This window comes from Suncus etruscus, chromosome 8 (genome assembly GCF_024139225.1).
Source record: "Suncus etruscus isolate mSunEtr1 chromosome 8, mSunEtr1.pri.cur, whole genome shotgun sequence".
In the NCBI taxonomy this organism is placed as follows: Eukaryota; Metazoa; Chordata; class Mammalia; order Eulipotyphla; family Soricidae; genus Suncus; species Suncus etruscus.
In genome coordinates this window covers 840,999-913,087 of record NC_064855.1, presented here as the reverse complement: position 1 = coordinate 913,087, position 72,089 = coordinate 840,999, and the positions used below count along the sequence as shown (strand labels likewise).

The following is a 72,089-nucleotide window of genomic DNA, read 5'->3' as shown; positions in this document are numbered from 1 at the left end:
CACCACCAATGGGATCTCCGATGCTGCCATGTCTGGTACCATCTGATTCCAGTAGGTCTCGGAGATGAACAACATGAAGTGGTCATGCCACCAAAGTGTGAGCAAGCATGACAGTGTAGAGGGCAATCCTGGTCCTATGGTGAATTATCTCTCCATAGCAATCAGCTGTGGAGCTCAATAAGAGGCAGACATGCATGAAGCCCTGGTCATCGGCCACAGCAGCAGCAAAACGGTGGGCAGAAAGTGTCCTAAACACCCTAGAGCAGGGTTCTCAAACTCAATTTACCTGGGGACCGCAGGAGGCAAAGTCAGTAATAAGCCTTGAACATTGGGGGTGTGACCCAAACAATTAAAACAAAACAAAACAAAAAAAGATTCCTCTAGGGCAGGGCCACAAAATGTTGGATGGAGGGCCGTTTGCGGTCTGCGGGCCATGAATTTGAGACCCCTGCCCTAGAGATAGTGGATAGTGCTGCTGTCAGTGACAAAATCATTTGAGTCATAATCTTCATAGCAAAAGGCTAAAATTGAGACAATAGAATTGAAATTTCATTTTATTTTATTTTTCTGCCATGCCTGGCAATGCTCAGGGGTTACTCCTGGTTCTGCACTCAGGAATTACTTGTGGTGGTGTTCAAGGGACCACATGAGATGCCAGAGATTAAACACAGGTCGGCCAAGTGCAAGGCAAGCAAGCACTCAATCTGCTGTGCTGAGTCAAATTTATGTTACCACCATAAATTGGCACCGTACAATAACCCAGAGTCAGCAGAAACTAGGACAAGAGAGGCAGAAGAAGGCAAACTGCTTTGCAATTTCATCGCATTTACCAGATGGCTTCAACTGGAAATAAATCAAGGACCTGAAAGGTTCAGTTCTACTCACTTCTGAAAACCGGGCCATCGTGCTGGGAAGGGCAGAAAACTCAGAAATTGTATTGAAAGATGCAGCTCAAGAACGTAACCCTGACATTTCCATTAAAAACTATCTATAGGGGCCGGAGACATAGCATGGCAGTAAGGTACTTGCCTTGCATGCAGAAGGTCAGTGATTTGAATCTTGGCACCCCATATGGTCCCCCAAGCCTGCCAGGAGCAATTTCTGAGCATAGAGACAGGAGGAACCCCTGAGCAATGGTGTGTGTGACCCAAAAACAAAAACAAACAAACAAACAAAAAAACAACTACCTATAAGAGAGGTTGGAACAATAGTACAGTGGGGAATACATCTGTGCCTTGCAGGTGGCAAACCCAGGTTAGATCCCATAAGGTTCACTGAGTGCACAGCCAGAAGTAAATCAGTACCTGAGCATCACCGGGTATAGCACCAAAACAAAAACAATGTTCTATTCCCTGGCACTATGCACTACCCAGAGCACCAGCAGGCCTGAGAACTAAATCATTAAGCCCAGAGCACAGGTTCAGTAGCATCCAGAGAGAACACTAAACCAACCTACCTACAAGGCCCCTTCAGATCTACCCACAGCTGTTGGCCGAAAACTGAACTACAAGTGTGTGGAACATACCACGGACCAGTAACAACAGTACTTCTGCGATGCTGAAGGAAGTAAATGATGAGTCGCTGGTGGGTGCAAAAATGAGTGTGGAGGCGGAAGAGACCGAGGCGGGGGTGGTGTTGGGGGGGGGGAGTGCCTTGTATGATGCTGACCTGGGTTCCATCTCCAGCATCCCACAGGGTCCCCTGATCCTCACTGCAGTAATTTCTGAGTGCAGAGCCAAGAGTAACTCCTGAGTATAGCTGGGTGTGACCCCGAAACAAAACAAAGCTAATATTTCATGCTCAAAAATAAAAGTTACTGAAGTATAGCACAAAAGTAAAGAATTTTTAAGCGAAAGGAGATTACAAATGATGGATACCACGGTGCCTAGAAAGAAAAAAAGAGAGGGGTGCCATAAAGGCTGGGGGTGGGGGGGGCAGGTGGTAATAGGAGGGAACCTGGAGAAACTGGCAGCAGAAATGAATACTGGTGAAGGTATGGGTGTTGGAACATGGTATGACTAAAACTCAACTATCAACTTTTTAACTCTGTATCTCACAGGGATTTAATTAAAAGTAAAAGAGAAATGTAGGATAGTATACTTAAAACAATATAAGAAAATGTCTCTTAATCCATAGTTTAGTGTACAATGAACTACAATGAAAGGAGAAGATAAAAACATCCTCCGATACAGAAAAATATTTTAACAAAGATAGTCACAGAACATGATGGTGTACCAAGAGACTGAAGATACACAGCACTGCCAATACCAAGAGTAAGAAGAGATCTTTAAAGCCGCAGTAAAAGCACACCATTAGTGAGAATTGATTTCCATCAGAAACAATGGAAATACTTCTTCCAAGTGGGGAAGGGAACAATTCTTTAGGCTCTAGTTATAAATGCTGTGGAACAAGGGCTTTTTGTTTTGCATTGTGCTTTTGTTTGTTGGGGAGTGCAGTGGAGGGGGGAGATGATCAGGGGATCATGTGTGATGCTGGGATCAAATTGGGGTCAGTCACAGGCAAAGCAAATGCCTTACTATCTCTCCAGCCCTACAGAAATCATGTAGGAAAGAAAAATGAAGGAGATGACCAGAAGATCATTTGCATGCTTCACACAAAGGAGCCCTGAGTCCAAATCCTCAACATCACGTGGTTCCCACTTTAATGCAGCAAATAGTCCCTGAGCACTGCAGGGTGAAATACAAAAATCAACAAAAAGGGGGAGAGGGGTAAAAGACATGGAAACTACATGATGATGTACCAAGAGATTGAAAGAAAATGACACTAGAGATAACTTAGATCAAAGAAAAAGAAAACTTCTAGACATAAATGTATGGCTATAAATGAACATATGGCAGTAAGCCCCAATTTATTTATCTATTTTTGGTTTGGAGGCCACATTTGGCAAAACTCAGGAACTACTCCTAGTGGACTCAGAGAACCCTATGGATGCTTAGGACTGAACCCAGGCTGACTGCATAGCTTACGCACTGTACTATCTCTCTAGTTTAAAGCTCCTATTTTTTTGAAAACAGAAATGACAGCCCAAAAGAAAAAAATTAATTAATAGAATTTATTTTCACTGCTAAATAAAAATAATGGAATCTTTCTCACTGCTAAAATGAGACGAGCTGTCAGGTCATGAAAAGACACAGACGGAGGTTGGAGTTGATAATACAGGGGGTTGGCGCTTGCCTTGAGCATGGCCAGTCCAGTGTTCTGCAGCACTAGCTCTGCAAATCACCACACACACACACACACACACACACACACACACACACACACACACACACACACACACGCACGCACGCACTCACGCACACACGCACGCCAGGAGCGATCTTTAAGCCCAGAGCCAGGAGTAACCCAGGGGCACCACAGGGTATGACCAAAAAAAAAAAAAAAAAAAAAAAAAACACACTAGGGTGGCGTTATTTGTCTTGCACGAGGCAACCCAGGTTCAATCTGGCACCCCATAGATTGGGCCCATCAGGAGTGAGTCTTGAGTACAGAGCCAGGATTAATCCCTGAGCACCACTGAGTGTAGCCCAAAAACAAACAAAGCCCCCTCCCCCCCAAAAAAAATTACTGTCCAGTTCAATTCCTCCGAGACTAAAGCAAACCCATTATGTCAAAAGTTATGGTTTCAAGTTTTATTTCTCACGAAATGGTGCCCGGGGCCAGAGAACAAAAGTGTTTCTCTTTTGGACATCAGAAAGTCCAGAGACCCAGTAAAACTCAGGTTGGAAGACTTCAGATCAGACCCCTGTTTATATGTTACGCTCCATCTTCCCTGGTGCAGGAATTCAGTTATTTTTTACGTTTAGTCCAGCCACCCCAAAGGTACTTGAAAAGCTTAGAAGTTTAAAATTTGCACACAGTGGAAGCATTCCAGGCCCCAAAGCTGTGATCAGTGGCTGTGGGGATCACACTCTGGGTGTCAGACATTCTAGGCCCGTGCTTTACCACAGAAGCTCTCTAAGCTTTATCTCTACTTTTCCTTTTGAAATTCTGAACCCAACGGAGATGAGCACATGCTCGGTCTACAGGAGGCCCAGGTTTCTCACTGGAGTCGGGGTTTCCCACACCACCATCATCGTCATCACCACCACCCACCCACTCACCTACCCACCAAGCATGGAGCTATGTACAACATACATACTATATGTAACATTATATATTATAAAATCATAATAAACCCTCAATGAAGCTACTCACCAAAGATTTATCCATTCCTTCCATTGCTTCCCTCTAAGACACACTGAAGGGTCTGCAATTACAAAACAGAGAAAGCGGGTGAACCGGGTAAAGGAAAGAAACTGTGTTCACTGGCAGGTCTCCCATCCAGCGTTCTCTACATGAGCCAGGAAAACTCAGGAAAGAATTCTTGTCTATCCAGCAAAAGAACGCAGTCAGGACAGAGCTGAGTGCTAAAAGCACAAAACAAGGAGGAGGGACCTGATGAAAGACTCACAAGTTTCTCAACTGGCATAATTTACTTGCAATCAATCGTAAAGTTAAAATAAAAACAAAACCTCATTTCATGACCATCATGACCAGAATGATAGTCCAATGGTGAGGGGTATTGACTTTGCTAAAAATAAATTCTTTCTGTCTTACTGATGTAACGGCATTAATGCTAAGAAACCATTGATGACTGAAATGTCTTAAAATGCATCAAGGGCTGGAACATAATACAGCAGAGAGGGCACTGGCCTTCTATGTGGTGGACCTGGAATTGATTCCCGGCATCCCATGTGGTCCCTCCCACGCCTATCAAGAGTGATTCCAAGGGGCCGGGTAGGTGGCGCTGGAGGTAAGGTGTCTGCCTTGCAAGCGCCAGCCAAGGAAGGACCGCGGTTCGATCCCCCGGCGTCCCATATGGCCCCCCCAAGCCAGGGGCGATTTCTGAGCACATAGCCAGGAGTAACCCCTGAGCGTCAAACGGGTGGTGCCCAAAAAAAGAAAAAAAAAAAAAAAGAGTGATTCCTGAGTGCAGAGCCAGGAGTAATCCCTGGGTCAAATAACTGAAAAGAATTTTTTAATACATAAATTACCTTTTTCTCGTAATGGTTTATCATGCTCATGTTAATGGGAATATTTCAATTAGGACCCCCACATGACTTTCACATTAGGGCTTTTTCAGATCTAAACTTCACAGAGAAGATAACTTTCTTGATTTGTTATTTTATAAAACGCATACAATGTTGTTTTGATGATCCAGTAATGGATTCCAATGACTTGCATCCCTGTATTGATTTCCTCATGAAGTTCCTTTGACAATAATCCAGATTTTGAGCCAGAGTGATGGCACAATGGGATGGGTGTTTGCCTTGACCAAGCCAGGTTCAATCCCTGGAAACCCAAATGGATCCCCAAGTTCCACCAGGAGTGATCCCTGAGCACAGAGCCTGGAGTAAGCTCTGAAGGGTATAGCTCAAAGCAAGCAAGCAAACAAGCAAAAGCCAAAATAGAAACTGGCTTGGGTCAGCAGTTTAAAAGTTTGGGACAAAGCCTTTGGGGCTATTTCAATCCCTAGGGCAATGGGGCCCCTAACACTTTTGATGGAGACCCTCAAAAGCTGGGACTAGTCTCAGAGTTCTTCCTAATGTGGCCCCCAAAACATACCAAAGTAACACTCAGGGGACCCAAGAGATAGTAAAGCAGGGAGTGCATTTGACCATATAGCCTTGTACTGGGTGTGGTCCCAAAACAAAAATCAAACCTTGAAACTGGGACGAAGCCTCTATGTAACACAATATAACTTTGTTATATTGAAGCCAAAGAAAGATTTCGAGAAGACTATTAGGAGGCTGGAGAGAGCCCAGGAATAAGGCACTTGCCTGGTTTCAATCCTTATCACTGTCTATGGTTTCTAGAGCACTTCTAGGGGCATTCCTGAGCTCGGAGCCAGGGAGAGCCACCCTTCACATCAGAATGTGGCTCAATCCTCACTCCCCTTCTCCCGGGACACAAGAGCTGATTACTACTGTAAGTGGGAAATGCTCATTCCCATGATTAACTCCGTGAAAACAAGAGGCAAAAAGAATCAGTATTCTGTTTGGTTTTGAGGGACACACCCAATGGTGCTCAGGACTTACTCCTGGCTCTGCGCTCAGGAATCACTCATGATGGCATATAGGGAACCATATGGGATGCTGGGATGGAAGCCGTGTAGGCCACATGCAAGGCAAGTCCCCTCCTGCTGTACCTTGGCTCTGGCCCAAGGGACCAGCATTTTTAACACATGGATTTCCAAGGCATATCTAGCCTAAAGTGGTTCTAGTTTCTCAAAAATGTCATCAAGATACATTTTTAGGTCTAAAGAGAGAACAGCGGGTAGGACACTTGCCTTGCACACAAGTAAGGTTCGATGATCCCCAGCACCCCAATTGACTCCCAAACTCCACCAGGAGTGATTCTTGAATGCAGCCAGGAATTAGGTCTGAGCACCACTGGGTGTGGCCCAAAATCTGAAAAACAAAACAAAAATAACAAATTTTAGATTTGCTCTAGTACTATAGTGGGACTGATGTTGGAACATTGCGTGCATGAAAGTCTACCATGAACAACTTTATAAATCTCAGTGTCTTTGTTAAAAAAATATTTTTTGGTCTCGGATGCATTGATGGGAAAATAAATATAGAACTAAATATCCAAGCCAAAGTCAACGAAAATAGAATCAATGGAACTAAACTTTAGCCATCTAAACTTAAAGAGGCCTGTTAAAATGGGCAGGGCAGGGGGCAAAGGGTGGTGGAATAAGATGCACTCTGGGGCCATTGATGGAGGGAGAAGGGCCCTGACTCATTGTAGATCTCAAATTCACCTATGAAGGATTCTGATGATCACAATTATTTCAATATAATAAAATTTTAAAAATTATTTTTGGGCTAAGAAAAAACATGGTAGGGGGGCCTTGGAGGAGGGAAGTGGTGGAAATGGTAGAGGGAGGGTGTGGAGGTGGAGGTGGAATGCTGTATGCACAAACCCCAGAATTCACAATTTCATACATACAACACAGAGGTTTAAAGAAAAAAATAAAATACATGTCTCAATTGTGGCAAAGCTGGATCCTGACACATACAAGTCATAAAAGCCTGGCAGACCACTCAGGCCTGCAAATCAAGGTTACAGCTAGTTTTCTTTTCTTTTTTAACTTTCTGAGAAGACCTTTATAAACCCCATAGGGAGTTCAGTGAAGTAAGAGGGAATTAGCAGATCTTGGTAGGACAAATTTGGGGTGGGGAGAAGGGAAGTCGGGTCCACATGTAGCAGTGCCAGGAGCTTTGCCCAGCTCTGATCTCAGGGCCAGATGCAAGCACCTTCCTTCCTGCATTGTCTCTTCGGTAATAACCCTATTTTAAGATAGGCCACGTTCTGGGAAGAATGAGAGTAAATGAAGATTGTTTGCCTTTAAACAACAGATTCAGGGGTCCAATTTCAGACATCCCATATTGTCGCCTGAGCCCTTTGCAAAGCCAGAAGTAAGCCCTGAACACAGACAATATGAATCAAAAAAAAAAAAAAGGAAAAAAATAGGAAAAGATTAAAGGGGGCTGGAGCAATAGTACAGCTGTTTGCCTTGCATGTGGCCAACTCAGGTTCCATCCCGGCATCCCAAATGGTCTCCTGAGCACTACCAGGAGTGATCCCTGAGTAAAACCAGGAGTCAGCCCTCAGCACTACAGGATGTGGCCCCACAATTAAAAGAGAGAACAGATTCAGCTAAGCAAGTTTCCCTCCTCCTCAGGTAATACCCTGAGACACCCCTCCCCAGTAGCACCCCAGTAGCAACATGGATGGAACTTTCCGCTGCACCTCTCAGCCCAGCTCAGCTTTCCTGGGAATGGGTCTAAACTTCCCTAGTATCCCCCAGTCTCTGAAGAATTCTGGCGGAGGCAGTGCCACCCACTTTTCCCGACCCAGAGCAGGAGTGCCAAGAACTGCCTGGTCAGCCAAAGCGGAGCTTCCTACCTGTGGCTCTCTTGGCTCGGCTCTGAAGTTCTGGCCAGAAGGCTCGGGTGACGAGGCAGCTCTTCAGATGATTCCCGGGGTGCCTTCTAAGAACCCTTGCTCCAAAGAGAAAAGAAAGTGTCAAGGACAGTCAAGGAGCCCTCCCAGACTTTTCTTTTATGGAAGGTGGGGGATTGGGCCACACCCACTGATACTTGGGATTTACTCCTGGCTCCGCACTCAATCACTCCTGGTGGTGCTTAGGGGACCATATGGAATGCCGGAGATTGAACTCAGATCGGCATCGTGCAGACAAGCACCCAACAGTGAGTGTTCAGGGTTATCTATGTGCAAGGAGGTAGACTAACTGCTGCTCTATTGCACCAGCCCCAAAGCCCTCTTCTCCTGAAGCAGCGGTTATGAATGTTCCAGTCTGCTCTGCCCTACCTCTGGGTATTAACCCTGATTTCCCCTTCACCCCACAGACCAGCCCAGGTCCCTGCTAAGCCAGTGCTTAGACCCCTCTCCCTAGCACCCACCACCCAGTAGTGCTCAGAGCTACCTTCCGCTCAGTGTTGGAATGACACACACACCACCACCACCACCACCAGTGCTCAGTGGATGGTGGAATGCCAGAGGTGGAATCCACCCAGATCTCCCAGATCCCACTGGGAGATCACTCTCGCCGCCCCCCTCCAGACTTTCTCAACTCTCAAGGGACCCTCCTTCCTGCACCTCAAAACCTGCTTACAGGTTATTCCTCCTCTCAGTCCCCAGCTGTTCCGTTTCCTCCAGCTTCAGCCTCTCTCCTGCACTCAGCTCTTCATAACCCCGAGCTGTTCCCCTTCAGGCTGTGCCTGCATCTCTGGGACCCCTACACACCCCACCCTCAACCTCCTTACCCATCTTCCTACTCCTCTGGTGCCTACAAGTATCCGAGCTGTTCTTTCACCCTCATCCCTGTCTTCTTCTCTCTTCGCCCATCCTACGTGCCACCAGGGCTTCTTCTTCAGCCTCACCTCTGCCACCACGGCCCCTCCCAGCTTTCTGCTCCCCATTCCCTGTGTCCACAGAGCTGATGAGTCGGGGAGAAGGAATGTCTCCACGTGTACAATCCCAAGAGAACGGAAAGGTTCTAAGAGACTCTAACGCCTGTGGAACTTTCACTGATCTGTTTCTGCCACTGACAAGTCGACCCCCAAATATCCCTGCCCTGCCGTGGCCTCTACTTTCTACCATACACTAGCCCTAAGGATTCAAAACTACGAGGTCAACCAAAAATACGATGACACAGCAGTTGGTCCTGTTGCAAACATGTGCACAGCATCCTGAGGATCATGAAAAGCCCACCCAACAGAGCAGACTTGCCATCAGAATGCACGACCCACAAACAAGTGCCCCAGAGCCACGAACACACTTGCTTTCCTCTGGCCCAGAGTGTGCCTACCCCCTACAAACACGGACGTCCTCAACTCCCATCAAGGGGCTGCTCAGCGTGTCTGTCCCTTTCGGAACCTGTCTGCTCAATTCAATTTTATGTTTTCTTTATTTTGGTTTTGGGGTCCCACCCGGCAGCGCTCAAGGGTTCCTCCTGCTTCTACACTCATAAAGAAATTGCTCCTGGCAGGTTCGGGGGGGGGGCGTGGGGGGACCCTATGGGATGCCATAGGGGGTTCAAACCCCCATTCTTCTGCATGCAAGGCAAACGTCCTACCTCTGCCTATCTCTCCGGTCCCTCCATTTAATTCTAAATAAATAAATAAACCATTCTAAATAAATTAATAAGCAATCCTAAATAAATGTTTAGGGGCTGCAGTGTTAGCGCCTGGGGGAGGGAGCGGGCCTTGCATTCCATCCCCAGCCTCATCCCAGAGGGAACCCCAGGCCTGCAGGCTGGATCCCAAGCTCAGACCCAGGAGTTCAGGGCTGAGGGAGCCCGACGGGTGGCAAGAATGCAAAGAAATGACGATCAAGCGCATGCATGCATCCTTCTGCTTCTCCAAAAGGCCGGAAACAGCCAGGGGCCTCCTCGCCCCGCCTAGAATTCTTTTATTTATTTATGTATTTATTTATTTATTTATTGTTTGCTGTGTCTCCTCGGGGAGCCCCACCCATCCCTCGGGGAGCTCCACGCTCAGGGCTCGCCGCAGTGGCTCTCGGGTGGGAGGCCGGGGGTGCAACTCGGGCCGCCCCGGCCCCGGGCCCATCCCCGCGGCTCCTCCTCCGACCGCCTCTCCCGGGCCCCGGGCCGACTTCCCGCAGCCTCCGCCTCCTTGGGCCGCGACTCACCTGCCTCCACGCCCCTGCCAGCCGAGGGACCAGCAGCCACAGCCCCGGGCTCCTCTGCGGAGGCGACGGACGCGCCAAGGCCGGGGCGGGACTTCCGGGGGCATCTGCGCCTGCGCGGGAGGAGCACGCCTCCGGAAACTACATCTCCCAGGAGACATTGCGCCCGCTGCTAGGTTAGCCCTATGGAAGGAAGACACCGGAAATGGGCGGGCGACAGTGACTACATTTCCCAAGAGGCATTGCGCTCGCCAGCAAATTAGACCTATGGAAGAAAGACACCGGAAAGGAAGGGGGGGGGGTTAAAGGACTGACTACATTTCCCACAATCCTCTGCTCACCCTCTTCCAGAGTTTTTAGGGATGTGTAGGAAAGAGACTACATTTCCCACAAGCCTCTGCGCCCAGCGCCTTCAAGCTACGAAAAATATAGAAAAGAGCCAGAAGGACCCCCTGGGCGCTGCTGGGTGTGACCCAAAAACCAAAAAAAAAAAAAAAAAAAAAAGAAAAGACTGTTGGTGAAAGGAACTTGACATTGGTGATGAGAAGGACCCTGACTTATTGTATATCTCAAATTCATACTTGTTTCAATAAAATAAAAATTTTTAAATATTCATAATAAATTAATAAAAAATACAATATTAAAAGTTTCATTGTCCAATGGAACTGTTTTTTAATTGAATGTCAACGTATTAATATTTTTATTATACATATAAGTATGTTTATTAAAAATATATACAGGATTGATTTACTTACCCTACTGTGGGTGGTTGATTAAATCTAGAAATTGGCATTTAGTTAAATAAAATTTTTTTGTGGTTAAGAAATATAGAAAAGACTATTTTGAGAGAAGCTTCTGTGTTTGGCAAGCAGCGGCTTCGCTTCTTCAGGTTTTTGTTGACTGCAAGGCCTACCTCATACCTCATTCTCTGACATCCTGTGATGGGTGGGATCTCTTGTCTGTGTTCAGTAGTAATTGGACTCTCTTTAGAAATCCTGATTAGACAGACCAGCTGAAAAGGTATTTATTTGTATGAGTTTGGAAAATTCAGGTTTGTGGGACACAGTCTGTGTTGTTAAATATTAGGGCTGACATTTGTTCCAGTTGCATCACGGTCATGAGGTCATGGAAAGCAAAATTGCCTTGCCCATTTGCATCCTGAAGCCTGAAAGGTGAAATTTCACAATATGCTGGTTTTATGAAGCTTCTTAGCAATCAATGTGGACTCTGTCCTGACCATCTAAAATGGACTTTGTCATAGTTCGACACAGGAGAATTGAATTTGAGATGTACAATAGTCCGATTATGGAAGTAGATGATTCTTTCCATTGAAGCGATTTTGGGGTTCCCAAAAAGTAAAAAAGGTTTCCATAAAATAAGTTTAGTCAGTGCTTTTGAGAGAAAAATTCCATTCACAAGTTATTTTGACAAGGATTTTAAAGTGGAATTGGAGAACCATTAAAGAATTTGGCTTTTGCAACAGTCTCCATCCTCGAGAAAAAGAAAAATGTTTAAGAGAAACAGGGGCCGGAGAGGGGCACAAGCATAGGGCGTTTACCCTGTCCCAAATCACCTGTGAGACATTCACCTTCTTGCCCACCTACCCCCAGCTTACCAGCTCAAAGGTTTTGCCTTTTTATTGGGGTCACTGGGATTCAGCACCTAGTGCCATTCCAATTGAATAGACATCAAATGTTCTAATTTGGATTCCCCAGTGTCCCGTGAAAAATACAAAATTAGAGGTGTTAAATAACTTAATTCACAAAAAGCTAAAATTGGGGCACATTGAAACATTTTTCTGACTGGAGTTCCCCCCCCCCCTTTTGTTATTCAAAAGAAGTCAGGTAGTTGCCAGCTAATATCTGATTTACCAGCTGTCAATTTGAGCATGATACCCATATGGAAATTACAGAATGGCATCCCTATACCAGTAGGGATTCCAAAAGACTGAACTTTGACAGTTATTGACTTAGTAGACTGTTTTTATAACATTTTCATTCACGCAAAAGACAGAAAGCATTTAGTTTTTCAGTTCCTTTTCTTAAAAATAGAGTTCCCATGCAGCCGTTTCAATGAACCGTTTTACTTCAGGGCATGGTGAACTCACCCATAATATGTCAATGTTTTGTTGATGTGATCTTAAGTCCAGCTCGCAAATAGTTTCCCCAGGTATACTTGGTACATCATATGGATGAAATGTTGCTGGCCTGCTCTACAGAGAATTACAATATAAATGTATAAATATGTCATCACTTGCCTGCAGGCTGCTGGTTTAAATATAGCCACAAAAATTCAGAATTCAACATTTGGGTTTGATTTTAGAGTGTACATTAGTATGCTCCCAGAAGATATTGATCAGAAAAAAATCTAAAAATGCTCCATGATTTTCAAAAAACAAAAACAAAAAAAACCTTAGGTGACATATATTGAATCCATCTCTCCCTTGGCATTCCAAACTCTAACTTAGAACTTTGTTTAACACCCTGGAAGGAAAGCCAGACTTAAATAGCCCCGGGGGGTGGGGGGGTTAGCTCAGAACACCCAAAAGGAATTGTGTTTCTTCAGGGATCAGCTCCAAAAGTTCTATCTTTCCAGGTTCATGCCTAGAAGATAAAGTGTAGCTATTAATCGTTATGCCTCCTTCAGCTCCAACAGAAGCTATTCCTTGGTTGTTAGGATCATTAGAATGGGCTTCTTTACATGACAAGCAGCCTGGCACTTGTGTGCCCTAATTAGAGTTGATTGCTACTCTTATTATCAAAGCATGGCTCAGAGAAGGTTCTCGTTAGGTTTTGATTCTGAAACAATAGTTCTACCTATTCCATAAAAGGAAGTAGAATGCATCTTACCTCTCAGTGAGCCCCTCCAAAGAGCCTTGTCAGACTTCTCAGGAGAGAGAGCCTCCATTATCCTGCTGGAAAGGCCTCAATAATTGAGTTTTGAGGATTCTGTGATAGCACAGTGGTAGGGTGTTTGCCTGGCATGTGGCCGACCCAGGACAAACCTGGGTTCGATCCATGTATCCCATATGGTTCCCCAAGCCAGGAGTGATTTCAGAGCACAAAGCCAAGAGTAACCCCTGAGCATTACCAGGTGTGACCCCCCCCAAAAAAAACCCTCAATTATTAAAATACAGAAAAAGGGGCATAGCACTGACAAACCTTTAATCATTTACACTATTTTCACTAAACTTGAATTTACCCAAGGAAAGCCCTATACAGCTGCAAAAAGATACTTTAAAGAGGATGCACAAACTCAAAAATATTTTAATTCACATAGTTGGGTAAAAATTGATAATGAATGGATTGCTGGTAATCTCCCCATTCGAAGAAAAAGATATGCTTATGTTTCCACAGAAATAGCAACCCTGCCAAAAAATTCTGGGTCCCACTACACTCGTTCAGAAACAGGATTCTCGCAAATGATGAAACTCAGACATTGGTGCATGATAAAGAACCCTCCAAACCTATGACTGCAAGTTTCCCCCAGACCCAACATAGACTACTCAAGAGGATGAGAGTAGGAAACCAACTGCAACCTTAAAAGGTAACCAGGACAAGGGGCCAGAGAGATAGCATGGAGATAGGGCATCTGCCTTACATGCAGCAGCCCGGTGGTTCAAATCCCAGCATTCCACATGGTCCTCCCAGCCTACCAGGAGCGATTTCTGAGCATAGATCCAGGAGTAACCCCTGAGCGCTACTGGGTGTGACCCAAAAACAAAACAAAAAAAGGCAACCAGGACAATAAGCTAACATCTCACACTGAGGCAAAGACTATTGGGATGACCAGTTCCAGAACCTTGGTTATGTAGATAAGGGAACTTGTCTAGCTCTTACCAGACTTCATAATTTAAGAAACACTTGTCACATTAACTCAATATTACACTGCCTGTGTAATATTCCAAGCTTGATTATTTAATTAGAACCATTACAAAGAGGATATTAACAGGTCAAATCTGTTGTGACATAAAGACAAAGTGGCAGAAGAATTTGGTAAAATTATGAAAGCCTTATGAAAAGCACTTAGACTTATAAAAGCACAAGTATATCAACCCAAAAGACTTTAAGATGATCATTAGGAAGCAAAATGGCCAGTTTGCAGGATGCAATCAACAAGATCCACAGGAACTACTTCTATTTCTAATAAACGGTCTTCATGAAGTCCTGAACAAAGCCAATAGGTAGAAAAGACATAATGAGGAAAGTAATGATCATCTCATTGACTTAAAAGCTAAAGAGCATCCTTGGCAGAGACACAAGCAGCTTAATGAGACTGTTCTCATTACACTTTTCCAAGGCCAGGTCATGTCCATAGTCCAATGCCTCGCCTGTCACAAAGAATCTCAGATATTTGAGATTTTTACACATTTATCTTTGCCTTTAACATCTGCGTGCTCTAGACTCTTGCTACAATGATATTATCATAGCATAATGCCATTGTTCCCACTTGCCTTTCAGGAAAGGAACCAGGATGCTCAGGACCCATTATATGATACTCCATAATGTAGAGTCCTTTTCTAGTGCCCATTATCATATTACTTAGTATTCTAGTCTTGGAAAATATGAGAATGTCTTGAGAATGTTCTATGCACAATCTAACCTATGAAGTTCTTTCATCCGGGTTTACCCTTACCAACTGTGATTTTACTAGGATTGGAAAGCTTCCATCTGACCTACCAGATTTCTATTTTTGAAGTGCTTTGACACATTCATTCCAGCTGGTTCAGTTTTACAACTGCAACATAATAATCGATCTTCTATGTCTATCTATATGTGCGTATCTGTGTGTGGGCAGTGGTCACCTCTATGTCCATCTCATGTCCATCTATATTGTACATAAGGTCTGTCTATGTTGCATATAGTCCTTCCCTCTGTTGAATATAGCTCTTCCTCTCCTCCCTTCCCACTTAACACTTTACAAAACCTTTTCTATTGTTTCCTTTCATTCTTTCTCCCCTGATTTGTTATTACTGCCATTTAACCCTTTTTTTTTGGGGGGGGGTTTGGGCCACACCTGGCATTGCTCAGGGGTTACTCCTGGCTGTCTGCTCAGGAATAGGTCCTGGCATGCACGGGGGACCATATGGGACACTGGGATTCGAACCAACCACCTTTGGTCCTGGATCGGCTGCTTGCAAGGCAAACGCCGCTGTACTATCTCTCCGGGCCCCATTTAACCCTTTTTACCCTTCGTTCTTCATGCCTCTGGAACTGAGCATTCTTCCCACTCCCATCCCCCTCCCTTCACTATAGACCAGAGTCGCAACCAGAGAGAATGCTGTGAGCCATTTATCAGACTGCCACAAAACCACATTGCTGGCTGAAGCTGTACTTCAGATGCTATCCCTCTTGGACCATTTCAAAATACTTAAAGGGAGTATTTACATCTCTTTTGTATATTTATTTAGATATATTTTCTTAATATATGTAATTCTTAATTGTGTATTTCCTTATGTAGATGTAGTATTTCCCCATTTTTGTGATTTGTTTAGTTGAAAATTCTAGTATATATGTTTCTCTTGGGTTCTGTGTTTCTGCTATATCCAGTCCCGTTTGATGGAGGTGAGGGGTCAAATCCTGCCATAAACTCAGAGCTTACACCTGTCTTTGTGCTTTGGAGTCACTCCTGGCAGTATTTGGAGTATTATATAAGTGTGGGGTTTGAACAAGGATTGGCTTCAAGCAAGTAAAGCACCTTACCACTGTGCTTTCTATTTAGCCCAAAGCATTAAAATTTTCACTACATTTTCCATTATGAGAAAATTTAGGTCAGATCAGAATTTCAACAGTACTTAGAATTGTAATTAGCATGGTAAACGATGTATTTTCTTTTCCACCATGTATACTGATGAAGGCACCAATTGTAAATGATTAAAAAGAAAAGTGTGGGGAGTCAGAGTGATAGTACAACAGGTAGGATGTTAGATTCAATCTTTGGCATCCATGTGGTCCCTCAAATACCAACACCGTCAAAAATAAGACCTAAGTACAAAGGCAGGTGTTACCACTGAGCATCACTAGGTGTCATAGCCCGAAAGCAAAAATGAACCAAAAGGCCCCACTACAAAAAATAACACTTCATCCAATCCCAGACACAGAGTCCTGGCTATTCAGGGGATACCATCTTTAAAGGTTTAATGCTACTCATGTTATTAGGTTGATGACATGTTGGAACATATATCTACACATAATGATAAAAGGAAATAATACAGAGATAACTAGATCATTTAAAATATTAATCCCTCAGCCCCTCTTTCTTGTGCCTACATCCTCAACAGGGGAGATCAGACCGAATTTATCTGCAAATGTTACCTTTACCAACAGCCCCTCCTGTGCCTATCCCTCGAAAAAAGAGATCGCCTCCTGCAGGACCTAGCTCAAATTCAATAGAGAGTGTTATCCCCACTCCCCTAAAACAGAATTCCATCAAATCAATGTCCGGAAAGGGAAGAGATGTCTTTCCAGTAGAAACTCGGGCTCAATCTCAAACCAAGCCTAGGACTGATAAAGATTCCAATAATTACTGGTGGGAGCCCAGAGCCACCTTCACCTGCCATGCATGATTCAAACACCACCGTCTCAAATGATGAGCCAGTTAACATCTCTTCAGACTCAGAGTCTAAAATTTTTCCTGCCATATTAAATAAGGTCAGAACAAAAAGATCTATTCTATCTAGGCCTGTGAGCTCTATCTTACCAAGGGCTGAAAATAAACTCACTTGGTAATTTTTAAAAGACCTCTGCTTCTTATGGACCCACTTCTTCATATTTCAAGGAACATTTAACTGGCTTGAGTAAAAGTAAACTTTGGGCTCACCAAGATTTTCAAACAACACCTAGAATATGCCTGAGCCCTTCCTTCCTTCCTAGTACCTGCTGTGGAGGATGCGGTAGAGTGATGAGGCAAATATATATATTTATATATAAATTTATATATATTATATATATATAAATGTCTAAACATGAATGAACTGCTGATAGGTGAGGAAGAATATGGAAGCACCATAAAGCAAGCTACTCTGCCATGCATGATTCTAACACATGCCCATGATGTATTGCAGTGGTTCATGGCTGCCAGGGCTGCAGGGCTGCATGCTGCAAAGGCTCAATGCTGCCAGTGCCCAGTGCTGCAAGTCTCACAGAGGCTTGTGGGGCCCAGCTGTTGGGTGGGGCCTAGTGCCCATTCAAGGATGCCAACATGTAGCTAGTTCCTGTCCAGAACAGAGGAAAGAGAAGGAGATAAACCACGTATCATTTTTATTCCTCTTGGAGTCTGAGGCCTACTGCTGCTGTCCCCTTCACAGAGAAGGGGAAAAAATGGGGGGGCTGGTACAAAAAAGAAAGAAAAGGAAATAGATAAAAAGAAGGAAACATCTCTCCATGTTTTATATCTGGCCCCCGAGGACCAGCTGGCACTGTTCTGGTCTCCCCTCTCTCCAACAGTTCAAGATTTTCCCTTTATACCCTGAGTCGCAGGGGGCATGTCCAAAGGGTGTATCAAGGAGGCATGTCCAGGTTAAACTTTCATTACAGTGGGGGTACCCAGGGACATGTCCAAATCAAACATTTCCACCTTTTATGCTTTGGGTTTTTTTTTTTAAATATATGGAGAGTTACCCTCAGTGGTCAGTGGAATTCATTCAGGTGATGGTCTGCAAAAGCCATGGTGGTTGTCAGTGGTATTTCTTTTCTTGACAATTAATTTTGAAGCTCCAAAGCTAAGAGACAAGTGTAGGGAAGAAATGAAACAGTGTTTAAGAAATAAAACATTAACTTGGTAAATTTTTAAACCTATGCCTAACCTAAGAAAGTGAAAAACTCCAATTCTTTAGGGTAAAGGGATGACAAATACTTTCTAGCTGCTTCCTGTTTAGAGGGGACAGTTGTAATGTTATCAGAGTTTTTCACTTTCTATTTTTATCTAAGGCCAAATACTTTCTACTTAAAATTTTTCTGTTTCTGTGTCTAAATCTCTTTTCTCTATATAAAAAATCTCCTTTACCCATTTTCTTTAGTTTGTCTTTTTTCTTTTTGACTCTCTTTTCCCTCTATGTAAAAATCTTTTTTGCTCATTTTCTCTTTGTTTCTTTCTATCTAAATCTCTTATTTATATGTCCATTTTCTCTTCTTAATTTCTCTTTTTTCTTTTTTTTTTTTTTTTTTTTTTTTTTTGGTTTTTGGGCCACACCCGGAGGTGCTCAGGGGTTACTCCTGGCTGTCTGCTCAGAAGTAGCTCCTGGCAGGCACGGGGGACCATATGGGACTCCGGGATTCGAACCAACCACCGTTGGTCCTGGATCAGCTGCTTGCAAGGCAAACGCTGGTGTGCTATCTCTCCGGGCCCAATTTCTCTTTTTTAATCATTTATTTTCTCTTTCATTTATTTCTTTTCATTCATTCAATTTATCTTTCATTTCAACATTTTCTTTTATTTACATTCTTTTTCTTTTTTCTGAAATCCTATTAGAACCCAAGGTTCACTTGACCCGTTAAGAGTGCCATATGCATCTATGGAAACAACCACAATTGTCTTTAAACATTCCCAGGATCCAAGCCTCTACCAGAGAAGACCTACCACTGCTTTGGCATTGACTTACTCCAAAGAGTACTCCCAACACCCAGGCCACTCAGCAACAGTCTGCATGCAAGGCAGATAGCTCCGCATTAATGATATGCTGAAACTAGAGGATGCTCCACATCAGCCTGACATCTGCGAAAGAAATGCACAGAATCCAGAGTCTTTAAATATAAAAATCTGATACCAACTATAGCTAAAGTGTGCAAAAGTTTCACCGGGACCTTGAGAATGACTGGAGATGGATAGACTGATATACCTGAAACCCAGAGTCTGTCTTATGCCAATAAACTTCTGGGCTGAAGCCTTTTTGTAATCAGATCAAGGACTTTTTTTCCATTTTCTCCATTTTTCTGGACCTATGCAAGCATTGGCGATTGCCACTATCACACCTTTACTATATTTTTTTTTACTCTTATCCTTTAAGGAAAAAAAATACAACTTACTGAACTTAAAAACAAATTACTGTAGTAGAGTGCCTGTCTCGAATGCAGGTAGGGGATGGGAAGGGGGGAGGGGGTAATGTTGCACTGGTGAAGGGGGTGTTCTGGTTATGACTGTAACCCAAATATGATCATGTTACTCAAATAAAAAATATATTTAATATAAAAAAAAAGAGTGCCATATGCAGCAGCCCAAGGATACCAGAGCCTGGTGCTGCAATGATCGCAGGGGCCCATGGAGCCTAGCTGTCAGGTGGGGCCTCGTGCCCACTCAGGGATGCCAACATGTAGCAACCGCCCACCCAGGACCGAGAGAGAGAGAAGAGAGAAATCAGGTATCGTTTTTGTTCTTCCTGGAGTCTGAGGCCTGCTGCTGCTGCTGCCTGGGGATTTCAGAGAGAGGGAGAGAGAGAGATAGATGGAAATTTACTGGCCAGCGGTGGCCAGGGGAGCCCCTGGTACAAAACAAAAAGAAAAAAAAGGGGGTAAATATAAAGCAGGCAGCATCTCTCCGATACTTTATCTTCAGCCCCTTGCAAGCCGGCACTATCCCGGTCACTATCCTGGTCCCCTGCAACAGTCCAAGCTTTTCCTTTTATACCCAGCATGCATGACAGGGGGTGTGTCAGAGGGGTATGTCAAGGGACCGTGCCCAGGTTCAACTGTCATCAGTGGGATTCCCCAAGGGGCGTGTCCAAGTACAACTGCCACACATCAACAGTGTATGACCTTCTTGATGAGACATTGGATCCTCTTTGCTAGAATTGGTTGAGAATATTTACATCTCTGTTCATCAAGGATATTGGTTTGCAGTTCTGTTTTCCTGTGGCATCTATGTCTGTTTTTTATATCAGGGTGATGTTAGCTTCATAAAAACTATTTAGTTTCTTCAGTTTCCTAAAGGAGGAGCCTAAAAAAGGATTGAGTAGGTCTTCTTGAAAAGTTTGAAAGAATTCTGGGCCTGGGCATTTGTTTTGGGGAAGACTTTTGATGACAATTTTAATTATCTCGTAGTAATAAGTTGTTCATATATGCTAGATTATCTTGGTTCAAACTTGGGAAGTTATAAGAGTTCAGAAATTTATTCATTTCTTCCAGGTTCTCTTGTTTTGTGGCATAGAGTCTCTCAATGTAAGCTCTTCTTCCTTTTGAATTTCTGTAGCATATGTAGTAATCTCCCCATTTTCATCTCTATTTAGGTTTGTTAAGTTTCTTTCTCTTCCTTTCTTTGTGAGATTTTTCTAGTGTTATATTGATTTTGTTTATTTTTTCATAGAACCAACTTTTGCTTTCACTGAACTTCAGATTGTGTTCTGGATGTCCAATTCATTCATTTCTGCTCTAAGCTTTCTTATTTCCTTCTGTCTGCCTATTTTTGGTTCATTTTGTTGATTACTTTTCAATTTTATAAGCTGTGCTATTAATTTATTTATGTAGGCCCCTTCTTCCTTTCTGATGACTGCTCGCAAAGCTTTAAAATTTCCTCTTAGTATTGCTTTTGATAAGTTCCTCAAATTCCAGTAATTTGTGTTTTCATTCTTTTTTTTTTCTGAGAATCTCTTGATTTTCTCTTTGATTTCTTCTCTTACTCACTCATTGTTCAGTAGTGAGCTGTTTAATTTCCAGGGGTTAAAGTATTTCCTCTGTGTCTGTTTGTAATTCACTTCTAATTTTGTGCATTATAATCTAACAACGGAGTTTGCACAATTTCTATCCTGATTTTATGGAGATCTTATTTTTTTGGCTAACATGTGGTCTATTTTTGAGAATGATCCTGTGCATTGGAGAAGAATGAAAGTCCAGTTTTCAGGGATGAAGAGTAAGCCACTCTCTTCTATTTCTCCATTCAGAGCCAGTATATTCTTATTAGGTTTTAGCCTGGATGACCTATCGAGGGGTGACAGGGTGGCATTGAGGTCTCCCACTGTTATTATGTTGTTATTGATGTCTTCCATCATATTTGTCAGCTATTATTTTAAATATTTTTCTGGTCCCTCATTGGGTGTATATGTTTAGGAGTGTGTTTTCTTCCTATTCTACATACATCTTAATTATTAAGAAACGCCCATCACTTTCCCTTATAACCTCATAGTCTAAGGTCTGTGTCATGTGATATTAGTGTGGTCTCTCCAGCCTTTTCAAGGGATTTGTTTGCTTCGATGATTGTCCTTTAACTTGGGGGGGGGGTCACACCCAGGGATTACTCCTGGCTCTGCACTCAGAAATCGTTCCTGGCAGGCACAGGGAATCATATGAGATGCTGGGATTTGAACCATCCTGGGTTGGCTGTGTGCAAGGCAAACACCCTACCACTGTGCTATCACTCTGGCCCTGATTGTCCTTTAACTTTGAGTCAAAGACAACATTTGACTTTAAGTCTATGTTTGTTCTGATCATTCAGATGTGTTTCTTGTAGGCAGCAAAACATTGGATTCAGCTTTGGTTTTGGGTTTGTTTTTTTTTTGGGGGGGGGCAGGGGGCCACACTCATTGTGCTCAGGGGTTAGTCCTGGCTCTGCACTCAGAAATTGCCCCTGGCAGTCTTGGAGGACCATATTGGAATGCCAGGAATCAAACCCAGGTCCGTTCCAGGTCAGTCACACACAAGGCAAATGCCCTGCCACTGCTATCTCTCCAGCCCTGTATTCAGCTTTTTGATTAAGATCACCACTCTGTGTCTCTTAACTGCTACATTTAGTCCTTGATGTTGAGAGAGGTAACGGTCATGAGATGTAATGTCTCTTTTTATTCGGAGTTTGGTGTGTCTCTTATGTTACGTTGCTAGCTACTCGGAACTGGACATGGGAACAGCAGCGGGGTCCTCTAGGAGGGTGGCAAGGGCACCAGAGTCGGGGAATGAGACAAGACTGCACACTCAGAAAGAGTTTGGATCTAGTGTTATTCAATAAGAGAGCAAGGGTCTTATACATCAGCTTCTTGGCAAGTCATTCTGAGTTAGTAAGCAAGAATGAGGTGGCCAAGAGTTCACATATTTGGTCTTAACAAGAAAACACGTGGCTTCTGTGAGGTGTAGATCATAATCAAAACGTTCTACAGAATTCATTGACCTCTTTCTTAACACAATGGTTTCATTGCTTATTGGTCTCTACCAGAGATGTCACTTATTTTTAGCCTAACATTCACCAATGCCCTAAATTCTCCCCAAATCTCATAAATCTGTCGAAGCAACTTTGTGTGCTTGAATGCTCAGTTCCTCTTTCCTGGGGGGGGGGGTCTTTGTGTAACTGTTTACTGCATGCCTAAATTGGGTTTTGCCTTGATGTAAATATTATCTTTAGAACTGGATGGCCTTGGCTCAGGGCCAAGTGGCTCTGGTTCTGCAGTAGATCTCACACGCTTCTCTCTATACAGCAATCCTATACTGATTCATGAGAGCTAGGGTCAGAAGGTCTTGGCACATCTGCTTGGTAATTTAGGAAACAGGTTTTTTTTATTACAGAAATCTGGATCTTATGGGGGGTTCAAAGAAAGGTCCTTAGGATGCTAGTAAAAACTATGTCTCGAATGAGAAAGACCATTTATGCATGACCCCTATCAGTTTCCCCATTTCTCTGAGCTTCTCATGGAAATTGTGGGTATAGGCAGCTACGGCCACTCGAGCCTAGTGCCCTCCCTTAACCATGGCCTCCAGGCTAGGGTCCCTCACACAGGGGTCGCAGCACTCTAAGCCTGTCCTTTAAGGCTGCTTTTGATAAAGTTTCTGAGCTGTTGGTTACCCATGAAGCTTCAAACCTAAATGTAAGTCTGCTGGGTGAGGTATTCCTGGCGATGTATTAATTTTGTTGAATTTTGTCACTATCTGCCTTCAGGCCTTGAGGGTTTCTTGTGACAAATCCACTGTAAATATTCAGGATGCTCCCCTCAGTATTCTATCCCTGTCTGTGGGCTTCATCATCGTGGCTAGGATGTGTCTAGGGGTGCTTTTCTTTGGGTCTCTTTTAGCTGATACTCTTCGGGCATGCAGGATTTGGTTGCATGCAGTCTTTAGATCTGGGAGTTTTCTAAAATGATTTTTCTAAAAGGTCCTTTACCTTTGATAGTTCATGAGGATTTTCTTCCTGAGTCCCTGGGACTCCAATAATTCTTTTGTTGCTTCTGATGAATTATCAAAGACTTCTATTTTTGTCTGTTCACATTCTTTGAGGATCTTTTCCATTGTATGATCATTTGTTTTAAGGCTATTTTCCTTCCTCTTCTGTTGTGTGGAGTTGTTACATATCTCATCTTCCAGCCCATTGATTCTGTCCTCAGCTGCTGTTACTCTGTTGAGAGACTTTCCAATGAAGTTTTTTTTTTTTTTTTTTTTTTTTTTGGTTTTTGGGCCACACCCGTTTGACGCTCAGGGGTTACTCCTGGCTATGTGCTCAGAAATCGCCCCTGGCTTGGGGGGACCATATGGGACGCCGGGGGATCGAACCGCGGTCCTTCCTTGGCTAGCGCTTGCAAGGCAGACACCTTACCTCCAGCGCCACCTACCCGGCCCGTCCAATGAAGTTTTTATTTTTCTTACCAAGGTTTTCATTCCTATTATTTTAGTTTGAAGTTTTCTCATTTATATTTTCATATCCTCTAGATTCTTATTTATTATTCGTTAAGTTTGTTCCATGGCTTCTTGAGTTCTTTGAGCATTCTCCAGATTTTTCTCAAAATCTTCTGGAAGTGGCTATATAGGTGGCTGGTACTTGTTGGGTCTACAGCGCTACCATCATCATTCTCTAAGATCTATGTTCTGTGTTGTTTCCACCTTTGTGTCCTTTGCAGTGTATTGTTTTCTATGTGTTGTGATGGTTCATTAACTAGAGGATATGTGTGTGGCTGAGAAGGGTTATCTCACTACACAGCAGGTCAGCCCTCCTTCTGGTTCCCTTCAGAGCCATGAGCTGGGTACAGGTAGCTTGCCACCTCTGGAGGGGATGTGTTTCACCATGTTTTTGGTCAGTCCTCCTGCTGGTTCCCTTCAGGGCCAAGAGTGGGCACAGGAATGTTGCCACATCCAAAAAAATGAGGAGAGAGAGTCTTGCCACTCTTCTAGTCAGCCCTCCTAATGAACTGAACAGATTCCAGTAATCCACAGGTCGGTTTCCCAGGGGCTTGTAGGCTCTCGAGTTCTGTTGGCTGTCTCTTCTCTTATTCTGCTGTCTTCTGCCCTTTATATGATCTGCTCAATCATGTCCTCCTCTGAAATGACTGAGGCCATATCCCTCTTTGTATCATTTTTAATTCTATGTAGCTTTTTTTTTTTGTTTGGTTTAATTTTAGGGCCATACCCAATATTGCTCAAAGCTTAGCTCTGTCTCTGCACTCAGGGATCACTCCTGGCAGGTTCAGTGGACCTTATGGGATACCAAAGATTGAACCCAGATCTGTCACATGCAGGAAAAATGCCCTGCCCACTGAGCTATTTCTCAGGCCTTTACGTTTATAATTCACTTTTATGTTAGATCTTAAAATTGAATGCAAAAAAGATTGAATGCAGTGTTAAAAGTTAAATCCTTTAATTTGTGTTTTGGTTTTTAGAAATTTCTACTCTTGGCACCCAGACCTTGTCAAAATCAGGCATTGATGATTCACTCACAAAAGCTCAAATCAGAAGATCTGAAAGAGGCACCCTTGAGAATCTACACTTAGAAAATAAATGGAAATATGAGTGGGAGTATGACTCATGGAACAGTTATGACATCTGTAACAGAAGTGTGAAAACTGTTGATAACAAACCCTTCATTTCCAAGAAAGATCAAGTATATCATTCATATTGGGAAAAATTCAGTGTAAATTCAGGCAGCTGTGTAGTGAAAGTATTTCTGTAAGGAAAAACCCACATGAATCTTTTAAACATTCCTATTCTTTGAGGGGAAATTTGGAACATGAGGAATGACAAACAGTGCGTTCATAATACAGTCATTCAAATCAGTACACAATGGGATAGTATTGAACATCAATTGTAATATTTCTAAAAATCAGAATTTAAAAAAACATGAAAGTCTATACGTGTTCAAATTGAGAAATCTTCAAAGTATTAAAAGTTACATAATGGAGAGAAGCCTTGCAGATGTGAAAACTGTTGTAAAGCCTGTAAAATGCATTGCATTCATATCTTGCCCAACACCAGAAAATTAATTCTGGTGAGAAAACTTATAAATGTGAAGAATATAGCAAATCATTTTATGTGGGAGCATATCTTACCCAACACAAAAGAATTCATTCCATTTGCAGAACCATACAGATGTGAAAATTGTAGCAAGGTCTTTGTTGGCATTCATCTTTTACTCGACATCAGAGAATCCATTCTGGTGAGAAACCTTACAAATGTAAAAGTAGTAAAGGGGCCGGAGAGATAGCATGGAGGTAAGCTGTTTGCCTTTCACGCAGAAGGTCATCGGTTCGAATCCCGGCATCCCATATGGTCCGTGCCTGCCAGGAGCAATTTCTGAGCATGGAGCCAGGAGTAACCCCTGAGCACTGCTGGGTGTGACCCAAAAACCACACACACACAAAAAAGTTCTTTAGGGGCTTGAGAGATAGCACAGCATTAAGGCGTTTGCCTTGCATGCAGAAGGACGGTGGTTCAAATCCCGCCATCCCATATGGCCCCCCAAGCCTGCCAGGGGCGATTTCTGAGCAAAGAGCCAGGAGTGGCCCCTGAGTGCTGCCGGGTGTGACCCAAAAATTAAAAAAAAAAGTTCTTTAATCAACATTCAAATCTTACTGTGCATCAGACACTTCTGTGAGAAACCTTACAGATGTAAAGAATGTTTACAAACCATTTATTTGGATGCAAACCATTTATTCAATAATCAAAACTTAACAAACATCAGAAAATTCATTGTGGTATTTAAATACAAATACCAAATGTGAAGAATGGCATACAATTTATTATGAGTTCACATTTTCCCCAACCTCAGAAATTCACATCTAGTGAGGTTCACATCTAGTGAACATTATAGATGTGAAAAATGTGAGGGGAAAAATCACCAAAAACAGTGATTATGTAGCATTGTGCAAAGGTAACACTATAATAAAGAATACCACTCTTAAAACTATAAAAAATTAAAGAGGAAGGGCCCGGAGAGATAGCACAGCGGTGTTTGCCTTGCAAGCAGCCGATCCAGGACCAAAGGTGGTTGGTTCGAATCCCGGTGTCCCATATGGTCCCCCGTGCCTGCCAGGAGCTATTTCTGAGCAGACAGCCAGGAGTAACCCCTGAGCACCGCCGGGTGTGGCCCAAAAACCAAAAAAAAAAAAAAAATTAAAGAGGAAAACACTGGAAATGATTAATTTTGTCAACCCCTTAGATATTTTTTGGGACACACCTAGCAGTGCTCAGAGCTTATCCTTGGCTTTGTGCTCAGGAATCATTTCCTGGTGAGCTCAAGGGACTGAATGTGGGGCTGGGAACTGAAATAGTTGGCACCTTACCTGCTGTAACCTGATCTACTCTCTCCAACCTCTTAGATATTTTTGAAAAGTAAACTTTCTTAATGCAATTCAAGTCTCAAATATTCTTCTGCTGTGCCTTTATGCCTTTATATGGAAAGAAAAAATATTGGGTTGCTATTGTTTCACACTTAGAAAGTGCCCTTCTTGATAGTGACATTGATTCTGTCTACATCTCCATGATATTAATGACGCTATAATGTACAATCAATGGTAAAACCTAAGAGGAGATGTTATTTATGGTAAGGCTTTTTGTTTGTTTGTTTGGTTGGTTGGTTGGTTGGTTTATGCTTTTTTGGGAGGAGGGCACTCAGATGGTGCTCACCTGGTAACACTCATGTTATTCCTGGCTCAGCGCTCAGAAATTACTCCTGGCAGGCTGTGGGATCATTGGGATGCCAGGGATTGAACCTGCATCGACCATGTGCAAGGCAATTTTCCTACCCAAAATTATGCTTTAAATAACCAAGAAATCAATTTTAGAGTGTCTTTATATTAAAGTAAGGTAGGAGCGTAAGCGATAGCGCAGTGGGTAGGACATTTACCTTGCACACGACCCACATAGGTTCAGTCTCTAACATTCCATATGTTCCCCCGTGTCTGCTAGGGGTAATTTCTGAGTGCAGAGTCAAGAGTAACTCCTGAGTTCCCCCCAGGTGTGGCCCCCAAACAAACAAACAAAAATAAGTAAAGTGAAGCAGTAAAACACTGCATTTTAAGTAGTTTTACAACTTGTTCAGTAAAAAAGCTGATGTTGGGTGGAAAAAAATATTTTTTGGGTTTTTGAATTTTGGGGCCACACCTGATGACACTCAGGGGCTACTTCTGGCTATGTACTCAGAAATCGCTCCTGGCTTGGGGGACCAGATGGGATGCCAGGGGATCAAACCGCAGTCCATCCTAGGTTAGTGCATACAAGGCAGATGCCCTACTGCTTATGCCACCTCTGTGGCCCTGGAAAAATAATTTTATTTTTATAATGGGAAAGATCAAAATCTTAAGTAATATTTGATTTGGTTTTTTAATTTTATACAAGGTGCGAGAAAACTAAATTATGATATACCCACATTTATAAATACTTAATAACCATGAAAAGTATAACCTCATAAAATCATCATTCTAGATTCTAGATAAATAGGAATTTTGGAGAACCACACCCCAATGGCGCTCAAGGGTTACTCTGGGCTCTGTGCTCAGAAATCGCTCCTGGCAGGCTCAGGGGACCATATGAGATTCTGGGAATCAAATCCCGTCAGTCCCAGGTTGCCACATGCAAGGCAAGTGCCCTACCTGCTGTGCACTCACTCTGGCCCTTGAACAAGAATTTTTGTTGAATGACTAATCTTTATTTTAACCAGATTTATTTTTCATGTTCTGTATTTTTCATGTTCTGTATATTGTTTATCCAATTATAATCAATAAAACTGAATTGTAATGTAATAAAATAATAAAAATAATGTAATAAAATAACATTCTAATAATAAAATGTTATTTACAACGTCTAGTAACCTGAGGAAGAATTATGTATATGTGTGCAACAATCCAAAAGAAAATGAAATCGGTCACATTAGAAGAGTTGATGATGTTGTAAGCTATAGCAAGTTTATAGTTTAGGAAAACAGATGCTAATATCCATGGCATATATTGACTTTTCCTAAGTCTCGGGTTTCTTGGATTGAGCGTCTACCCATACAAACACAATCTTGTTTCTTGCCTGTTGCTTATCAAATAAACTTTTACTTTGTTCGGGGGCTATATCTTGCGGTGGCCAGAATCACTCCTGGTGGGGTTCAGGAGAACATTTAGGGTGCTATTTAGAATGGACCCTAAGTCAGCTTCATTCAAAGCAAGCATCCTTCCCACTGTTCTCTCACTTTTACCCCACTACTACTTTATCTAGTATTATCTAGTTACTGTACGTTGTAATTTCTCTAATGTGCATATTTTCTAACATTTGATGTGCTATATTTTTATTTTAGAGATAGATTCTTGGTGTAGAAGTTTTTGTTTGTTTTGAGATAACACCTGGGCTGTGCGTTCTCTTTGTAGCAGACTAACTGCCTGATACACATGTTTCCTTTCTTCCTGTCTAAATTTGCTTCATTCTGGGGACTATCCTGATGTGGTTTTTGTTAAGGGAACAGTTTCCCACATCTCACATTTCCTTACTTCAAAATTACTTGCAATGTACATGAATTTATATGTTAGTTTTGTGAAGGTCTCGATATCTTGTCTGTACATTAACTCCTGCCTTCTCTACCCTGAAGACACAGCTCAAGAATCCTTTCATGTAGTGTGTTATTTCCTGCTCTTTCAATACCATCACTGAGGGTGGGAATGTTATCTTTGACCCAAGTACACTTCCAATTGAACCTCAGTCATTCATTTGACCACATCTATCACTTTCCCTACAAAAAATGTTATCCAGATCACTTCCTTTCATACATCCCAAGTAGCCATGTGCACTTTCCCATACAATTTCTGTATCGTTTTGGTGATATGATGTCCAATAAAAAGTACATTTAATACCTTCACCTTTTCACATTCTCATTTATAGTATGTGCCAAACTGCCAGACACTCAGACATTATTTTTCAACTGACTTTCAAAATTTTTCATTAACAATCATGATAAACTTATTTGATTTTTTGATGAAAATTTTCAGCTTGTTAGAAGTGATGTCATATAACATTTTAAATACAGAACACTTTTAATAATTTCATCTTAATGAAGTATTGAAATGCACATAAATAATTAAGTGTTTTAGAACAAGCATAAGAAAAATAGCGCATGTGCCAGATAACACAGTGGGTAGGGCATTTGCCTTGCATACAGCCTGGGTTCTAGTCCTGGCATCCAATATGGTCCTCTGAGCTTGCCAGAAGTGATTTCTAAGCCCAGGGCCAAGAGTAACTCCAAAGTACTGTGAACTGTTGGCCCTAAAACAAAAGAAAAATAGTATAAGCAATTAGGAAACTCATAAAAATGCTAAAATATAACTTTAGAAAGCATTGACTTAAATTCGGACAAAATAAAATACTACCATATGTGAAGGCAATTCATATCAAAGGCTATAAAACCATATATAAATATAAGAAATATAAATTCAAGGTATATGTAATATATAAATTATGAAATCGAATTTATGTTTTTCCTTTTTGGTCGGAGATTGGGTCATACCTGGCAACTGATATTGCCATGGCAGATTCTCACAAAATTAAAACCTACACAATTACAAAAATAAAGATGAACTAGATATTCCTAAAATAAAATTTCCCTTTCAAGGGATGGGGGATTGGGTTTACCCAGTGGTGCTCAGGTGTAGATGACTCTAGTGCAGTCGATTCTGGGTGAGTAGAGCCATCACAGATTCAAAACCATCCACAAGCCACCTTGGGGAGGAAGAAAACTTTTGTGTGTGTGGGAGTGGGATATATATCAGGTCAGGGACTAGTAGGGTGTGAGCTCTGTGTGTTTATGGAAAAGTAGGGTATGCACTGTGTTTAAGAGTAAAAAGGGTATGTGCTCTGTTTAGGAAAAAATGTGTGCTGTTTAGGGGAAAGATATGTGAGCTCTATGTTTAGCTTGTATGTTTGCTAAACAAAAAAATGAAATGGTTTTCTAAACACAAAATATTGAGATGGGCTAGATAAGTCGTGATCTCTGTATGTTCTGTTATTCTCCACAAGAAGCAGGATACCAGGAACATTAGTACCAGTGCTGCCAACAGTATAGGTGAACGAACAGATCCAATATGCCCAGAGCAGAATTTATTGCAAAGTGGTAAAAGTGGCTGTAATTTCCGGGATAAAAATATTTAACCTAAATTTATATTAAAGTGGGGTGGCCTTGCCAGGAAGCATCGAGTCGTATCTTTTTTTGGGGGGATGGGCTTTATTTGGGTCACACCAAAAATGGTTTCATCTAAGGCCTTTGGTGGGACCGATATTTTCGGGTATACAGCCAACCTCTGAGCAACTGAAGTTTGTCAAACCTCTATGACAAATGTTCAGGACCAACCTGCAACATTTGACTTTTGGAGTCCCTAGGTCTAACAGACGGGAGGGAATTCCTTTCTTTCAGTAAGAAATACCATTTTACTGAGTCTATGCAAAAAAGGATATTGCCACAAAGTATTAGGTATGTCAAAAACCCATGCGTTGTTAGGGCCCAAGTTGACACCCTAAACAGCACTGAGAGCCAGAGACCACCTCTGATAATGTACGATGCAAAAGGGAGTTTATTTGGCTGGCCAAGGTCCCAGCCTCATCCACTAAGGAATTCTTGGCAGGAGCCCCAAGTCACATCTGCAAGCAGTTTATATAGAAATGACAAGCAGTAACAGTAAAATCATTTCATTGTATAGATGAGTTCATCACTGATTTTTCTGGCTTGGTTGTCTGGGGATACTCTGATTCGAACCCTGGTTGTCAAGGGATATTCTGATTCAAAACCTGGCTGTCAAGGGATATTCTGATTCAGACTTTGGTTGTCAAGGGAGCCTTTTCACATAGAACATTCCGAGCTCACTCAACCCCTCCTAGTTCCTCATTCCTGGAGGGCACCAACTTTGATCTTATTTCTAAGTTAACTCTCTCTGGCTTATCTAAACTTTTAACCTGTCTCAAGAACTACTTCACTGGGTAAGTGATTGAACCCAGGTGGCTTTGGTCCTTACAGAGTGAGGGAGTTTGGGATAGTAATTTGTGTAAGCAAGGCGCTATAGGGAAGAGAATGGAGTAGGTCCATAGGGGTATTCTACTGAGGGACCAGGGGACTATGGCTAGTTTTAGTATCTTTCCTTCAGTTGATGCCATTCTCCAATATCCTGGATTCCTGGATATAACAACAACATTATTTCCAAAGAAATACACATATCCTCTTTTGTCTGTTGTGATTCAGTCCTAAGTAGGTCGGTATGGAGGACAACTTCAGCCAAAGAGATAATCTTGTCAGTGGAAAGCAGTCAGGGAGGCAATGGAAATGTCAACGATTTTCTACAGCTGCCGGCCAGAGTCACAGACTAAAATCAGTCCGAGTCAGGGCGCCATTCAAAAAGCCAATCAATGTGTTCAGTCTGGTCACAAGTGGTGCAAGGCTGAAAGGATATGAGATGGGCTCCAGGACAGGGGTAATGGAATTTAATAGGGACAGCAAAAAATCTGGTATAGGGGAGCACAAGAAAAATGATCATGTATTTCTGGGATATTGGTAGCAGCCAAGAAGGGGGGTATAAGAGGATAGAAAGGGTTTTGCTTAGGTACAACACAGACATATGTATTGACTACAAACATAAAGCTGGCCACCACATACACAATTGATCAATTAATTTACTGCAGATGTTATTCTGACCTTCTACTGTGGTAGGGATGAAACTGATGTGGGGCTGAGAAAGAAAAAGACAGCTCCCAGGGCAAAATTACACCCCTCTGCCTACTGGAATTTTGGCCAATGTTTCCCAAAGTCACGCACCCAATTCCAGCCTGTTCTACATGGATATGTGTCAAAGTGATTCATTAATATAAAGCTGGCAAGTATAGTTTAGTAAATCAATCTAAGACAGAAGTTACCACTATTAGTTCTCCTGCTCTGAGGGAGGGAATTAATATTCTCTTAGACATAGAAAGACGCTACACTAGTAGTCTCTGCCAAGAGGGATAGTAAGAAAAATTTAAGCCAGTTACTGTCATTTCTAATCTCTAGGAATCACTGCTTATGAGGGTAATCTTAGCTGTAAAATTATCATTGGTTAAATTGTGCATTCATCATTCTCTATCCAATCAGCTTCCCCCCATACACACACACATCTTTGTCTTTATAACTACCACAAAAACTGGAAAAGTTTAAGTTCTTTAAACTCACCCAATTTTTGTAATTTTTTTGGGGGGGTGGGTTTGGGTCACATCTGACAGCACTCAGGGGCTACTATTGGCTCTATGCTCAGAAAATGCCCCTGGCAGGCTTTTGGGGGACCATATGGGATGCCGGGATTCGAACCACCATCCTTCTGCATGCAAGGCAAATGCCTTACCACAGTGCAAAATCTCTGGCCCCAACCAATTTTTGTAATTTAAGGAACATTGTCCCATCCAGATGGTCTGAGTGGATTCCACATTAAGTGTATGAGGTTAGGAGTCATATTGATAGTAGCTCTACTTAAAGATTTTCATGCTACCTTAATTTTTCTTGTTTTGGGGTCACACCTGAAGGTACTCAGGGGTTATTCCTGGCTCTGCGCTCAGAAGTCACTCCTGGAAGGCTTGAGTGACCATATGAGATGCTGGGATTCAAACCAGAGTCAGTCCTATATTGGCCTCGTGCTATCGCTCTAGCCACTACCTTAACTTTTAGTGGGAGTCCATATAATGTCATTTAAAATGATCAGGACCTGGAGCGACAAAGGATCTTCTCTATCCTTAGAAAGACAAAACAGGTTGCTGTTTTAGAAGGTGCTCTCTCTGGGAAGTGACACAAAAGTTAAAGTCTAAGCACTGTCATGTGAACTTAGAGCGTCTAAGTTCCTTTTCCATAGACTTCTCTGAACAAAAATATTTTTGCAGATATACTTAATTTGAAAACAAGTTGCTAAACATTCTTACACTTAGTAGGGGAAAATCGCACTTCTATGAAAAAAACATTAAACCACTTCTATAGATAAATAATTTTGCCTTTGGATATAAACAATCAAGTATCATAGCATTTGGGACACATGGACTAAATTTACCAACAACACTAAAAGTCTAACAATATTATGAATTTCCTTGGAACTGTGAAAAATAATAATGTGGCCTGAAAAGTTATAGTAATTAGCAATATATTAACAACTAGAGTTTGCCACACCCAGCCAAGTTGGGGACACAACAGGGGGAACAGTGGGGCATTCCTACAAAATTGGTGCAGGAGTCAGCATGAGACAAAGACCACACACTCAAAGGAGAGATGAATCTTAAGTCTGTCTTAGGGAGTTTTTAAAAATTTAAGCAAAAATTTTGACAAGTCGTGAAAATTTTTTCAGTTATGCTTCTTCGTAACAAAAGATAATAAAAGCTTACTTATGCATGACAATACGATAACAATCAACACATTAAAAAATCTTTTAACTAAACATGTTAAACATGTTACCCTATCCTAGAAACAATGGTTTTACTTAGGTTAATCTATAACATAATCTTTTTTTTCGGGGGGGGGGGTGCACACTCGGCAGTGCTCAGGGGTTACTTCTGGCTGTCTGTTCAGAAATAGCTCCTGGCAGGCACGGGGGACCATATGGGATGCCGGGATTCGAACCAACCACCTTAGATCCTGGGTCGGCTGCTTGCAAGGCAAACACCGCTGTGCTATCTCTCCGGCCCCTATAACATAATCTTTTAAGAGCTATTGTGTACTATCAAGCATAAGTCATATGACATCCAACCACCTTTGACTATGATCATAGTAAAAAGTTATAGGAATGGAAAAATTGTGAAGGAAGGTTCCGTCTGCCATGGGACATGATCAAATCAAGGCATGAGATTTTTACATCCCTGTGCCTTAACTTAAGTTCCATCTGTACTTGAAACAATTAACTGTGACAATATCTAAAGTTTAAATAATGCAGAGGGCGCTATTCATCTTCCCCTGAGTGCCCATTCACTCAGTCATCAACAGAGAACATCTGCTCTTTAATCTTTAAAGTAGTTCCTCATCTTGGGGGGAAACTGGCAGGCAAGTTCTAAGAAGCTTATGACCTTCCTTATATTTTGAATTTTGAATGTATTCAAATCTGATATTAAAAATAACTACTGTTAGATATTAAGTAACAGATATATGCCGGGGAATGCTAGAACCTTCGTCAGGGAAGACTTCCTTGAGCCTTCTCAGCAAGCATTGCTGGTTCATGACCTCTGGTCAGAGGATGTTGTGATGCAATTTACCTGCTTTTTAGGGGTAACCCATGTACAGGAACAGCTTTTTCTCTTTGGGTTTGATCCCTCTGTAGAATTAATATTCCACAAGTCAGTCAACAACCACCACTTGCCATGATCTTTTGTCTAGCAAAGACGGGAGAGTTCCATTCTGAAAAGTAAGTTTCAATATGTCCTAATTTACGCTGTGCCTCGTCAAATTTGCCAAGGATAGAAATATTGTTGAGGGGGCACTGTGGTGTCCACACAGGACTGTAAGACGTTCACTGAATGTGAAAGGGTGGTGGCACCAAGCTGCAGCAGCTCCGGCTTGAATCCTGAATTAGGGGCCAGAGAAGTGGTTGAAGGAGGAACCATAAACTGAGCCTTCCACTGCTGGTGTAAATCTAGACCCCATAGATTCAGGGGCATGGAGGCTACATAGAGCTACAATGTGGCTATGATTCCCTATGGACCAATGCATTTTAGCCATATGGCACTCTGCCAGACAGAGGAAGAAGGCATAGTCTTCACTCCATGCAGATCATAAGGTATTGTTTGCAAGGCACTGTTGCAGGACTAGAGGGTGGTCCTTGTCCCAGTTTCCTGAGATAGGATTACTGGATAATGGTCTCAAGAGGGCAGGTCCAGGAGTGGTCCTGCATTTCCTGCAGAAATGGCTCAATTTACCACAATTAAAACATTTACCCTGAGCTTATGAAGCCTAAGAATGGTCTCTTCACCAGTTTTCTGAGACCAGACATGTCTTTAAATAACTCATGACATCTTCCCTTTCTGTGATAATGCTCAAGATAGCCTGACAATATTCAGTAGCATTTCAAAAATCAATTTTGGGGCTGGAACAATAGAACAGCAATAGGGCACTTGCCTTTATGTGAAAGACCCAGTATGGGCCTGGGTTCAATCCTCAGCATCCCATATGGTCAACCAATCACCAAAAAAAAAAATAAAATAAAATAAAATAAAATTTAAAAAGCCAATTGTGTCAGCAGGTGTTATTGAGTCTCATTACACTTAACCTGTCTCTAGATTGTATTCATCAGTGTTCCAATAGATTCTGCAAATAGCTAGAAAACTCCCTGAAAAATTGTTGTATTGCTTCCTGTGGGAGACGGAGCATCCCACATATCAAAGGAACTCTGAATGAATTTTCCACCGTCTGATTCAAGCCACAAAGTTTGCTTAGCCCCGAGCCAAAAGAAAACTCTGCAAATAAATTTAGCCCAGCACACAGAATCTGGCTTAACCAGATTCCTTAACCTTTCCATGGAACCTGTTTTTGTAACTGCTCTCAAGCACGTAGTTATAGATAGGTTTTTGTAAAGTTTAAATTATAATCCTTATTGCTTGCACAAAAGAAAGATTTAAATGGAAAATAGGCTAAACAAAAATTGTATTTGCGTAAATATCAATTAGCTATTTGTTTAAGGATTTGCTTCCCCTCCCCCCATCCTGCCAGGTTCCTCTTTATCCTTCCCGCCATCAAAATGTGTTTATGCTCCCATTGGTTAAAATTGTTGTACTTGTACAAATCTGATTGGTTTATATTTCAATCCTATGTTACTACTCCTCCCACAGAAGCAGGGCATAAAAACCCTGCTTCTCCCTTCAATAAACTCTCTTGACTGGAACACACCTTGAGCGTTCTACTAACTTCTGCAGCTTAATTTTTTAGGTGTTCACAAAAGAGCTTAACACTCGCGAATTATTTATAGCTGCTTTCTGCCTTCTGTCCCGGTTGAGAGAAAGCTACTGGCCGGAATTCTCTCCCAGTAAAGGGCAGGAGAGGAGACAGTTATAGCTTCCTTTAAATTCAGCATCTGCAGCAATCTTTTCCCAAGCCCATAACACTGTCTCCTGGACAATGATCTAAAATAGCATGAGGCAATGCAGCTTGCTTTTTTGTGTCCTCCTCTCTCTTGCCTATTATCATCTCATAAGTCAATAGAACCCCTAAAATTTTTCTCCCAGAATGACCTAAGGTGTGTTTTGTCTTAGCCTCATCACTGTACCATGCTTTCCACTGTATATATTAAGAAGGGTTTAGACACCTTGGCAACCACATGAAAATTCTTAGGGGATTCAAAGTGCATTTTCACTCCAGCCTGTCAGGTATTCATTGCAGTACAGAGATGTAGGCCCATACAAAGTACAGGCCTTTTTAAAGTGGCCGAATGAGTTTATTTCAAGCCTTCATAAGATGGAAGATGATTATCCTCCAGATGAATGGGGAAGAACAGGTGAAGCTCATGAGACTTAGGTGAAATAGAGCATCTACAGAACTATAAGGGTTTTAATCATAATCTTTTCTTGGAATTATGTCCAGGGTAGTCTCTATTGGTGAGCAGGAGGGGAGGAGAGAGGAGCATTATGACTGAGCTGTTTTTAGACTCTAAGTCTGAAGAGGTAGTTGTTGACTCATCATTTACATCTTCCTCATCTGCTGTACTAGAGGTTAAGTTATAATTGGGAGATGGAGTTCTCTCCAGTTTGAGGCCAATAGTGAATGAAGGCCTTTAGATTGAGAGTGCATTGCTACTGAGAAGGCACCTCTTTGCTCTCAGGGCATGTGCGGGGGAGAGTCTCTAAAGGGCATGGTACTTCAGGTCAGTGCAAAAATGCTGGTAAATACACCAGAGCAGTGTGAAGAAACTCAGGAGGATGGCCATGTATACCAATGCTCTGATAAAACATTGAGTGTGTGGGGACCATCATGGCACTGTTCCAGGAGGGGTCCGTGTTTTTCTCCATAATTCTCTGGCAGACGGGCTTGCTCCACTCCCCAGTTTAGTTATCTCTCAGATACCCCCCAGAAAACCTATTACCTCACTCACCATCTTTGTCCCTGTATTGTAGTCTCTATTCTCAGGTCCCTGTTTGGGCACCAGATGTAAGTGACACTGGTGAAGTTGGATTCTTGGTGAGCACCGTGCTTTCTGATTCAAAACCATCCACAAGCCATTTGGGTGAGAGTAAAACTTTTGTTTTTAGTGGAAGTGGGATCTATATCAGGTCAGGGACAAGGAGAATGTGAGCTCGGTGTGTTTATGGGGAAATAGTGTGTGTTCTGTTTATGGGAAAGCAGGGTGTATGCTCTGTTTAGGGTCTCAAAGAATATGTATTTAGGGAGAAACTGTGTGTGCTTTGTTCAGAATAAAGGGATGGGCACTCTGTGTTTAGCTACAGTCAGGAGTTACTCCTGGCTTTTCACTCAGATATCTCTTCTGGCAAAGCTCAGGGGACCATATGGGATGTCAGGGATTGAACCTGGGTCAGCTGCATGTAAGACAAACACTCTACCTGCAGTACTATTTCTCTGACCCTCTAAGATTTTTCCTTATAGATTATAGAATCTAGAAAAATAAGCAAATAAGGGATATTTAAATAGTTTAAAATAAATAAGAAACCGAAGAAGAAGAAGAAGAAGAAGAAGAAGAAGAAGAAGAAGAAGAAGAAGAAGAAGAAGAAGAAGAAGAAGAAGAAGAAGAAGAAAGAGGAGGAGGAGGAGGAGCCAGAATAGAATGGAGGTAGGGCATTTGCCTTAGACACAGAAGGACAGTGGTTCAAGTCCCGGCAATCCTGCCAGGTCCCTCAATCCTGCCAGGAGTGATTTCTGACCATAGAGCCAGGAGGAACCCCTGAGCGCTGCCGGGTGTGACCCAAAAACCAAAATAACTAAATAAATAAATCAACAAATAAATAAATAAGAGAGTCACCATGTTCACACTGGACCAGTTCCATACACTCACTCTTGTCTGGAAAGAGATGTAAACCAAGTCATGAAAAGTCATAGGGACACTGGCCACACAGTTTAAAGCTGGCAATCTTCAGGAGAGGGCAGACCAAACCCCCACCATACCAAAGTCACCCCTGTTGCATCCATCATCCATAATTGACTCTTTGCCTATGGTCCTGCTTCATCGCTCCTCTAGACACCAATCTAACCAAAGTCAAGTTATACCAGCATTTGGGCTAATATCACCAGAGCTTTTTTGGAGTGTGGGCTCCTTCCCCCATCATTTTCCTTCTTCTGGGAGATCTAGCAACTAATAACAAATGCCGTAGTATCAGTGCTTTGAATTCCTGGACAACTTCATTTGTTTGATGCTGTCATCCCTATATAAACACACAAATCTAGATGCCAATGTGTAGCTGAGGTCACCTACTGTTCAGAAACAAATGAAATAACAGAATGGTCAGCTAGCAACAAGAGTTTATGAAACCTTCTGCCAATGTCTTAATGACCTCATTGGCGATACAATAATTTTTACAAATTTTCTTGTTGCTGTACATATTTTTTATTTTCTTCCTTCTTTTTTCCTTTTGATTTTTTTCTTTCTATTCCTTTTTTAATAAATTTAATAAATTTGTTCTCACTTATCTGAAAACAAATTTAATACAGTCAATTATGTCAACTATGTGATGCATGTTCTTTAAATAAAGTAAATTAAAAATAAATAAGCAACACAAAGCGATAGGTGGAAGAGAAATAAGAGTGGATTGAAATCAGGAAACAATGTTGAAAGGTTGCAAAGGTGAAGAGAATTGCTATGAAAATGAGTTCATGAGTATGTGAATTACTCAACCAGGAGTAATTCTTGAGTGCACAGGCAGGAATAAACCCAGAGCACCAGTAAATGTGCCCCCTCAAAAGAATAACTACCTATGAAAACCATAAAGTTTTACATGTCATCCTTGCGCAGGGGCCATGCTAATCTCTGTATTGTTCCACAATGTGGCAGCTGGGGTAGATCATTAACAACTCCTAATTCGATATGTATATAGAATATACAAATATATAAGTAACTAAAATAAATAAATTAAATTCTTTATAAGGCAGCTGGGCTGGAATGAACAACTCTTAATTCTATATGTATATAGATTATATTTTATATATACAAATATATATGTCTATATAAAGACAAAAGTGGGAGAGGAAAAAGTAAAATATAAACAAGCAATAGTCAAAGGAAACTATCAAAATATGGGGCCAGAGCAGTGGCGCAAGCAGTAGGACATTTGTCTTGCATGCGCTGACCTAGGACAGGCAGCGATTCGATCCCCCAGCATCCCAAATAGTTTCCCACACCAGGAGCAATTTCTGAACACATAGCCAGGAGTAACCCCTGAGCGTCACCAGGTGTGGCCCAAAAACAAAACAACAACAATAACAAAAACCCTACCATGATCCAGGGAAAGGGTTTAAGGAAGCAAGCAAGGCCTAGGCCTCAAGAGACAGTGCCACCCAGGCTTGCTGCCAACCGGACTTCCCCAGCACCTACATAGAGTTGGCTAAACAGGGCATGTTTGGCACTGAGGTCCAGTCTCCCCAGCATCTGGCCCCCCTATTGCTAGTGTTCTAGGTCCTCTTTTCCATTTCTTCAGGCTCTTGTCAGGTTCTCCAAAACTTCTCTATAAATGCTGTTCAGGGACAACAAACCTGCTTGCTTCAATTCCCCAGTTTGGGAGCAGTGAGCAAATAGAGGTTCCTTAATTCTGTGATCTTGAACACGAGTATCTGTGATTTCTGAGAATGAAAGGAGGGAGGATCTTCCATCTCAGGGGGAAGAAATTGGACAAAAGGAAGTAATCTAGGCTCCCCATCTGAGAGGTGGAGCAATGTGCAAGAGGCCCTTCAGAGCCAGAAGAGCTGAGAGATGAATGGCTAAATGGTAGTCACAGTAAAGGACAGTCAACAGGACCCAGGGTCCAGCTGCTGGAGGGATTAATTTTCTGGCTTCCATCTCTTCCTGATATCCCATCAGATCTCCTATATTTCTTCTATATCTCATATCTCCTTGGCTCTCCTCTGAGTCTTTCTTCCCAGTGATTAGCTCTGTTGCCAAGGGAATGGGTGTGACATCACTATCAGGAGCACTCATGAGTAATCACTGAGCCTGGGCACTTGCAGGTTTGTCCCCCCAACAAAAGATGCACAAAGATCATGACTAGTTCAGGTTCCTGCACCATGGCGTCACCCATATGCTGGTTCTCACAGGTCATCACAACAGCCAGTTTGCCAGGATGCGCTTAGCCAGAGTTCTCATAGTAGCAATAGTTCATTGTCTTATTTCTAGTGTGACCAGACCCTGGGGCCAGGTCTGCTCATGGGCATTTTCCATCAGCTCATTGGTAGAGGCAGGATAGCCACTCCAGTAGCGAACACTTGATGACAACCTGGAGTACCGCATCAGGAGTTGAGATCATTCCACCCCAGTGGGTCACTCTTGTTGGCTGCAGGGTTCACTCACTCTAGGATCTCGTAATTTATTGTCTCCTCCAGATTCTGAAGATTGGGGTTGACACTGCGAATTGCACCCATGTATGCCTTGAGCAACTGGATGTCTCCCTTTTGCTCTACCAGCTGGTGTTCATGTTCCACTGAGGTTTTCTTCAGCTCTGCATCTTGTTTCTGCTGCTGCTGGACCACTGAACACAGGTGCTTAATACAGTTGTAGTCTAGCAGCTCATCCTTGGGCATCTCCAGGCCACAGCCCTGTCCATAGGTCATGGGCCATTTGAGCGGCTCACGTCATTGAGATGAGACATGAGGTTGTCAAGCTGGACAACAGCACTACAGCCAAACACAGCATTGACACAGGCAATCTGCAGCTTGGACAACATGTTCCACCCGATCCAAGGAACTGGGCGCAGGTGGAAGACGGCCACAGCACTCTGGTCCGCTGGACATGTCTGCTGCTGAGAAAAACGAATGGATGATTCAGGCGTTGCTGAATGCACGTTCGCAATGAGGTGCCTGCACTAGCTCCTCAAGACTCCACTGCAAATAAGGCAGACAAGGTCTTCATCAACATACCCCTAGAAACGGGTTACATCAGACCCTGTCTCATCACTGAAAGCTAGGTCCTTCCAAGTGCTGGGGGCCAGGTTCCCCGATCACAAGGCTCCAATCCCCTGATGCCACAAAAGAGAAGCTCCCAGTGGCCCATCTCATTGGCTCTCCTCCGACTGAGTCCTCTTAGTGATCAGCTCCGTTGCCAAGGGGATGGATGTGATGTCACCATCAGGAGCACTCACAAGTAATCACTGAGCACAGAACAAGCAGCCGGGGCACTTCCAGGTATGTTCCCCAGACAAAATCTCACAACCTGCCCTGGAAATGGTCTGGACTCTCGAATCCTGGCCCAGAGGAGCTGGGACGGCAGCAGGCACTAGATAACCCCATTGCCAGTTCCCAGCCTTCCTGGGAGGGGAAGAGGAGGAAGAAGGAGGAACCAGTTTTTAATATTTCTATTTAAATGGGACAACATTAAGAGATAAAAGAAAATACAATATGATATAAGGAGTACTGGTTGAAATATATGATTGAAACGCCGTAAGAAAAAATCAAAAAGTGAGTATAAAGGAACGTGAGTACAAGAGCTTAGAAAAAGAAACTTTTGGGTGGAGCACACCTGGTGATGGTCAGGGCTTATTCCTGGCTCTGTGCTCAGGAATTACTCCTGGCAATGCTTGGGGGACTATATGGGATGCTGGGGATGAAACCCAGGTCAACCACGTGCAAGGTAAATGCCCTCCCTGCTCTAATGTCTCTACACCCCAGGAAAAAGAAATTCTTTTAAAGAAAAGCCCTATGTTTCCTTCAAGCAGGAGCTGAGACAGAAGAACTTGCTGAGTTTGAGGCAGGTGGTGCTGATGGAAGGCAGCTGAATGCCTACGTCTAAACCCAGGTCTATAAAAACAGATTAGAGACTTCTTCCCCCAGAGATTCTGAAAGTTTGAGCTCGGTAAACTTTCTAATTTGTCCCTGGAATAACAAATTACTCTCTTAGTTGGAGCGGTTCTAAGGATCAATTTAGAAAAGTGTTAATTAAACTCCCCTTGGGTGTTAAAGCCACAAACATCTCTTCATCAGTTTCATCAGCATGGTTCTGCAGAGTTCTACGGAAAACAAAACAAAAAAAAATATGGAGCTAATTTAGTTCACTTAGAAGAAGAAATCTAAAGCTGTTATTGCTCTTCGTGGACAGCCATTTGGAGTAATTGCTTTCCTCCAAGGCTTCTGTCAAGTCAGGATTTATGTTGGAACAATTGAGTCTCCATTGATTTAAGGAAGGAAGAATAATAAATGATAATTCCCAAGATAAGGAAAGTCGACCTGAAGTTTAATTGAATCCCTAGAAATAGAAGCAAAGCAAACATTTCTAAGCAATGTAGCAATCTCATATAGGCCTTCTACCTCTCAAGAACTTAGTGCAATGAATACATTATTTTATTTCTAGTGTTTATGGATCATATGTAGTTGTATGGATCATAAAAGAAATTAAATAAAAACTGAAATTCACATAAAGACTGAGATAATTACTTATTTCACATTACTCTAACAACTTTGTGTGTAAACCAAATCTAAAATTTTATATTTTGGGGGTGGGCCACACTTAGCAGCACTCAGGGTTTACTCCTGGCTCTGTGCTGAGAAATCACCCCTGGCAGATTCAGGGGACCATAGGAGATGCTGGGGAGAGAACCCCGGTTGGTCCTGAGTTGGCCACATGCAATGCAAATGCCCTACCCACTGTGCTATGCTCCAGCCCCTGAATTTTTCTTTGGTAGCAAATTTCACAGGTGAATGCAGTGACTTCTTGGAAAAGCAGTGACTGCACACTCTCCTATTTTCCCATTTTTATATCTTTGGATCTGGAGATAGTTAACCATTTCACAATTTTTTAAATGTTTTCCAATGGGCAACTTCGAAAGTCATTGATAATCTACAGGCTAAGTATCATGAATAAATTGGCATCATTATTAATTTGATCACTCATGTTAATAATCTGACATGATTAATAATGTGGCTATGCATTAATACACAAAAGAGACTAAACTCCTTATAAATAGAGGCCAGAGCAATAGTACTGTGAGTGCTATTACTAGGAGTAATGGCCAAATGCAGAGCCAGTAGTAACCCCCGAGAATAGTCGACAAGCCACCCCCAACAAAAGCCTTTGAATTAAATTAACATTTTAAGTGAAAAGACCGTATTATTTAGTATGTTGGAAAATAAGTGCCAAAAGGTTTGGGAGAATGGGCTGCACCCAGCAGCGATCAAAGATTACTCTTGATTCTGCACTCAGGAATTACGCTTGGCTGCAAATTGGTCCCATATGGCAGCTTTCAGGGACCATATGAGAAGCTGGGGATCAAACCAGGTTGGTAGTGCACAAGTCAAACATCCCACCCATTGTACCATCTTTCCAGCTCTCACAGTAGGTTTTTATTTCTGGGGAGGTGATTTGTACTACACCTGGCAGCTCTCAGGGGTTACTCCTGGTAGAAGTATCTATTATAGCTTGGGTTTCTTTACTTTTTATTTTTTGGGGAAAAGGAGCATACCTGGTAGTACTCAAGGTTTAAGTTTAGGGAATGAACCTGGTTGCCGGGGATTGAACCCGGGTGGGCTACATGCAAGGCAAGCACCTCACTTGCTGTAATATTTCTCCAAACCAGCTTGGGCTTCCTTTACTGTGCAGAAGCTTTTTCATTTAATATTATCTGATTTGCTTATATTTGTTTTTGCTCTGTGGTCATCTCACTGAAGACACCTCTAGAGTCAATATCCAGGAAAATTCTGCTGATGTTTTTCTTTAGTGTACTTTGGATTTTGCCCTAATTTCAATTTTTTTGTTGTTGGTTTTTGGGTCACACCCGGCATCACTCAGGGGTTACTCCTGGCTCTATGCTCAGAAATCGCTCCTGGCAGGTACGTGGGACCATATGGGAAGCCAGAATTCGAACCACCGTCCTTCTGCATGTAAGGCAAACGCCTTACCTCCATGCTATCTCCCCCAATTTCAACTTTTTTAAAAATCAATTTTGAATTTAATTTTATGAATGATATGTGGTACCATTCTGATTTCATGTTTAACTTGTGGTTAAACGATTAAAGGAAGATTATTTAATCCATGGTACTCAACACTAGAAGACATCTATGTCATGCTAAAAGACGGTCTTTGGGCTAAAAGAAAATTACGAGAATGTTAATTTAGATTCGCAGGAAAGAATGCACATCAGGGGCCTAGGGGATAGTACAGCGAAGAGGGGGCTTGCCTTAAATGCAACCAATGTGGATTAGATCCTTAGCATCTCATACAGCTCCCTACCGTCCCCTCCCTGACCACTGCCAGCAGTAATTCCTGAGTTCAGAGTCAGGAGTAACCACTGAGCATTGCTGGGTGTGACCCCAAAACAAAAAATTTTTTCAAGATTCTTATAAAATGTTTGATCAGTTCTTATTAACAGAGTTAAATTATATAGAATATAAAATACACTGTACAAAAGAGGTTTTATTAGGATACATGTACTTTTAAAATATTTAAACTTCACAGAGTTTGTATATGATAAAAACACTTTTTTCCCCATCGTTTTACATAGAAAAACAATGCACTCACATATTTTGGGTGGTAGAGTATTCAATAAAGTATTCAATAAAATTTAAATTCTTGCTTCCTTGGACTGAAGGAAGTAACAATAATCTAGCTTTGACATCTAACTTATTTTGGCCAAAGGGAGTTTTGTACAGACATTTTAAAATTTGTGTTTAAACTTCTAAATCTAAATTAACAGGGCCAGGAGCTGGAGATATAGCACAGGGGGTAGGGCATTTGCCTTGTATGCAGTCAACCTGGGTTAGATCCCTGGCACCCCACATGGTCTCCTGAGCCTGCCAGGAGCAATTTCTGAATGCAGAACCAGGAGTGACCCCTGAGTTCCTCTATGCATAGCCCAAACAGAAAACAAGCATTTAAAAATAAATAAATAAATAAAAGAAGCACGTCCAAGAGTAAGTCCTGAATATACTGTATTTTTCATACCATAAGACACACTTTTTCTCCCCAAAAGATAGGGGAAAAGTGTTACTGCCTCTTTATTGCGCAGACATACCACATAGTACAAGCAATCAGGTAACGTACTTTCACCGTCACATATAGAGCTTCCATTTAAGACTATTTGATCACTGCTGCGAATTTTACTTCTTATTATTTTCCTCACCTAACTGTGTGTCTTGTGGTCAGGTGCATCTTAGACAGCAAAAAATATGGTACGTCTCAGTTGGGTTTTTTTAACTTTGTTGTTTTTTTTTTTCTGCCTCAAATCCCTATATTAGTTTCTTTTAGCCTTTCCTCATTGTTTTAATCTACATATCATATCCAGTGATCATTTAGACATGAATTTTTTTCCTGTGTTGTTTGGTTATTCTAGGCATATGTGTAAACAAATTTGAGATAATTTTTGTTCTTAAATTTAATTATTTTCACCATGAAATCTCCTTTTCCTTTTTTTTTGTTTTTGGATCACACTCAGGTCAGCTGCATGCAAAAGAAACATCCCACCTACTATGCTATCGTGCTGGCCCCAAAAGCTTTCTCTTACTTTGATGTATCGCATAACTTTTAGATGTTTTGTGCTAGGGTTATAAGGAAGTTGCGGGCTTGTGAGGGAACTGACAAAAAAAAAATTGTAGGTGTCAGAAAGTTTAACAAAGAAGTGTTATTTGCAGCTATGAAGCAAGCAGGCATTTACTTTTTAAAATTTTTATTTTATTTACATTGTTTTTGGGTCCACATCCAGCAGTGCTCAGGGCTTATTCCTGACCCTGGCATGGCTCAGGGAACCAAATGTGGTGACAGGGATCAAACTCAGGTCAGCTGCATGTAGGGCAAGCATCCTACCTACTGTAACCTCTGCCCCTGCCATGTACTGTTGATTAAAATGTCTCAGTAAAAGAAAAGGAAATCTTATGATTTACATATATATATTTTCTTATTTCATGAGAGAACTGTGGTTTACAAAGTTGTTGATAGCTGAGTAGTTTTAGGCATATGATATTTCAACACGAATCACACCACCAGTTTCAGTTCCCATCATCACTGCTCACATCCTCCATCCCCACCCCAACCCAGCATCCATTGCCTGCTTCCTTGAACAAACATTGTAGAATCTGGTGGTCACAGCTTAGATCTCATGTTTTTTGTGTTGCTGAGTCTGTGCTTAGGATGTGCAGCTATGCTATTCTTTCACATCACCAATAGAATTAAAGTCCAGACAACTGTTGCCCCGTTTCTTCCCTTTCTCATCCTTCCCCTTCCCACCTGGATTTCTTTCCTTCTCTGTGTTTCTTCTCTTGGGCTCTGGAGTCAAGAGTGATCTAGGCATCCCTCTTTGCTACATTACATTCCCTCACTTATCAGTGAGATAATTTATTTATCTTTCATATTCTTTTATTAAGATTTTAAAAATTAGGGCCCGGAGAGATAGCACAGCGGCATTTGCCTTGAAAGCAGCCGATCCAGGACCAAAGGTGGTTGGTTCAAATCCCGGTGTCCCACATGGTCTCCCGTGCCTGACAGGAGCTATTTCTGAGCAGACAGCCAGGAGTAACCCCTGAGCAACGCTGGGTGTGGCCCAAAAAACAAAAAAAAAAAAAAGATTTTAAAAATTAGCTTTAATACTCTTATTAGTTACATCGTGTGTGTGTGTGTGTGTGTGTGTGTGTGTGTGTGTGTGTGTGTGTGTCACACCTAGCAGCACTCAGGGGTTATTCCTGGCTCTGCACTCAGGGATCACTTTTGGTGAGTTCAAGGGATCATATGGGATGCTGCATTGAACCTAGGTCAGCCATGTAACGCAAGTATCCTACCTGTTCTACTACCTCTCCAATTCTTATAAGTTACATATTAAAACAGCCCGAGTTAGTGAAAAATGAAACGATCAATGATACACTAGTAGAAGCTGCTTTTATAATTACTAATATTTTTCATAAATTATTGACGAGCAGTAAAGACACAGGACCTCTCCGCACTAAGGGATTACTCCTCATGGGGTTCAGGAGACCCTGTGTGATACCAGGAATCAAGCCTCAATCAGCATGTGCAAGGCAAGTACCCTATCCACTGCACTTACTCTGGTCCCTACTTGGCCCCAACTACTTCAAATAAGAATTTACAAAGAGTTCAGTATGTAAGGATTTCCACTAACAGAAGACAAAATACAGAAGAAGCTACAAGGAGGTGGTCCCAAGCTCCTCCCCAATCATATTGACTTTTTCTTTGTGTGTGTAGTTTGGGGGACCACACTTGGCTGTACTCAGCACTTACTCCTGACTCTGCACTCAGGGATCATTTCAAATAAGATCAAGGGACTATATGGGTTACTGGGGATCAAATCTAAGTCATCCAAGTATGAGGCAAGCACCCTATGTGCTTTATGATTACTCCAGACCCTCATTTTGGTTGTTTTTTGGCAGGGGGTCACGTGGCTCAGGAGTTATTCCTGGTTCTATTCAGGAATTCAGGAATGGGATATCAGGGTCAAACCAGGGTCGGTAGCCTGCAAGGCAAGCGCTGTACTATCGCTGCAGCCCACCAGCACATCATTTACTTTTTTTCAAACTATTTTTCAGTAATATCTTGCTATATGACTACTGTCTTGTAAAGGAAAAGTTTCCCCTGGGTTTGCTAACTGCCCTGATCACCTACCCCCCTTCACAATTCTGGGAACTTAAGTTTCCCCTGAGTTTCCTGACTGCCCTGATCACTCACTCCCCTTCACAATTGTGGGAACTTGTAGACCTAGTTACAGTTCAACTTTCTTTCTGTTCTGACATGGTTCTAACCTGGTCATGTTAACCCTGTAAGCTTGCACCTGCACCTTGCAAAAATGTGATTGAGCAAATGCCAGATGTCATGTACTTCCTAAAGCAAATCAATCTACTGTACCTTTCTATTGTTTGAAATACTATATACAGCTTGTAAGCTCATGGCTCAGGGCTGGCAGTTTCTAGCTTATGCTGGATTCTAACCAGCCCCTGCATATGCTTGTAAAGAAAATAAACCCCCTGTTTTTGCATGAGACTGTGGTCTTGGTGTCTTTGAACGGCGCATCATTCTCCTGGACTTAACAGTCTAAATCCCTTACCCTTTATTTAAACTACAACTTTTAAGTCCATAATTGTAAATATTGGTATTTAAGGGATATTCCTTAACTTCAATGCAGATGGAAGAAGCCCAACTATATATAAAACCAACTTCATAAAGGCATGAAGGACTCAGCCTCCATCCTGGGAATTGGTCCACAGAAAGCCTGAGATTTACTGTTTTGGCTTTTCCCCTCTGGCGTGGCCGTGCTCTCTCTTGAACATGTAGGTCTGCTCTTGTCCCATAACATTTCTTTAAGTAATTTTCCTTTACATAAATATTGATTGTACTTCACTATCTTTTCCCCCCTGAAATTCCTTTCTGCAAGGGAAGGTGAGGTCCCTTGAATGTGTGTGCTGAGGCATGTCTGGCTTTCCTTTTCCTGCAAAGTAATTCTTCACTCTAGCCTGAGTTCACACCTCCTCAAAAACTTGGGTGGTAGGAACCACTCTCCACCCTGTGTAGACCAAGTGGCCTTCGGGCACAACTTTGCAGCTGCCTTGCAGGGCTGGTGGAACACTAGTGTTCATGCCCAGCGTTCATGCCTCATAGGTGCTCCTATAAATCCTAACTCATGCCAGACATTCCCTGTGGTAGGTCCAGCAGAGCGGACTTTGATCTTATTACCTCCCTCACTCCCCATTGCTCTCATCACTCCTGCGGAGGTAATCATGATTCATGTGACATACAACAATATTTGTGAGCTGCACGGAGAACCCTATTTCTAGTGGGATTCACCTCTCCCACCCACAAAATAATGGTAGAGCCTTCAGGGGGAAAAGTGAAGAGATGGCAGGAGGTCACCCCATGAAAATCAGGAAGGTGTGTTCTCTTGGGACAATGTCTTTAGTAGTCTTTATGGGAAGTTTCCCTTCCAAGAATATAGGATTCTTTCCCTTGATTCTCCCTGAACTCATCAGTTAAATAGAGATTTCTAAGGGAAGACTTGAGATGCTAATGAGGCTGGTAAGTACAGTTTCATCCTTAAGCAGAATAAATTTAGGCAGCAGAATCTAGTGAGAAGTGTTGCAGGTCACTAGCCAACAAGGTAGGACTGTTTTTTGTTTTAGCTTGTGTTTGGTTTTGAGTCACACCGGCAGCTCTCAGGGGTTACTCCTGACTCTGCGGTCAGAAATCACTCCTTGAAGGCTCGGGAACCATCAGGGATGCCAGAATTCAAACCACCTTTAGTCCTGAATCAGCTGTGTGCAAGGCAAATGCCCTATGCTGTGTTATCTCTCTGGCTCCAAGGTAGAACTGTCCAGTCTCAGTGACAAGGTCTTCTGTCTCCTCACTCTGGGGAAGGCTACACATGTAGACATAGTTTTGCCCAGATGCCATGTCAGACCATCAGAAGTTTGGAGTGGAGGGCAGGGGTCATGAAGGAGACTCTGTTCCTTTTTTCAAATATTTTTTAATTGAAACAATTGCAGTCTACAGAGTCCTTCATAGTTAAATTTCAGAGCCACAATGAGTCAGGGCCCTTCCCACCACCAGTGTCAACCTCTCTCCACCAATAAACCCAGAATGCATTCTATCCCACTACCCTCTGGCCCTCAGCCTTTCTTTATTCCTTTCCTCTTAGTTTTGTATAAAAATGCTGGAATATGTGGTAGAATAGAGTCATCCGTGTCCCAAGGTTCAATGTGAAAGGACCCCCAGTGTAAAAGACAAGAAATAAAAAATACAATTAAAAAGGTGTATGTGTGGCAGTTGTTATTGTTGTTGTTGTTGTTGTTTGCATAGACACAGCAAAATATGGGGAAAATAGAAAGGAAAAACCTTTGGCCTAAAAACAGGGAGGCCTTCCCCATGAAGCCATCCTGGCATAAGACCAACTCTGGCTGCAGGCTTGCTAAGTCGTCTAACCCCAGTCTTTCCTCTGTGGTCCCAGTAAAAGCTCTTCACAAACACAGTTGTCGCAGTCAGGTTTCTATAGTTAGAGTGAAAGGTAAAAGAAATAAAATAATTTTCTCTGCAGCTTCCCGGGACTCACTCGACCAAAAGATACGTTTTAACAGTTGAGCTTCACAAGGACCCCCCCCTTCCTAAATCCCAAGGACTTGCCCTTGACATTTTAACTGTTGCAAACCTTATGACTTGTTATCTAAATCTTGCAAAAATGTAACTTGAGCAAATGTCAAGTGTCAGTACTCCCCTGAAATGAACCACCCACTGAAGCTATAGAAAGGCTTGTTGGACTCTGGTTTGAGGCTCTCTCTCATCCTCTGGGGGAGCCCTCGCATGCTCGTAAATAAATAAAACCCCTTGCTTTTGCATGGTCTCTGCCTCTTGGAGTCATTAGAGGGGTACGTGTGGAATTCCCGACCTTATCAAGGGATCCAGGTTTTTGCACCAGATCCTGTGCCGAAGTCAGCGTAACTTGCGAGGGGTCCTCTGGTTTTCATCTCACCTTTAAGGTGGCGATGCAGGGAATCCCGCCCTGAAAGCAGGTTTTTGCTGTTACTGTTAGGGTTTGAGCTGACACCTCAGCTCTCAGAGGCAAAGATCATCTACCGACAAATGCAAGGTGATAGCAAAAAGGGGAGTTTAGTTGGTCGACCAAGTTCCGAGCCTCATCCCACTAGGGGAGTCTTGGCAAGGACCCTGAGTCCAGTCTTCAGGCAGTTTATATAGAAATGTATGGGGCCGGTGAGGTGGCGCTAGAGGTAAGGTGTCCTGCCATTGCAAGCGCTAGCTGAGGAAGGACCTTGGTTCGATCCCTCTGCGTCCCCATATGGTCCCCTAAGCCAGGGGCAATTTCTTAGTGCTTAGCCAGTGAGTAAACCCGCTGAGCATCAAACGGTGTGGCCCGAAAAAACAAAAACAAAACAAAAAAAAGAAAGAAAGAAGAAAGAAAAGAAAGAAAGAAAGAAAGAAAGAAAGAAAAGAAAGAGAAGAATGAAAGAAAGAAAGAAAGAAAGGAAAGAATATTACAAGCATTAGGGGGCCGGAGAGATAACATGGAAGGTAAGGCGTTTGCCTTTCATGCAGAAGGTCATCAGTTCGAATCCCAGAGGTCCCATATTGCCTGCCAGGAGCAATTTCTGAGCCTGGAGCCAGAATAACCCCTGAGCACTGCCGGGTGTGACCCATAAAACCACACACACACACACACACACACACACACACACACACACACACACACAAAGAAAGAAATTACAAGCATTACAGAATATTAACAGAACATTTATTTCATTGCATAGATGTCTTAATTCATCACTGATTTCTTTGATTGTCTAGGCCCTAGACTCTAGGGATATTTCAGGGGGGGGGGAATGGGGGATCTCTGATTCAAGCCTGGCCATAAAGGGATTGTTCTGGTACAGAACCTGGTTGGGGGGATACTCTGATTTAGACTTTTGGCCGTAAGGAGCCTTCTTCCAAGCTCACTCAACCCCTTCTTCCTTCTTCCTGGAGGGCACAGACTTTGGTTTTATTACTGAGTTAGCTCTTTCTCTGCCATCAGCCAGGAGTGGAAAAGTACAGTTTACTAGGCTTTGGGCTTGTCTTGGTCTAGAGGTCCTTATCACGGACTTGGGGGGAGAATCTTGGTCTTTACAATACCATGTGGTAACACGTTCCATGTAGCAGAGATGGCTCACAACTAGGGCTCCTTGTTGTCTTCTGCAAAGTAGAAGGGAGAAGCACATCTGCTGTTTCCCTCTCTCCTGGGAAGTGCCCTGCGGAAATTCAGGTCTGATCAGAGGCTGCTATGAGACCTGCTTAGTACAGACCTTGCTCTCACCACTCATAGAAGATGGCATAAACTGCACTTCCTCCGGTTCTACCTGGCATGGAAAATGGTCCCTGCTACCTGATTTCTCGGGAGTCCATGAAACTCAGACTAGAGCGAGAGATTGTTCTTTGCAGCGAAGCAAAAGTCAGTCCTAACCCTCACCCAGTTTTTCCTAGGTGGTCACCTTCCTTCACACAGAAGAACTTTAGGAGAAACAAATCAAGAAATAAGAACATTTAGAAAATGTGGGGAGGGAAAGAGAGAGGACTACTTGGTGAGATAACATAAAGCCCTCTGGAGTAGAAAAAAAAAGTATATATTGGATTTTTTTCCTCATGATGTGTGATCAGACCAAGGAGAAGGTAGTTAAATGGCAAAACTATGGGAACTAAAAAGATCGGTGGTTGCCTTTGCTTCAAATAAGCATTTATGGGCCGGAGAGATAGCACAGCGGCGTTTGCCTTGCAAGCAGCCGATCCAGGACCAAAGTGGTGGTTCGATTCCCGGTGTCCCATAGGGTCCTCCGTGCCTGCCAGGAGCTATTTCTGAGCAGACAGCCAGGAGTAACCCCTGAGGCATCGCCGGGTGTGGCCCAAAAACAAAAACAAAAAAAACAACAAATAAGCATTTATAAGGTTATCTCAACCACATGGAGCTTTTGACCCAGGGAAGATCTATTGATGGGGGGAGGTTGGAGTGATTGAGGGCCTTCCTTGATATTCCTTTCTTGGCCTTTGTCCCTGCTGGAACTTCTCTCAGTAGGTGGTCCAGGTGAAACTTAATCTTAAAAGGAATAACTCTTTCAAATTCTGTCTCTTGTTTTTATTACAACCCAAGAATTCATTGCCTTTATGGGGCTGGAGAGATAGCATGGAGGTAAGGCATTTGCCTTGCATGCAGAAGGTCGGTGGTTCGAATCCTGGCATCCCATATGGTCCCCTGAGCCTGCCAGGAGCGATTACTGAGCTTAGAGCCAGGAGGAACCCTTGAGCGCTGCCGGGTGTGACCCAAAAACCAAAATTAGCCTTGGAGGGTGGGCGTAGAGAGTGGGGCCTTACCTATCTATCTGCCTGCCAGCTAGATAAATACAAAACCAAAATTTAACACAATATGTTTTAGATTCAGAGTTGAAAGCTAATTTAAGTAAACACTAGCCTTGTATTGCATTAAATGATTTGAATCTCTATTTCACTAGGTTAAAGTCAAATAGCAGTCAATCATCTCAATAGACTTCTTTGAGCTTGCTTTGGGGACCACACCTATTACTCCTGACTCTGTACTCAGAAATCACTCTGGCCAGCTTGGGGTCCATATGGGATGCTGGGAATCAAACCCGGGTTGGCTGCTTGCGAGACAAAGCATGCAAGAAAAAGCTACTTACTGGCTTCACTCTCTCTTTCTCTCTGGTCCCATGGAACTAGCTCTATGAAATAAACATGTCAAGGGCAGGCTGGGGACCCCAAGGAACCATGGGACATTGGTGAAGGGAAGGTCACACTGGTGGTGGGACTGGTGTTCCAACATTATATGCCTCAAACTACTCTATTATTGTAATGGCAACCATCTTGTTCCCAGACCACTATTTTGTTCTTTGTCTTCCTTAAAATAAACTCCATAAATAACCCTTACAGAGATGTCCTGTGATTGTGACCCAATTGGCAACCTCCTGGTTTAAGACAGTAACACTGAGCAAATAGACTAAAAATAGGGGTTTTCTGATTTCTAAGTAACCTAGCAATGGTTACGGCATTTCCCCACTACATCATGGCAGTTGTAACCCGAAATGGGTAAGTGCTTCTCTGTTTGTATATCTGCTAGAGGTGGATGTAAAAGGCTTGGTCTGAAGAACTATGATGGGGCTGCAGGATTTGGGTCTGGGGCCTACAGTCACAGGATAATATAACCCCTTTACTTTTTTTTTTTTTTTTTGGGTCACACCCAGCAGCGCTCAGGGGTCACTCCTGGCTCTATGCTCAGAAATCGCTCCTGGCAAACTCGGAGAACCATATGGGATGCTGGGATTCGAACCACTGACCTTCTGCATGAAAGGCAAATGCCTTACCTCCATGCTATCTCTCCGGCCCCAACACCTTTACATTTTTAAACATTGTCTCGGGCTCTTAGTCTCTGCGAGACCCCATTACATTATGAACAACTTTGTAAATCACTGTACTAGCCTCATTAGTATTAAAGAATAAATTGAGGTGACTTTTTATTTTTAAATTGAGGCAATTATTTATTTTTAAATTGAGGCTTACCTGAGACACGGATCAAATATCTCCAGATTCAAGGCCATGGGGCTCTTCTGAGTTTCAGAAACCTTCCAGGGACTCTGAAACAAAACCAATCCAACTTCCTAACACTTCATCGACCCGTCGCTAGAGGGCACCGCTGCACCATAAAGACCAAATTTCGATGCGAAACTTCTGCTAAACCAAGCTCTTGACCTGGGATTTGGAATGAATTTTTGTTTTGTTTTGTTTTTTTGTTTGTTTGTTTTTATATTTTAAAAGATTTCTACAATGAGCATTTATTTCTTATGTGACCAGAAAAAAAAGTTATTTGAAAATAAAATTCCTACAATGTATTTATTATATGACCAGCAAGTTATGTAAAAATAAAATGCTCCTTCTGCAACTTTCTATTGGAAGGCACAGACCATTATTATTTTGCCATGGAAAAATATTATTGTACCATTCCACTAAGAGAAATGATCATTTCTAGTATTAGTCTTTCAACCTCACCGAATTTGAAATTTTACATAAGAAAAACTTGAGGACTGCAGAGATGGCACAGTGGGTGGGGTACTTGCCTTGTCCGAGGTCGAACAGAGACCCAGGCTAGGTCCATGACATTTGGTCCCCTGAACACCACCAGGAGTGATTCCTAGCTGCAGACTCCAAGCATCATGGGAAACTTGGGAAATCGATTTATCTATTTCCTTCCTTCCCTTCTTTCTTCCTTCCTTCCTCTCTTTTCTTTTCTTTTTTCTTCTCTTTTTGGTTTTTGGGCCACACCCAGTGACACTCAGGGGTTACTCGTGGCTATGTGCTCAGAAATCGTTCCTGGCTTGGGGGACCATATGGGAACCGGGGATCGAATCGAAGTCCGCCCGCATGCAAGGCAAACACCCTACCTACCACCATGCTATCGCTCCAGCCCCCTTCCTTTTCTTTTTTTGGTTGGTTTGTTTGGGGGGTGCACAACCTTTGATGGTCAGGGGTTACTCCTGGCAATGTGCTCAGAAATCGCTCCTGGTTTGGGGGGACCATATGGGATGCTGGGGAATGAAAACTCGGCCTGTTCTAGGCTAGCGTTTGCAAGGCAGACAGACGCCTTACAGCTTGTGCCACCACTCCACCCCCCCCTTCTTTTCTCTGAACTACATTACTGGCCTCGTCCTGAATTTCTGATTCACAGTGAGCAAAATACATGATTGTTCTAAAATTTGTGGTAACTTATGAGATAATAATAATCATCATGGTATGGGAGATAACTCAAGCATTAGAGCACATTCCTAGCCCCAAAATTTATCACAAATTTCCTCGGAGTATTGCCGGGTTTGGCCTTGGTTAATCCTAAACACTGTTGGACCAAATTATTGACAGTCGTCCTACTAAAAATATTCCCCAGGGCCAGAGTGCTAGTACAGTGGAAAGAAAGAAACAGAAAGAAAAGAAAGAAAGGAAGGAAGGAAGGAAGAAAGGAGGGAGGGAGGAGGGAGGGAGAGAGAGAAAGAAGGAAGGAGGGAGGGAGGGAGGGAGGGAGGGAGGGAGGGAGGGAGGAAGGAAGGAGGAAGAAAGGAAGGAAGGAAGGAAGGAAGGACGGAAGGAAGAAGGAAGGAAGGAAGGAAGGAAGGAAGGAAGGAAGTGAAAGAACTCCCCCGTAGGAGAACTCCGCTCCAGGCTCAGGATATGCGCGCAAACACAGAGACACAGAGACCAGACTTGCTGCAATAACACGAGGGATTTTAATATCTCAGCATGCTGAGGACCGAATCTCACAACTCAGGACCGAGTAGGGGAGATTCGGCCCCCCTTTAGCATTCAGCCAAGCTTTTATAGGGTAAAAAGTCCATACATATCATGGGAACACACCTGCCAGGAAGGAGGCATCTCTCCTTATCTCCCGCCACAGAAGAAGTTATGCGTCAGAGCCCAGGAAGGAGGCATTTTGTTTACCCTGTGTAACAGATGGGGCAGTGTTTGCCCCTGGGGTCATGTGCGTATCTTTGTCCTTCCCCTGACGGCATATGCCTAATTTAAAGTGAGGTAGGGTCTTCCGTGAATTGTGGCTTTGGTTAGTTTAAAGGAAGGGGAGTTTTTAGGGAGTGGGGGAGTGGAAAGGTTCCCAGGGAAAGGAAGGGGAGTTTTTAGGGAGTGGGGGAGTGGAAAGGTTCCCAGGGAGCTTAAGTGAGCTTGAAAGAAGTGTAAATTAAGGCACTTTAAGGAATTAGCTTAGTTGGGATCTTTCTTTAGGGGCTTAATTAAAGTGTAAATTAGGGAAGTTAGAGTGCTTAGCTTAGCCGGGAGCTTTAGGGGAGTGCAGGTTAGGCGCCTAGTTTTTTTTCTTCTATTGGCTATTTTCCAGTTCTTGCTTATTTTTGTTATTTTTTTCTTCACACCTTTTCAGAAGGAAGGAAGGAAGGAAGGAAGGAAGGAAGGAAGGGAAAGAAAGAAAGAAGAAGAAAAGAAAGAAAGAAAGAAAGAAAGAAAGAAAGAAAGAAAGAAAGAAAGAAAGAAAGAAAGAAAGAAAGAAAGAAAGAAAGAAAGAAAGAAGGAGGGAGGAAGGAAGGAAGGAAGGAAGGAAGGAAGGAAGGAAGGAAGGAAGGAAGAAGAGAGGGAGGGGGAGGGAGGAGGAGAGAGGAAGGCCAGAGAAACAGCACAGCGGTTGGGCAATTGCCTTGCACTTGGTCAACCCAGGACGACCCGGATTCGATCCCTGATATCCCATATGGTCCCCTGAGCCTTCCAGGAGCAATTTTTGAGCTCAGAGTCAGGTGTAAGCCCTAAAAGCCACCAGGTGTGGTGTGACCCAAAAAATCCACAAAAAGAAAGAAAACCAAGTTTCCTCTGTTCCCAGCTCCCTAGGCTGTGATTTCATTATATAACTTTCACTTGGAATAAGTCCACCACTTTCTTCTTTCTGTAACTGAGTTTCTGGACAGAATTCTTTGCTTCAGAAAGATAAAGAACCGGGTTCCAAGTGTCCGATGCCCTGCATTCTGCACCCCTTTTCCTGTAACAATATCTACCTGGAAATGAGGGATACTGGCTTACCTGCCATTTGTCTGAATGTGTGAATGCTTGGGCTGAATGCTGATGTAGGATGCAGGGCAGAACAAATACAACCTTGCAACCCCAGAACCCCCGTTGTGCTTTGATGGCTCATTTCCATGTCTCTGTGACTCTGTGAATACAACCTCTTCTCCCCTAGTCCTATCTTGGTTGTGTCTTTTGTTTTTTGGCTCTTGCCAGGAGAGAGACCCATTGAATTGGAGACAAAACCCCTGACCTCCAGGGAATGGTCCAGAAGCCTGAAACCCTACGTTTAAGAAAGAGGTTTAAGAATCAAAGATCAAAATGATGTTGAGGGACCGGAAAGATAGCACAGTGGTAGATAACACAGCGGCCTTGCACACGCCGACCCAGGGTGGACCCAGGTTTGATCCCCGGCATCTCGTGCGTTCCCCCGAGCCAGCCAGGGAGTAACCCCTGAGCAATGCGGGTGTGGCCTAAACTCCCCCAAAAAAAGAAAAGGAAAAAAAAAAAAAAGAAAATGATGAAAATAGCCAAGTGAGGGGCCGGTGAGGTGGCGCTAGAGGTAAGGTGTGTCTGCCTTGCAAGCGCTAGCTAAGGAAGGACAGCGGTTCGATCCCCTGGCATCCCATATGGTCCCCCCAAGCTAGGGGCAATTTTTGAGCACTTAGCCAGGAGTAACCCCTGAGCATCAAACGGGTGTGGCCCAAAAAACCAAAAAAAAAGAAGAAAGAAAAGAAGGAAGGAAGGAAGGAAGGAGGGAGGGAGGGAGGGAGGGAGGGAGGGAGGGAGAGAGAGAGAGAGAGAGAGAGAGAGAGAGAGAGAGAAAGAAAGAAAGAAAGAAAGAAAGAAAGAAAGAAAGAAAGAAAGAAAGAAAGAAAGAAAGAAAGAAAGAAGAAAGAAAGAAAGAAAGAAAAAGAGAGAGAAAGAAAATAGGGCCCGGAGAGATAGCACAGCAGAGATAGCAACAGCGGCATTTGCCTTTCAAGCAGCCGATCCAGGACCGAAGGTGGTTGGTTCAAATCCCGCTGTCCCATATGGTCCCCCGTGCCTGCCAGGAGCTATTTCTGAGCAGACAGCCAGGAGTAAGCCCTGAGCAACACCGGGTGTGGCCCCAAAACAAAACAAAACAAAAAAAAAAAGAAGAAGAAAAGAACCAAGTGAAAAAAACAATAGGATTTATGGAAATGTTTAATTTACATAGACCGGAATATATATACAATTTTATGGCCTTTTAGTAAATGTGAAGTTTGAGGACCGAGAGATATAGGTATGCCCAAATCCAGTTCCATCCCTGACACTACATGTTCCCCACTCCTCCTGCACTGCAGGTGTTAGTCCTGAGTTCCTCACCTCCACGGGGGTGACCCAGGCACTCTGCCTTCCACAGGCCCTGAGCAGTTACACATTCTCAGGGTTGGAAGTGAACTGCTGGCCCCGCTGGCTAAGAACAGTAGATGCAGGCCGGAGTAATAGTACAGCAGGCAGGCACTTGCCTTCTACATGCCTGACCCGGGTTCCATCCCTGAAATCCCATGTGGCCCAAGCCATATGGGGCAATTCCTGCATGCAGAGCCAAGAGTGACCCCTGAGCACTGCCGGGTGTAGCCCAAAAACAAAACAAACAAAAAAAAAAAAGCAAAACCATATGGTCGATCTCCTGAGGCCCACCAAGAGTAAGCTCTGAGTACAGCTGGGTGTGCCCCCCCATTTTTACATAATTAGGGATTATTGGTCGTATTTTGTTTGTTTCTTGAAGTGATTAGATCAGGTGACCTCAAACTACAGCCATTGGGACATATGCAGCCCACAGAGGACATTTATATTATTTGCTGGGTGTTTTGATCACTGCTGTTTTGTTTTGTTTTTTTACTTCAAAATAAGATAGGAGCTGGAATGACAGAACAGCCAGCAGATAGGCCATTTGCCTTGTGTGCTGCTGACCTGGGTTTGATCTCTGGCATCCCACAGGTCCCCTGTGCCTGCCAGTGCTAATTTCTGAACGCAGGCAAGAGAAACTCTTGAGCGCTACTAGGTGTGACACAAAAACAACACCCCCTCCTCCAAAAAATCCCATAGAAATTTGTTCAGACTTTTTGTTGTTTGAGTTTTTCAGTCACACCCAGAAGTGCTCAGGGGTTACTCCTAGCTCTGTGCTCAGGACTCATTTCTGGTGATGCTTGGAGGACCATATGGGATGCTGGGGATCAAACCTGGATTGAATGTGCAAGGCAAACACCCTACCCACTGTGCTATCGTTTGGCCCCCAAAGTTTATTTTTTTTTAACTATAATCCAGCCAGCCTTCCAATGGCCTGAATTGACCCCGTTTAAAAAGTTTGAAGACCCCGGATTAGATGGAGCCCAGAATATCATCCATGCAGATCCGTGCAGTGCACATTTTCTACCTCTCAGCCATATCCCTGATAAATAAATCAATGTTTGATCTATTTCTGTATGTGAAAAAGAAATCCGATGGGTAGAAGCAGAGGTGAGGAGGCGGGAGAGTGTGAATGCTTTGACTGTTATATTTATCTCCTTTTTGCTTTTCTAAAATGAACATGTACTGCTTTTGTTAAAAAAAAAAAAAAAAGGAAAAAATGCCCACATCAAGGACATCTTTAACTTTCTTTTCTATTTTTGTGATGCCAGGGCTTCAGACACGCAATGCAAATCCTGTGCCACTAAAGGACAATCAACTCCAGGCCCAGCTTTTCATTAAAGTGTTTAACAGGCAGGGAGAAAGTACAATATAGGGTACTTTCCTTGCCAAGGTCACCCTAGGTGCTTGCCTTGCACTAGAATGTGTTAAGTTTAAACTGCATTTTTCTAGGCCAAAGCGATAAAACAACAGGTGAGCCAATGTGGGTTCAATCCCTCGCACTCCATATGGTCTAGACTATCACCAGGAATGACCCCCGAGCTCAGAGCCAGAAGTTAGCCCCAACTGACTAAGTACTGCCAGGTGTGGCCCCCAAACCAAAAAGAAGTAACACATCAAGAAACTGCAGTTTTTCTTCCCATTTCTATGAATTTCCTTGAACATTCTGCAAAACTTCCTGCCAAATTCTTTTCACTCCCCAAAGGCCTTATCTTGATGTACTGTTGTATAGTGAAGGGAAGGTTAGTGACTAAATTGGGAACCAAGGAGGCAACTGAGCAGGACCCTGACTGAGCCATTGCAGGTGCTGGACAGATGAATGTTGGTTGTAAATCATGATTCAGAACAGAACAGAAAGGTCCAGACCAACCTATTATATGGCAGGAAGGGGTCAGGGTCACAGAAATTGTCAGTAAATTAATAGACATCTATAAAAAGAACATCCTAAGCGCAAAGATTCATAGCTGGGGCTGGACAGGTAGTATAGTGAGTAGGGCACTTACCTTGCACACAGTTGATCTTGATTCAACTCCTCTCCCCCAGCATCCCATACAAACCCCAACCCTGCCAGGAATAGATCATTTCTGAGTGCAGAGTGAGGAGTAACTGAACATCAAATACCAACCAAAAATTCCTTTCCATTCTTATGCCCTTCTCTACTATTTGTTACGACTTCCAGGAAAACAATTAAACCATACTCTGTACTCCTCTCTATTAGGGGCTGGAGCTTCAGGCTAGATTACTTAGCTGTGTTCCTGCTAGAGATTGAATTGCTAAATCTTGCTTTTTTTTTTTTTTTTGCCTAGATGGTTTCAGCGTGCTTGATTAGTCAAACTCCATGACACCAGTGCAAAGTTAATCCGGGTTTGATTCCCAGCATCCCATCTGGTCCCCCGGGCACCGCCGAGAGGAATTCTTGAGTGTAGTCAGGATTAAGCCCTGGGCATCACTGGGGATGGCCCCCAAAATAAACGAACTTAGGCAAGTGGTGAGGAATGGGGGATATCTAGTATAGATTACAGAGAGAGGCAACAAAGTTCTTACCAGGATGACCTTATGGGTTTAGCTTTCTTAGAGATGTATAGTGTTCCACTGTGAGCATTTTGCAGCAACACGGATGGAACTAGGGGAAATCATGCTCATGGAGTCAGTCAGGAGAGGGACAGAGAAAGATTGATCTCTCTCATATGTGAGACATACACGGTGAGGAAACACAAAAGGCCAGGAGCAACACAATGGAAGAAGCGATCCGCACAGTTGAGTTGAAGATGGGAAGCAGATGTTGAGAGGGAGGGGTGTTGGGAGAGGGAGGTGGGTGTGTTGTTGTTGTTGGAATTATGTGAATTTTATGCACGAGAAACCGTTAATATTACTGTAAACCACAGACTCATAATTAAGAAAAAAGAGAAGGGCCAGAGCAATAGCACAGCAGGGAGGGCGCTTGCCTTGCATGCAACCAACCTGGGTTGATCCCCGCATCACATAGGATCCCCCAAGCCTGCCAGGAGTAATCCCTGAGTGCAGAGCAAGGAGTAACCCCCAAACATCGTGTCTCGCTCCCAAACAAACACAGAGAGAAAACTGGACTGTATAGCAGATAAGGTGCTGCCTTGCACACAACAGACCCGGGTTCAATTTTAGATACCCACATTATGATTCCCTGAGTACCTCCAGGAGTAATTCCTGAATGCAGAGCCAGGGATAAGTCCTGAGCATCACCAGCTGTGGCCCCCAAATAAAAACAAAGAAACAAAAAGGAAAAAGAGAGACTCCTGAGTAGAGACTGGAGGAAAGGCAATAAATAGTGAACTTGTCAGAAAGCTGCTGGCAGAGAATGACAGGAAGTAAATGAGGAAGTGGGTCATGGGAGAAGACAGCGCCAGCACCAAGGGCTAAGCGACGGTTTGGTCTGAGCTGTCAGTTCCACAGGCACACAGAGAGCAGCTGAGAGCTGCTGAAAGCTGAGAACCGACCCCTGCCCCCTATGCACACACACACACACACACAAACACTTTACACACACACACACACACACACACTTTCCCCCCATGGACATGTACCCTACAGAGTCTGTGAATCAGTCACTAGCAGTTTAGTGAATTCTATGTGGCCTTGGCAGCAGGATGAGCTGGGTGAGTGCTTTGGAATATTTAAAAAAACAAATCTCTAAACTGGGGCTGGAGAGATAAGGTGTTTATCTTTCAGGCAGCTGACGTGGCTTTGATCCCTGGCACTTCATATAGGCTTCCTGAGTAGAGAGCCAGGAGTGTCAGGCATGGCCAAGAGCGACTGCTGAGCGCAAAGCCAGGAGTAAGCAGATATGTGAACACAGCTAGGAGTCAGCAGCCCTTAACACAGCCGAGCGTGGCCCCCAAACAGACAAATCTAAATCCAAGACTAGAGAGATGGGGACTGGAAAGACAGCATAGCAGGTAGGGCACTTGCTTTGCAGATGGTCAACCTGAGTTCAAACCCTGGCATCCCATATGGTTCCCTGAGCATCACCAGGAGTGATTCCTAAGTGCAGAGCCAGGAGCAAGCCTTGAGTTTCACAGGTTGTGGCCCCCAACGAAAATAAAACAAACAAAAGATTAGAGAGATGGCCCAGAGGATACACAACTTATCTTCTTTGTGGCTGACCTGCCTGACACCCCCACCCCCACCCCCCACACACACACCTCTACACCTGATGGTAGAGGCAGATTTGCTTCTAGGCTGTTTTCCTGGGTTAGCATTCCTGGCAGGCTCCTGATGGATTTCTCTCAGTAGATTCCATGCTATTCCGAGATCCGTTCCAGCTGTGGGACTAAGGCAATACCCAAACTCCGCATTGTTTTGAGGATGGGTAAGGAGCTAGTAGAGTGGGTAGGGGTCTGAATTGCACACACCAAACAAGATCCCTGCCAAGAGTGATCACTGCTCAAAGCCACAAGTTAGTCCTGCACGGTTCTGGTTGTGGCCTAAAAGAAACCACAGGGAAAAAGAAAAAAACCTGGGGAGAGACTGAAGTGATACTACAGAGGGTAGGAAACTAGCCCCTCACCCCAGGAAAAGGAAATAAAGCTATGGGCCCGGAGAGATAGCACAGCGGCGTTTGCCTTGCAAGCAGCCAATCCAGGACCTAAGGTGGTTGGTTCGAATCCCGGTGTCCCATAGGGTCCCCCGTGCCTGCCAGGAGCTATTTCTGAGCAGACAGCCAGGAGTAACTCCTGAGCACCGCTGGGTGTGGCCCAAACCCCCACCCCCCCAAAAAAAAGAAAGAAAGCTAGAGAGGATTAAAAAGTTAGACTGCTTTCAGGATGATGTGAGTTCTTGTTAGCATGACACCTAAACCTCTTGCTAAGCACTAAGTAAGAAAATACTAAAAACACAGAATTTGACAAAAGTGTGCCAGGTAGAATTCAGCACCTCTCTGGCTGCTTTCCCTCCTCCAGAAATCATGGAAACAAACAAACCCATCTTCCTACACCCCCCAAAATAGGCAAAATTACACGACACACACAGGAAAGAAAAATATCTCTACAGAAGGCTTGATGTTCTAGAACTGGCACTGTAACCAACTTGGTTCCACCCAAAACAAAGATTTCTTTGTATCTGTGTGTTTACAACTTGGTTTACCAAAAACAGAGATTTTCCTGACCTAGCATGCATCAAAACCTAGAACCTGGGAGGTATTGGGTCAGGACTGGCCTTCTTTCCTTATGTATGTACGTACGTACGTACGTGCATGCATGAGAGAGAGAGAGAGAGAGAGAGAGAGAGAGAGAGAGAGAGAGAGAGAGAGAGAGAGAGAGAGAGAGAGAGAGAGAGAGAGAGAGAGAGAGAGAGAGAGATCTGTAGTCAAGAACTTCAGTCTCCCACGCAGCCCTCTCTCAATTATTTCCTGTGGCAACCCTTGCTCTAGACTCACTTTATCAGGGTGCAAATAAGGTATTTGGGGCCATTTACAGGTACCAACTTCCATAATGCACCCACCACGCTGGAGCCCTGGATGGAGGCCGGAGTTGGGGGGAGCCCCTTTTCCCAGCAGTCCCACTACGCCATCTGGAGTGACATCCAAGATGTGACCACCAACACTCACTAGCGATGTTCAGAACTTTCTCCTAGCTCTGCACTCAGGGATCATTCCTGGTGGGCTCACAGGGACAATCTGGGATGCCGGAGATCGAACCTGGGTTAGCTCCATGCAAAGCAAATGCCCTCACCGCTGTGCTATCTTCAGTCCCCTAGCCTGAGGCTTTCAAACCACCCTAATGAGAAAACTAGCATCGTGGGAAACTGAGGCATAACCTCCGTGTGACCCATCCTAGGAGTGGGCAAAGGTAAGTAGGCTGTAAATCAAGTTATAACTACAAGAGTAAAGAATCAGGCTGATTAGGTCACGCAGGAACGGGAGAGCAACAGTATAGTGTAGGAAAAGCGTTTTGCCTTGCATGCATTCATCCCTGGCATTCCAATAGGGTCCCCCACGTCTGCCAGGAATAGTCTCTAAGCAAAGAGGCAGGGGTAAACCCCTAATCACCACTGGGTGTGGCCCCAAAACTAAAACAATTATAAATGTCTGTATGAAACTTAGTGTACGCCAATGAGTACGTGGAGCATTATGTCTATTGGCAATCACCATCAGATGAGAAAGAGTTCCCATCCATTCGGCGTCTTCTATGTATCACATCGATAAGCTCTGTAAAATCTGGGGCATGAGCCAGCTCCTGCTTGCATGCACCACGAAAGGCAGTTCTAATCTCTCCTGTGTTGGCATGTTTCTTGGTTAGGTTCCTGTGACCAAGCAATCGAGTGGGTGATTCCCAGGGGCCCTGCAAGTATGTGGAGAGTAGAAACACAAGCAGGAGGTTCCAGGAAGCAGGCACCAGAAGCATGTGTTCTGCAGGGATGGGGGACATGTCATTGTTCTGACAGCTGGATGTCACGACAGTGCTGGTCATAGAAGGTAAAGAAAAAGATGCCTGAGCTCAGTGTCACCGAGCTGCAGTGGGTAGCAAAGGTGGAAAAGGGCATTGGTTCTGAGTCAGATGTCAGTGAGCCCCAGAGGCCACCTTCAGGGCAGTCCGATGCTCACGCACTGCTGACATCCAGGCCTGGCCCTCCTTTCATGCTGGGACTCCTCCTTCTCCACTATGGACCCACTTCCTGCTAGTCGGCAGCTCCTTTCCTTTCGTTCTCTCTTTGCCCTCCTGCCTCCACTCTCCCTCCATCTCTCCCCACATCCCTCCTTTCCTACTTTTTTCCTACACACACACACACACACAGAACGCTCTGCAGACAATTGAGGCCTTTATTTTTGAAAATATTTCTGTAGATTTACCTTTCTTCCCAGAATCACGATCAGACAAGTAACCAAACACTGCCAGATGCACCGCTGCCATCTGGGTCCCAATCTGGGCAGATGGGACTTGGGGGGAGTGAGGGGGAGTGGCCAGAGGCAAGAGACTGACCCATACAAGCACCTCAGCTTTCTTCCACGCAGTCAGCAGTTAGTCCTCCCGGAACAGTGGGGACAAAGTCCAGAGAAAGTCTCTGAGGGGGGAACAGGGGACCTACGGAGGTGTGTGGCTCCACCCCAACCTCTCCTCCTGCTTTTAAGATGGAGAGGTCTCAACTGCTTGGCTGCAGGAAAAAAGTGAACCAAGGTCGGGGATCCAGCGGGGAAACCTGGGGAGCAAAGCCCGCAGACCTTCCAGGCCGATGACGAAGCCCCTAGGGCTCACCTTACTCCGGCCATGCAACCCCCACTTCCCAATTAGGGGGGAACTGGGGGTAGGGAAGGCGGTTTCTCAGACCCAGAAGCCAGGAAGTGAGGAATTCAAGTAGCCAATCTCTCCGCAGCCCAGGGGGAGTGAAGGAAGCTTAGGGGCCTGCACCCTAAAACCTGTTCCAGGATCTTCCGAGCAGTGGTCTCCATCTCCTCCCAGCACAGCACAGCCCCCGACCTGTGAGCCCTCCCAGAAGAAGGGCACCAGCGACCCTCCCTCTCTCATCCGCGCACCCAAACGCCAGGGCAGAATGCAAACGCAAAACAGGGACCGTAGAAACAGAAGACGAAACCCAGACAGACAGACAGACAGACAGAGAGGCAGAGAGAGAGAGCGCCCAGAGGGGGAGAAGGGGCCCGGAGGCGGCCCCTGTCCCTCCCTCCGCGATGGGCAGCTAGTTCCAGGTGGGGTCGTAGCCCGTCCAGGTCTGCGGGGGCGCCAGGTGCACGCGGCGGCCGCGGAAGAGGAAGCTGACGATGCCACGGTAGCCGGCGCGGGGCACCCCGGACTTGAGGTCGTCCATGACGCCCAGGGCCTTGGCGAAGGCCTTGAAGCTGTCGCGGCTGCTGTACTGCACGCGCACCTCGCCCAGGTCCTGGCGCTCGCCGGCGCGCACGGCGTCCACGGGCAGCGGCGGCGCGCCGTAGACGCGGGCCAGGAAGGCGCGGTCGTAGGCCTCGCGCCGCAGGTAGGACAGGTCGAGCTGCGTGAAGGGCACGAAGCGCTGGTTGAGCTTGATGAACTTGAGGTGCTGGTCGAAGAACTGGCCGTGGCTCACGCCGCGCCGGCCGAAGGTCAGCGTCCGCGACACCTCGGGCCGCACGCAGGCCCGGCCGCGCCGCTGCTCGGGCCGCCGCATCCAGTCGTCCCAGAAGGCGGCCGGCCACTTGGGCTCCAGCTCGGCCCAGAGCTCGGCCAGCAGCAGCCAGCCGAGGCCCGGGAAGAAGTCGGTGCGGTAGAGCAGCTCGGGCCGGCCGGCGTCCACCATGTGCTCCTTGCCGTTGTCGTGCCAGGCCGACACGCACCAGAGCGACGGGTCGGCGCGCAGCAGCGGGTAGGTGGCCTGGAAGTACTCGAAGAAGTCGGGGGCCACCTCCAGGTCGTCCTCCACCACCACGGCAGCCGCGTGGCGCAGGCCGCCGAACACCTGGCCGAGCGCCCAGCGGTAGTGGCGCGCGATGCGGTAGTAGCCCTGGAACTTGCGGTGCTCGGCCGGCACGGCCACGGCGCTCAGGTCGGGCTGGCGCAGGTGCGTGACGGCGCGGCCGTAGGAGGCGATCACGCGCGCCGTCTCCTCGTGGCCGCAGTCCTGGCTCACGATGATGGGGAAGCGCTCGGCCGACGGCCGGTACTGCAGCAGCTTGTCCAGGCAGCGCCGCACGCTGCTGCGGTCGCAGGCGATCACCAGCACGGGCAGCACAAAGGCGCCGGCGCTGGCGGGGGGCGCGCTGGCGGCGGGCAAGGGCAGCGCCGGGGCCGGGCCCGGGCTGGCGGCGGCCCGGCCGCGCGGGCGCTGCCGCCGGCGCGCCTGGTGCGCGTGGATCTGCCGCAGCAGCCGCCGCTGCTGCTCCAGCTCCTGCTCGGCCTCCTGCGCCAGGCGGATCAGCTCCTGCGTCAGGCCGGCCGGGTCGCCGTCCAGGGCCGGGGCGCCGGGCGCCGGCGGGCCGGGCGCGGGCCGCGTCCAGAAGAAGAGCAGCAGCAGCGCATTCCAGGCCACGAACAGGATGGCGCCCCACAGCACCAGGCCCGCCCACTGCTTCTTCAGCATCCTGGCCCCCCAGGGGCACGGCGGCGGCTTCCTCGGGCTTCAGCGGGCACCCATGCACCTGCGGGAGCGGGCGAGAGCAGAGGCGTCATCCCGGAACACGGCAGGACCCCCTCCCCGAAAAGGGAAACCAGAGGACAGAGGACGAGGCTCGCTCGTCTGGGAGGGGCGCGCGGGGTGCTGGGGCCCAACCCCACCCACCCACCCTGGTCACTCAAGGCCATGCGCTCAAGGTCCTGGGACCTACCTCTACGAGGGCCATGGCTTGCCTTGCAAGTGGCCAGCCCAGGGTCGGTCCCCGCCACTCCACAGGGCTCCCTGAGGCCACCCATCAAGGAGCGATGCCTGAGCTCCAAACACCACTGGGTGGGGGTGTCTAAAAGCCAACCTAAGTTAAAACACGGCATGAGGGGGCTGCCAGGATGTTGGTAAAGTGCCGGCTCTGAACTGTTGATTCTCATGCACCTAGGCTTGTGAGACCCTCCACAGCTTGACAAAAACCCAACCCCAATGTCCAGGACAACCCCCTGTGCAGAACAGGGCAGGTATTGGGCTATAAACGGTCAGCACACTGGGGAACCCAGGAAAGAATGAAGCACCTTAGGGTCTTGGAGCTTGACGAATAGATAGTACTGTGGGGAAGGCACATGCCGCACTTAGCTGACCCATATTGGATCCTCAGCATCCTGCTTGGTCCCCCCACCAAGCACCACCAGGACTGATTCCTGAGCACAAAAACAGGAGTAACCCCTAAAACAATGCCCCCGGGTGGCCCCAAAACAAGAAAAGGTAAAAAGAAAACAAAGAAGCAAGAAAGAAAAAGAAAGGACAGCCCATAATTGGTGTGCTCCTTGGCACTTAGAATATGCTTTCTATATTTACGTAATAAATTCATTTTCCTCTTTCAAAACTATCTCCATACGTTTGCAGGGTAAGAAGAGAGAGAGTGGTGTTGCTGAGAAGGAGCAGAGAGAGCCAACACTGTGCCCTGCCCCATACCAGCTCCTGTTCGCAAGTCCCATGTACTTTCAGCTGAAGCGAGACCACCACCTGCCTTCCCAGCTTCAGATCACTGAACCCTGCGATTAGAAAACTCCACTCTCAGCACCAGAGGTGTGCCTGGGGAGGCAAGGTACAAACAGGCCACCCAGGAGAGTTGAACACTGGCTGGGGGGCGGAAACATAACAGAAGAAATGGAAAACAAGCACAGCTCCTTCCAAAAGAAGCCTGGAAAACCTTCGGGGCAAATCAAAGATAAAAACAGTCCAAATGGAACATTGGCTGCTCCAGCCTTTATGAGATTATCAACTTCCTTATGAACCTGCGATAGATACCACTTCTTGGCATCTATCCCCCAAACACAAAAACATTCATTCAAAAGGACAGATGCGTATCTATGTTCATTGGGAATACAGAGCCAAGATATGAAACAACCTAAACATGTGACTACAGATCAAGGGATCAAAAAGTTATGGCTTGGAACCAGAGACAAAGTCTAGTGGGAGGGTTCTTGCCTGACACACAACCAACTGAGTTGGATCCCCAGAATCCCATTGTGGTCCCTGAGTGATTACTGGGTGCAGAACCAGGAGTAACCCCTAAGCCTAGCTGGGTGTGGCCTATAGACACAATGGAACAAAATCATGCCAGGCACAGCAACAGATTGGATGGAACTAGAGATGTCATGCTGAGTGACAATCAGAAGCAGATACAGATAGATACAGAATGTATATAAAGATATATAGCAAAGTAGCAACCAAGGGCAAAAGGCAATATAACTGAAGAACTGATCCACACAGTTGAGCTGGAGGTCGGTACCGGAGGGGAGGGGGTGTGCCGGTGAGGAAGAGGTGTTGGAATTATGTTACATTACTGGGGGCCTGAAGAGATAGCACAGTGGAATGGCGTTTGCCTTGCAAGCAGCCGATCCAGGAAGGACGGTGGTTCGAATCCCCGCATCCCATATGCGTTCCCCCACCCCCGCCTGCTAGGAGAGACTTTTTTTTTTTTTTTTTTTTAGTTTTTGGGTCACACCCAGCAGCACTCAGGGGTTCCTCCTAGCTCTATGCTCAGAAATCGCTCCTGGCAGGCTCAGGGACCATATGGGATGCCGGGATTCGAAACACCGACCTGCATGCAAGGTAAATGCCTTACTTTCATGCTATCTCTCCAGCCCCCTAGGAGAGACTTCTGAGCACAGCCAGAAGTAACCCGAGTGCCGCCGGGTGTGACCCAAAAACCAAAAAAAGAGAGAGAGAGAGAGAGAGAGAGAGAGAGAGAGAGAGAGAGAGAGAGAGAGAAACCATTAACTGTACACCATAGACTCAATCAATACAAATTTTTATAATGAAATCACCTCTAAAAAAATGAGGCAGAATTGAAAAGGGCGTTGACACATGTAAAACTCAACAGGCTCTAGTCACTGTAAATAATTAGAGGGAAACTATTTAGAATAGCCATGACCATTATAAATCACTTGGGAATAAAAGTAACAAGAAATATTCACAATCTTCCTGAACAAAAGGAATTCCTGAAAGAACAACCAAAAGTTTTCTTGTTTGTTTGAAGCAGCACATCCGGTGGTACTTCGGGCTTACTCCTGGCTCTGTGCTCAGGGATCACTCCCGGTGGGCTCAAGGGATCAGGAATCAAACCCAGGCCCACTGCACTCAAGGCAGATGCCCTACCCACTTGCTACACTATTTCTTTGGCCACAAACAACTAAAAGGCTTTCACAGCTCTCATTCTTAGCTGCAACCTCCCAGCACCATCAAAAATATCAATGAAAATGCTCTTTTGAGGAGCTAGAAAAACTGAAACAACTCTTCTCATTTAAAAAAATGGCATAATATCAAAGAAATTTAGAAAGTGTTAGAAAGGGGAGGCAGGAATTAGAAAGAAATGCTAGTAGCCCTATAGATATTAAAAAATATAAACAGTGTGAAATACCTATAATTAAAACTCTGGCATTGGAATGCAAACAGACCATCTAATGGAAGAGAACTTGTGCTCAGAAACACTCACTATTTACAGAAACTTGATATATACCAGGAGATATTTAGAATTAATGGGGGCAAAGAAAAGTGTGAACATATCTATTTGGGGAAAAATTAACTAGGATCCCTCCCATACATAAGATACATATAACTCTAAGTGGAACCAAAAACTATATTAAAAATGAAGGGGCGGGGCCAGAGAGAGCACAGCCCATAGGGCATTTGCCTTGCATGCGGCCAACCCAGGACGCACCCTGGTTCGATTCCCGGCATCCCATATGGTCCCCCAAGCCTACCAGGGGCGATTTCTGAGCACAGAGCCAAGGGTAACCCGAGTGCCACCGTGTGACCCAAAAACTGAAAAAAAAACATTTTTTTAAATGAAGGGGACAGAGTAATAGTATAGTGGGAGGACCCATTCCTTGACACAACTAACTGGGGTTCAATCCTGGGCATCCCGTATTAAAATTCTTACAGTGTGAAAAAGGAATAATCCCTCAACAATAACAACAACAACAACCAGAAAAAGAAAGAAAAATGAAGGGGCTGGGCAGAGAGGACTGTGGGTAGGTCTTGCCTTGCACCCAACTGACCTGGGTTCAATCCCTGGCTCTCTATATCATCCTCTGATCTCCTCAAGAAATGATCCCTGAGCAGAAGCAGAGCCAGGAGTGACCCCTGAACACTGCTGGTTGTGGCTCTAACAGAAAACAAATCAAGCAGCTGGATCCAGAGGTGGCTCCAAGAGCTGACGCATGTATGCTTAACATGTATGAGCCCCAACTTCGATCCCTGGCATGACATGGCCCCCAAGAACCACTGGGTATGGCAAAAGAAACAAAATCTCTAAAAATTAAACTGGAAATGTAGCTTAAAAACTCAAAGAAAACATGTGTCAGTTCCTCTGTAACTTGGGCTTATTTAGAAAGGCTCGAAAGTACAATTCAAATCCACATGCAATATAAATAGAACATTTCACAGCTGAAAACACAAGAAGCTGAGTCAAACGACAAATGACAGACTAGGAGGGAATGTCAGCAACAAACAAGTCCATACCCTCACAGCTGAAAGACAGGAGAAAGACAAAGCCTGAGTCTAACACCACAGCTCTCTCTCTCTCTCTCTCTCT

The 72,089-nt window shown here is 44.2% G+C and overlaps 2 protein-coding genes, 1 non-coding gene and 1 pseudogene across 5 annotated transcripts in view; all 4 read right to left on the bottom strand.

Annotated features, from left to right (window-relative positions):
- LOC126015489 (zinc finger protein OZF-like) overlaps positions 1–4,272 on the bottom strand; it is an 11,501-nt gene extending 7,229 nt beyond the window's left edge. For all 3 annotated transcript variants that reach the window (XM_049778015.1, XM_049778017.1, XM_049778018.1), the window contains exon 1: positions 4,219–4,272. In XM_049778015.1, coding sequence (XP_049633972.1) covers positions 4,219–4,242 — 24 coding nt within the window. In that variant the 5' untranslated portion in view covers positions 4,243–4,272. The remainder of the gene's footprint in view (positions 1–4,218) is intronic.
- Positions 4,273–39,276: 35,004 nt separating this feature from the next.
- On the bottom strand, positions 39,277–39,385 carry LOC126017188 (U6 spliceosomal RNA). The gene has a single exon (XR_007498837.1). It is a non-coding gene; the product is annotated as a U6 spliceosomal RNA (small nuclear RNA).
- Positions 39,386–40,487: 1,102 nt separating this feature from the next.
- LOC126016406 (E3 ubiquitin-protein ligase NRDP1-like) lies at positions 40,488–55,723 on the bottom strand (annotated as a pseudogene).
- Positions 55,724–66,592: 10,869 nt separating this feature from the next.
- Positions 66,593–67,988, bottom strand: MGAT1 (alpha-1,3-mannosyl-glycoprotein 2-beta-N-acetylglucosaminyltransferase). The gene has a single exon (XM_049778034.1). The coding sequence runs from the start codon at positions 67,964–67,966 to the stop codon at positions 66,593–66,595; it is 1,374 nt and encodes a 457-aa protein (XP_049633991.1). The 5' UTR covers positions 67,967–67,988.
- Between the last annotated feature and the right edge of the window lie 4,101 nt (positions 67,989–72,089).

Coding starts and splice junctions, on each gene's coding strand:
- MGAT1 (XM_049778034.1), bottom strand. CDS start 67,966: ATGCTGAAGAAGCAGTGGGCGGGCCTGGTGCTGTGGGGCGCCATCCTG.